The sequence below is a fragment of the Lissotriton vulgaris genome, chromosome 10 (genome assembly GCF_964263255.1).
Source record: "Lissotriton vulgaris chromosome 10, aLisVul1.2, whole genome shotgun sequence".
In the NCBI taxonomy this organism is placed as follows: Eukaryota; Metazoa; Chordata; class Amphibia; order Caudata; family Salamandridae; genus Lissotriton; species Lissotriton vulgaris.
The window spans coordinates 916,125,855-916,197,943 of NC_141698.1; positions in this window are offsets into that span (position 1 = coordinate 916,125,855).

Here is a 72,089-nt window from a genome sequence, read left to right on the forward strand (position 1 = left end):
ACCCGCCGAACACCTGCACTTCCAGATCCACATCAACCCCAAGACCACCCTCAGAGGCACCCTCATCTACAGACCCCCGGGACCACGCACACAATTCAGCAAAGACATCGCCGACTTCATCAGCCCGCACGCCCTCCCCTCCGCTGACTACATCCTCCTCGGGGACCTCAACTTCCACCTGGAGAACAACAACGATCGCAACACCATCACCCTGCTGGACAACCTCGCCAACCTCGGTCTCAAGCAGCTGGTGACCACCCCCACCCACTACGCCGGACACACACTCGACCCCGTGTTCTCATCCAGCAAGGACATCACCTTCAGCCACGCCATCGGACTCCACTGGACGGACCATAGCTGCGTCCACTTCAGCTTCAGAAGGACCATGATCCACCACCACCAGCAACAGGTTGCACGCAGAAGCTGGAACAAGATCACAGCCGACCAGCTCGCGACTTCCCTGAGCATGAACCCCCTCACCAGCGCAACGAACCCAAGCCAGGCGGCCACCAACCTCACGAAGTGGATCAGCAACTGCGCAGATGACCTCGCCCCTCTGAAGACCCCGCCTAGCAGACCCAGCAGCAAGAAAGCCCCATGGTTCACCGACGAACTCAAGAGCTCCAAGAAGAACTGCCGAGCACTCGAGAAAGCCTGGCGCAGAGACCCAACACGAACAACATGACTGCCCTCAAACTCGCCACCCGAAAACACCACCAACTGATCCACGCCACCAAGAAAACTGCATTCAAGGAACGACTGGACAACAACGCACACAACAGCAAGGAACTCTTCAACATCGTTAAAGAGCTCTCCAACCCCAACGGCGGAAACAACGACATCACCCCTTCGCAAGACCTCTGCAACTCCCTCGCCTCCTACTTCCACAACAAGATCGCGGACATACACAACAGCTTCAGCACTCAACCGACGCATGCCATGACTGAACCACCGTCCCCCACCACCACCCTCCGCGCCTGGACCCCGATCAGCACCGAAGACACCATCCGCACGATGAACTCCATCCACTCCGGATCTCCAACCGACCCCTGCCCTCACCACGTCTTCAACAAGGCCGACGCTGTCATTGCACCCCACCTGCGGGACATCATCAACACCTCCTTCCACACTGCTACCTTCCGGGAGAGTTGGAAACACGCCGAACTCAGCGCTCTACTAAAGAAGCCATCAGCCGACCCCACCGACCTCAAGAACTACCACCCAATCTCGCTGCTCCCGTTTCCTGCAAAAGTCATCAAGAAGACCGTCAACAAGCAGCTGGCCGCCTTCCTCGAGATGAACGGATCCCTCGACCTCTCGCAGTCTGGCTTCCGGGCCAACCACAGCACCGAGACCGCCCTGATCGCAGCCACCGACGACATCCGAGCCCTGCTCGACAACGGAGAAACAGCGGCTTCATCCTCCTAGACCTCTTCGCGGCCTTCGACACTGTCTGCCACCGTACCCTAGTGCAGCGCCTCAGCAACGTCGGAATCCAGGAGAAGGCACTGGAATGGATCATCTCGTTCCTCGCCGGAAGGACGCAGAGAGTTCACCTCCCCCCGTTCAGATCAGAATCCACCGAAGTCATCTGCGGCGTTCCTCAAGGCTCCTTGCATAGCCCAACCCTCTTCAACGTCTACATGAGCCCCCTCGCAGCCATCGCACGCCAACACAACCTCAACATCATCTCCTACGCCGACGACACCCAGCTGATCCTCTCCCTCACCAACGACCCCGCCACCGCCAGAGCCAACCTACACGAAGGGATGACAGACGTAGCCAAGTGGATGATGAACAGCCGCCTGAAACTGAACTTGGACAAGACGGAAGTCCTCATCCTGGGATCTTCACCCTCTGCCTGGGACGACTCCTGGTGGCCCCCCGCCCTGGGCAGCGCACCCAAACCAACAGACCACGCATGCAACCTGGGCTTCATCCTGGACTCCTCCCTCTCCATGACCAGACAAGTCAACGCCGTCTCCTCGTCGTGCTTCAACATCCTGCGCATGCTACGTAAGATCTTCCGGTGGATCCCCACCGAGACCAGGAAGACGGTCACCCAGGCCCTCGTCACCAGCCGTCTGGACTACGGCAACTCCCTCTATGCCGGAACCACAGCCAAACTCCAGAAGAGACTCCAGCGGATTCAGAATGCCTTAGCACGACTCATCCTGGACATCCCCCGTCACAGCCACTTCTCCGGACACCTGAGAGATCTGCACTGGCTCCCGGTCAACAAGAGAATCACCTTCCGTCTCCTCACCCATGCACACAAAGCCCTACACAACCAAGGCCCAGGATACCTCAACAGCCGCCTCAACTTCTACGCTCCCACACGCCAGCTTCGATCGACCGATTCAGAAAAGGGGGTGGTGATGAACAGAGTGTCTGAATTAAGCAGACCACTCTTACCCGGTCCAAAGATCAGGGCTTGATCCATCACCGTTATTTATCTCACTGCACCATCCCAGCTCAGAACCTGGCTATATGCAAATCAGTCTGTCCCTGGCCCAGTGCATCATGGGAACAGGGCAGACTAAACTACCAAGCCAATTCTTTACCAGAAAGGAGACAAGCTACCGGGGACCGGTTTCTGGCATTTCAGCCGTCTTCGGCCCGGCTTGCTTGAATCCTGATGGTGCAGTGAGAAAGGGACTCATGTCTGAGTATACCCTGCCACACCTATAGTGGCCAAAAACGATTCAGAAAAGGGGGTGGTGATGAACAGAGTGTCTGAATTAAGCAGACCACTCTTACCCAGTCCAAAGATCAGGGCTTGATCCATCACCGTTATTTATCTCACTGCACCATCCCAGCTCAGAACCTGGCTATATGCAAATCAGTCTGTCCCTGGCCCAGTGCATCATGGGAACAGGGCAGACTAAACTACCAAGCCAATTCTTTACCAGAAAGGAGACAAGCTACCGGGGACCGGTTTCTGGCATTTCAGCCGTCTTCGGCCCGGCTTGCTTGAATCCTGATGGTGCAGTGAGAAAGGGACTCATGTCTGAGTGTACCCTGCCACACCTATAGTGGCCAAAAACGATTCAGAAAAGGGGGTGGTGATGAACAGAGTGTCTGAATTAAGCAGACCACTCTTACCCAGTCCAAAGATCAGGGCTTGATCCATCACCGTTATTTATCTCACTGCACCATCCCAGCTCAGAACCTGGCTATATGCAAATCAGTCTGTCCCTGGCCCAGTGCATCATGGGAACAGGGCAGACTAAACTACCAAGCCAATTCTTTACCAGAAAGGAGACAAGCTACCGGGGACCGGTTTCTGGCATTTCAGCCGTCTTCGGCCCGGCTTGCTTGAATCCTTGCTTCGATCGACCGGCCACGCCCTCGCCGCCGTCCCCCGCATCCGAAGAGCCACCACAGGAGGAAGGTCCTTCTCCTACCTGGCCGCCAAGACTTGGAACTCCCTTCCGACCCACCTCCGCCTGACCCAGGACCACCTTGCCTTCGGGAAGCAGCTCAAGACCTGGCTGCTCGAGCAGTAGCGGACCCCCCCTCCCCTAGCGCCTTGAGACCCTCCGGGTGAGTAGTGCGCTATATAAATGCTTTGATTGATTGATTGATTAACACTCTTAAACTCAACATATGCCTGTAAAACATAATATACTTACGAACAAAAATAGATAGCATACATTCCTGTGCACCCTTCATTTAACAAGAAAGGCAACTCAGTCTAACTCAAAAAAGCTGATTCACAAAATGCACTTTAGAGTTTCTGTAAGTTTACTGCTTTTCAGCATTCACAAACTGCAATTTTGTAATAACATGCAATGTTGAGTTAAGTCCAGCACTCCACATGACCAATCACTGGTTCTTCAAACTAAATTATTTTCAGTCAGTGAGTGTTGCAGTAAGAGTGGTTGGTCATTTGTAATTCTGGACGTAATACTGTTTTTGTATTTAAGTAGTAACCTACATTCAGAAGGCCTGATTCACAAATGTAATTTTTCACTTTTGGGTACGTTTTTTAATGTTTTATATGGCGTGCACTAGACTCGAAGGTATCAGAGCGCTTCACAAGTGCATCAGTTATGTTACAGTCGAAAACATACATGTTTTTGTTAAGCATGGGTAGATTAAGTGATTGGCCCAGAATCACAGGATATTGAGCGTCACTGCTGATATTCGAACAAGGTTCCCCATCTTCGAGGTCACCCGCCTTAGCCATTAGGCCACATCCTCTCCCCAAGTTTATGTTTTTTTTTGGTATTCACAAACAATGAGTTAATAGTAATGTTATGACCGCAGAGACTATGCAATCGAGGTGGAGAACTCTGCACATACAAAGATAGGATAGGACTAGGTTTTTTATAAGTGAAGTTCTCCGCTATGACTTCGGAGTCTCCCCATTCGTAACCTTTATATTAACTCATAGTTCGTGAATAGCAAAAAAAAACGGATGTATGACGTTACAACGCATGCTTTTACCACGCATGCCTTTACAACGCAGTTTTTACATCGCAATCCATTACAACGCATAGTTCTTTGGGGCGCTGGATAGTGAAAAGTTTAATTTACTATTCCAACACCAGTCCCCGTGGACACTAGGGAAGGTTTTGGATAGTAAATTAAACGTATTCCCTATCCTTGAGCGCCCCCCAGCTCAATGCGTTGTAATGGTTTGCATTGTAAAAACCGCGTTCTAAAGGCACTGCGTTGTAAAAGTTTCGTTGTAACAGTTGTTCACCAAAAAAAACGTACTCAGTTTGTGAATAGCAACAAAAAACATAAACTTACACAAAGTTTTCCTTTGTGAATAAGGCCGACGTTTGTGAATACCGAAAAATAGTAAACCCACAGAAGCCAAAACAAAGATAACAACAGCACTAAGACTTTATTTATCAGCAGAACAAGTTAAAGTAGAAAGTGTCTATTTGCCCACTAGAAATTTTATTCACATTAGTTCAAATGCATAATATCGTTTTGGAAGAGAAAGTCATCCATCATACTACTTCCCCGTACATTAGTCACAAAGTTGTGCCAACTGCTCACTAGCACCAATATTTAGCTTTCAAAAGAATGTATAAACAGAACATCATGCTACAGCTAGAGCTATTACAAAAGAATAGAAAATTGCAATGGATGGTTGAGCACTATTTGTTTTCAGTTCTTGCAGCGAAAGTGGACGTGTCTGGTATTCAGCACCCCCAGCTGTCCAGAAGGACTGTGGGACCATTGTTTGCTGCCAGGGAACTGCAGAGCATCACTGACACCTCGGCACGTCCCATCCAATGAACAGCCTTGGGGTTTTAGAGGATAACAATAGCTTTCACCGTCCTTTCACTCCATAGAACATGCTGAGCATGTATATAGATTTGGTAAAAGAGCCAAATGGAAAATGCAGTGTATGTGCTGAATAACGTAACAAGCAGATCTCCACCTCCTGTTGTCTGTCAGTACTGCTTGACAACTTTTTTTGACAATCTACACACACCCCAAGAGAGGGTTTCCTGACACTTCTGATAGTGGCTCTGTAGCTCAAAAGCGACTGCCCTTGTGCGTATACAAAACAGATGTAAAAATATCCTGAATTAAGACAAAATGTAAGATGGCATGTAGTAAACTATGAGAAATGTCAGACTGCAGAAACTGATTGTGCGAAAACAAACTCACAGAAACACCCCAGAGCCTGGAGAGCCAGTGATAGTTTATGCATATGGTAACCCGTGGATGAAAGGGCAAGCGGAACCTTTGTGCTGTTGATGATTAATCAATGCTTATTTGGTTTTAGCAACTTTAGACATTAGCAGTTGTAGCAGGATGAGATCAACAAATGGGTGACATCAACAATTGTAGCAGGATAAAAACAAAAACATGTAGCAATTTACAAACACAATACAATTTCAGTACATAAAAGAAATCAGTGTTCAGTAGATGCAGAAACAATAGGACCAACAATAGTAAATTGTACTGGCTCATAATGATGTAAAATGCCAGTCGGCTACTTGCTGTCATGTAAAAACGGTCTCCCTATGTGTCCTAGAAGGATGAGGGGGGCACAATGAAAAATGGGGAGGGGATGCGGCACTTGGAAAAAGAAACCAGGGGAAGCACGAGGGGTGATGGTATAATGCTTATTGATGTAGGGAGGCAACAATTATGTGAAAAGTCTGTGTACAAGGTTATTCTAAGATGATGTTAGTGTCACAGTGCCATAAATTCGCTTACCGCATCACTATAGTATTGATCTACCTGTAGCATCTGCAGACTGTTTCTATGGGTCTGCCTGCCTAATTTTCAATCTGTTAACTGGTTTATGATAGTACAATAGTGAAAGTTATTTACCTATGCGCCAGATACTACGACGATTTACCATAGGGCCTCATTTTTTAATTTGATGCCGGATAGGAGCACTCTATGTGTTATTAATGTGGGGCATAAAACTTTATACCATAATGAATAAAGTAAATTGAGTTCCTACAATTTATCAGGATATGAGAAATGAAATGAAAAAGACATTTATAGAGCGCATGGCTACCCGGAGGCATCCCAGCGCTAGTAGCCGCAGTGGTGAGGAGTTTTACCAGTTTAGGGAAAAAGTGACGTTCTTAACAGCTTGCGAAAGGCTAAGTGATTGGTTTCTGCACGTAAAGGCGAAGGGAGTTCCAAAGCCGGGCTGCGTTCAAGGAGAATTGCCGACCTCCGCTTCTGGTCCGACTGACCCTAGGGACCGTGACCAGATTTTTATTCTTTGAGCAAAGGCTTTTATAGGGCCGGTAGGGCTAGATGGTGTTGTGGAGGATGGCGAGGCCTGTTCCTGCTAGAGATTTATGAGTGATACATAAGGCCTTGAAAATAACTCTCTGTCTAACTGGCAGCCAATGGAGAGATCTCAAGGCTGGTTTGGCTGAGTGATGTTTGGGAATGTCTGATAGAAGTCTAGCTGCACAGTTTTGTATTGTCTGAAGTTTGGTGAGGGTGGCTGCAGGCGAGCCCAAATAAAGGGCGTTTGCATAGTCCAGCCGAGACAGAACAAGGGCCTGGACCATGACCCTCCTAGCTTGAAAAGGAAGAAGGGGAACAACCTTCCGCATCATTTTGAGGATGCCAATGCATGTGGCTGTTGTCTTCTGTGCTTGTATCTTAAAGGTAAGATCTTGATCGATCCAGACACCCAGGCTTTTTAACTGTGTCGTGGGGGTGGGGGCTAAGCCAAGGGAGGTCGGCCAGATTGCGTTTAGATCGAGGGGAGAGTGATTGCCTAGAATCAGGATCTCACTTTTTTCCCCGTTCAACTTCAGGAAGGACTCATTCATCCAGCTAGCAATTTCTTCCAAACATGGACGCAGACTGGGGAGGGGGAGCTTTCAGCTCTATTACGGCCGAGCACCAGTTGCGTGTCATCGGCATAGGTGATTATGTGTACTCCTAAGGGCGAAACTACCTCTGCCAGGGAGCATGTATAAACGTTGAATAAGGTGGAGCTCAGTGAGGATCCCTGGTAACTCCACAACATAGGGGCATCTGCTTAGAGATTACCTCATTGTCAAAGGCCTGGAAAGATCTCTTGCTCAGGAAGGACTGCAGCCATGACAGGACAGTTCCTTTGACACCCAATTTTCTGAGTCTGTGGACCAGAATGCAATGGTTTACTGTATCGAAGGCCGCGCTCAGGTCAAGGAGCAGGACCACAGCGGTGCCTCCAAATCCTTCTCGACTCTTCCACTACTGAGATCAAGCCAGTTTCTGTTCCGTGGAGGGGCGGAAACCTGTCTGGGACCGATGGAGAAGTTTATGAGTTTCAAGGTATGAGGATAAAATTGTGTTGAAATATTTGTCGGCAATTTTGCTAACCCCTGGGAGTAAAGATATTGGACGGTAATTCCCCAGGTTGGAAGTGTCAAGGCTGTTTTTTTTAAAAGAGCCTTTACCATGGCTTCCTTCCAAGAAGGGGGGACCACTCCAGAAGAGAGTGAGGTGTTAATCACTTCTAGGATGACAGGGGAGAAAACACTTGCCACCTGCCTCAGAGTCTTTAAGGGGGCAGTGTCTTTGAGTGATCCACTTTTTACCTGAGTTCAAAGGCTTTCTAACACAGGCATTTCCATCATCGGAATGGTGCTCAAAGAGGACTGATTACTGCAAGTTCGGAGGGGCAATTTGCAGTCTTTAATAGGGGGAAAAGAGGAGAAGATAGTTTCAATCTTATTAGAGAAGAACTCGGCTAGGTTATTGCACCGTTCACTTGAGGAGTCAGGGATGACTGGTGGAGGAGGAGCTCTAGAAAGAGTTTTGGCAATAGCAAAGATCTCCCGGGAGGGGTTAATTGCCTTTAGGATTTTATATTCGTAGTAGGCTGCCTGAGCTATTTTGATTTCAGCTTTATATATATTAATGCTTTCTCTATATTTCCGCTTCCTGTCAATCGAGAAATTTTTTCTCCACTCTCTCTCTAGTTTTTTTCTGGTTTGTCTTAGGCCCCAGAGTTTGGCGGAGTACCAAGGTTTCCGGTTACTTCCCATCTTTGCTTGCGTCCTTTTTGCGGGAATGAGTGTGTCTAGTGAGTTTTGCAGCCAGTTGTTGAGGTTTTTATTGGCCATGACCGCATCTGAGGACGGCACCGGTCTGGTTCCCCTAAATATGTGGTCCAATGTTCAATTGATAGTTTGGTCCAGGGGCGTTTAGTAGAAAAATGGATTTAGTGTGTGGGACCATATGTGGAGGTGCCCAGGTGAAAGGTATAAGAAGGTGATCTGACCTAGGGACAGGGACGGGCTTCTCTCCATTTAGGTGCTCCACATTTCAGAAGATGGGATCTAGTAGATGCCCTCTTATGTTTATGGGCTCACTGACATTTTGTGTGAGTTTAGAGGCTGCTAGATCCTCTGTGAGTACGTTTGCTGGGGTTTGTAGAGGGTCATCAAAATGGAGGTTAAAGTCCCCCAGTAGAGTGCAGTTGGCCGATGTACTAGCCAGATTTGCTGCTAGGTCAGGTAAGGAATTGCAGAACACCCATGAAGGCCCGGGGGCCGGTAGATAAATATGCCTGAAAAGGTGAGGACTGGGGAAAATTTGATGGAGAAGACAGCATTTACGCAATCTGGCACAGGGCTGTCGGTGATCCGGCAGGTCAAACCATGTTTATAGATGATGGCTATCCCACCCCCCTTCCCCGTGGGTCGGGCTAGTCTCTGTATGGAATAGGCCAGGGGGAGAGCCTGAACGAGGTCAGGATCAGAGCTAGGAGTAAGCCATGTTTCTGTGAGAAACAATACCTCAGGCATTTCTTCTTCGAGAAGGAAGGCTATTTCTGCTGTGGGTTTGGGTAGAGATCTGCAATGAGTAGGAACATTTTAATTTCCTAGATTTGAAAGTGTAAGAATGAGGGTCTATTGTCAGATGGAGTAGGAACATTTGTGATGGTTGCTAGCGGGCTGGATGGAATGTTTACATATGTTACTTATAGGACCTGCTAGGCTGCATAGTTCTTCCTTATCATACTGAATCCACTGAGAGGGGCGAGGGGCAGGGGGTATGGCCCCTGGCCCTGGCTGGACGCGGACGGGCGCAGACGGGCTTGCCTTAGGCGCGCCTTCAGTGTGCCAGCGGAGCGCCCGCTGCGCTGCGTCTGCTGCGCGCCCGGTCAGGCATCCTGAATAAGGAGGAGTCAGCCTTGGAAGCAAGGGAAGGTAGTGGGAGGAGCCAGGTCCCTCCGCATCAATCAGCAATCAGCTGTGGCGGACCGGGGACCGGTTGCGCAAAGAGGCAAAGTGAAGGTGAGTTCGGCTGTCCGTTATCCCCCCAGTTTTAAAAATAATTCCCAGGTTAAAAACAGAGCAGTTCAGCAAACCACTTAAAAATGCAGCGAGGCCTTCACTGTGTTCACCGGAGCTGGCACACTAGCAGGTACGCGCTGCAACTACTAGCAAGCGTTCTGTCAAGCCCCTAGTTAAGAGGAGTCAGCCCTGGAAGCGAGGGAAGGTAGTGGGAGGAGCCAGGTCCCTCCGCATCAATCAGCAATCAGCTTTGGCGGACCGGGGACCGGCTGTCCAAAGAGGCAAAGTGAAGGTGAGTTTGGCTGTCCGTTATCCCCCCAGTTTTAAAAACAATTCCCAGGTTAAAAACAGAGCAGTTCAGCAAACCACTTAAAAATGCAGCGAGGCTTTCACTGTGTTCACCGGAGCTGGCACACTCGCAGGTACCCGCTGCAACTACTAGCGCGTGTTCTGTCAAGCCCCTAGTTAACAGGAGTCAGCCCCGGCAGTGAGGGAAGGTAGTGGGAGGAGCCAGGTCCCTCCGCATCAATCAGCAATCAGCTGTGGCGGACCGGGATCTTGAAGTTCCATGAACTTAAAAGGCACTTAGTTAATTAGATTTTGGCAGATAAGGAACTCAGTCACAAACAGGGCAGATGTCCTGTTCACCATATAACAAGTGTAATAGGCTCTCAAGCTGTCCACCACGTTTGTGGTGTAGTATCCTCCTGTCCACCAAACTCTGAAAAAGGACCGTAAACTGAGAACGCCCAACTGAATTATTTTGTTTATGTAGAATTATATGTTTATTTTCCCATTTATAATACGTGTTTCGTGTCATTCATCCCACTTAGGCAAAAGGACAGGTACCAAATTAGAGGAAGTCTAAGTAACTTCCCATTTTAAATATAAATCTTTTCGAATGCCATCGGCTGACCCCACCGACCTCAAGAACTACCGCCCCATCTCGCTGCTCCCGTTTCCTGCAAAAGTCATCGAGAAGACCGTCAACAAGCAGCTGGCCGCCTTCCTCGAGACGAACGGCTCCCTCGACCCCTCGCAGTCTGGCTTCCGGGCCAACCACAGCACCGAGACCGCCCTGATCTCAGTCACCGATGACATCCGAGCGCTGCTCGACAACGGAGAAACAGCGGACCTCATCCTCCTCGACCTCTCCGCGGCCTTCGACACTGTCTGCCACCGCACCCTAGTACAACGCCTCAGCAACGTCGGAGTCCAGGAGAAGGCACTGGAGTGGATCATCTCCTTCCTCGCTGGGAGGACACAGAGAGTCCGCCTCCCCCCGTTCAGATCCGAAGCCACCGAAGTCATCTGCGGCGTCCCTCAAGGCTCCTCGCTCAGTCCAACCCTCTTCAACATCTACATGAGCCCCCTCGCAGACATCGCACGCCAGCACAACCTCAACATCATCTCCTACGCCGACGACACCCAGCTGATCCTCTCCCTTACCAACGACCCGCCACCGCCAGAGCCAACCTTCACGAAGGGATGAAAGAGGTAGCCTAATGGATGAAGAACAGCCGCCTGAAACTGAACTCGGACAAAACGGAAGTCCTCATCCTGGGATCCTCACCCTCCGCCTGGGACGACTCCTGGTGGTCCCCCGCCCTAGGCAGTGCACCCAAACCAACAGACCACGCACGCAACCTGGGCTTCATCCTGGACTCCTCCCTCTCCATGACCAGACAAGTCAACGCCGTCTCCTCGTCGTGCTTCAATATCCTGCGCATGCTACGTAAGATCTTCCGGTGGATCCCCACCGAGACCAGGAAGACGGTCACCCAGGCCCTCGTCACGAGCCGTCTGGACTACGGCAACACCCTCTATGCCGGAACCACCGCCAAACTCCAGAAGAGACTCCAGCGGATCCAGAACGCCTCAGCACGACTCATCCTGGACATCCCCTGTCGCAGCCACATCTCCGGACACCTGAGAGATCTGCATTGGCTCCCGGTCAACAAGAGAATCACCTTCCGTCTCCTCACCCACGCACACAAAGCCCTAAACAGCCAAGGCCCAGGATACCTCAACGGCCGCCTCAACTTCTACGCTCCCAAACGCCAGCTCCGTTCGACCAGCCACGCCCTCGCCGCCGTCCCCCGCATTCGCAGAGCCACCACAGGGGGACGGTCCTTCTCCTACGTCGCCGCCAAGACATGGAACTCCCTCCCCACCCACCTCCGCCTGACCCAGGACCACCTCGCCTTCAGGAGGCAACTCAAGACCTGGCTGTTCGAGCAGTAGCGGATCCACCCCCTCCCCCCCCCCCCCCCCCCCCAGAGCCTTGAGACCCTCTGGGTAAGTAGCGCGATATATAAATACGATGATTGATTGATTGATTGAATGAAACTCTTAACTGAACCGTTGGCAATCTATGTAGGTCTGCTAGGTAATTGTATTCTGACACAGGTAGAAAAACAACATCCATGATGAAACTGAGCGTGACATAAGCATTTTGCCATTCCAGTGAAATTAGTACAGCATGAATGAAAAATACTGGTCACTCTTTAGCTCAGTCTGCAATGCATTTTGCTAATTAAATCCTTTAAGACTTTGACAGCCTGTAAGCATTTGTTGGTGGATACTGGCTGGAAATGCCAAAGGGGCCACAGTATCACTGACAATGAGATCATGCGTGTTGTTGCTTGCTACTAGTCCCTAATCTCAACTTGTCCAAGCCCATGCTTCCCCATCCCATCATATTATCTCTTGTCTTTGTTAAGGATCGAGGATGCTGACCCACGAAAATTGACTGGCCTTCGGTCCTTTTGCCCAGCAATGTGTTGGATCACACCACATTAGTTCTGCCCTAAAATCCTGAGGAAACCTCTTTGAGGGACGATCCTTCAGAAAGAAATCAGTGACAGGGCTCGGTAACCAATGATACTGTTCCACTGTAGCATTTCTGGTGCGCACAATTCACTCTGTTATTAATGTTTGTAATAATCCCTTACTTTCCGTAGCCCTTCTTGCCCATCCCATTATATTATTTTTATGTCAGAAACTGCATTTTGAACATCTGTCACCCACACACTAACTGACTGGGGACACCTAAAGTGATCATGTAGAAGAGTCCCCAAACATGCAAAGAAGGAGTGAGTTCAGCCAATGTTGAATTATGAAAGAGTGGGCACTCAAGGGAACATGTGGCCTTTTTCGATAAAGAAAAATACAAAAGAGCAAGTTGTGAACACAGATGAAGTTGGGAGCTGAAATACGTAGAGAATTGAAAGAATCCACTATCTTGTATCGCCAGTCCCCCTAAAGTTTGTATGCTTAGACAATCACGGGTATGTCTGTGCCTGGCAGCTCCCCAGGATCTCTGATCAACGCATAACTAAAGGAATCACTGGAGGGTTGTCCTAATGCTCACCTAAACAAGACAAGCACGATAAATGCAATAGGGACCACAGTTAAAAACAAGTACCCTAGTATATTTGAAATAACTAATCATAGTGAAATGCTTAAGAAAGTACTCCAGGAAGAGTTCCAGACATGAGCTGCAAAGAACTGACATCTCTGTAGCAAAAAACGCAAATTACTCAGTGGCATTGACACTCTACACAAAGGAACCAAAGTCATCTGAGGCATAGATACTGATATCTGGTTAAGAACTAAAGGGCATTGGAGAAGTGTAACCTCCACAACCCTTCAACCAACTCCCCCCCCCCCCCAAAACTCCCTTTCTGGTTCCTATTTCATCTGCAAGCGAGCCCCGACTCTACCGGTCTCTAATAGCACACAACTTGGCTTCATCCTAAGAACCTGAGGTTTAAAAGATGTGTCTTCAGCCTTTGCCACTGCTGCAAATACAATTGCAAATGCAAGAGTCAAATCAGAGCAGTAATGGGTGCTTGAACATCATGAGTCATGAGCCTTAAGAGGCAAAATAAGATTCTCTTGTGTCTGAATGAAAAAAATGCTCCTGAAATTCTACAAACGCATACATTGAAATCTGTGAAAAGAAATGGATTAAGGGGTTTATGGCTTCCTGCAAAAGTGGTTATCTGTTGAAATGGATCCACCTCTTCACCCTTCCAGTAAAATGGGTAATAGGAGGACATTCCCTATAAACACCAGTCAGAAATCACGAAAAGAAGATGTTCAAAAGTATAAAGCAGCTAATACATCCTTCCAACCAGTTCTATGTCTAGTCTCATCATCTAAAAAGGTCTAACCTGGGGCGTGGCTTGAGCGCCGCACAAGATGGCGGCTTGACTGCGGAGCTCCGGGCATCGAGCACCGACACCAGCGGCTCTCTCCTTCCCTGCTGCACCATTCTGGACGCCGACTGCATTTTCATACGTCGGAGCATGAGGTGAGCAGACTGATACCGCCTGCGACCCTCTGCTCCGTTTGAATGCATTTTCTCCGTGACTGACGCGGCGCGCTTTCCAGCGGCCGCCATTTTCTTTCAACTCTGCCGCGTCTCCGAACCCTGTCAGCGGAGAACCTGCGCCACGGTGCGGTGATTTCCAGGTGAAACGCGCTTAATGCAGCAATGATGAAACACGCAATGTTCCTATTCCTCATTGGCTGATTCTTCCTGTTGGCGCTTTTTCAGCCTTTGGTACCTCCTTTTCCTCAAGCTTTCTTCACGCTAATGTTGTTTTTCAAGCTGTTTTCATCATTTGGACGCCGCTCTTCATTGAAATTCACCGAACAGGATACCATTTGTTTCTGGCTACCCTCAATAATTTCTATCTGTTCCTACACATGATGCAGACGGTTTCCCTTCTCATGTTCGCCATATGCAGTGTAATTCCAGCTATGTGTGCACCTCTATTTTATTGATGGCTTTTGTGTGACGCATTTTTCTTTCATTTGCATACACGGTCCTGACATCACTGTGTTGAGCTCTACCTTCCACAACACTGCTATTTTGTCAGTTTGAGGGGCGCCGTCTTCACACAACTTATATCTACGGAGTCTACAGGTACATTATTATTATTTATCTCCCATACCATATATGGGGAAACTGCGCACTCTCGAGCTCACGGCTTCCAAAACCAAACTGCCTCTTTCCTCTGACTCTGACTCAACGTCGCACGCCATGGAGGACACTATCCCTTCTAAAGCGGATATCACTCGTGGGGCAATACCTAAGGCTACTGTCACTAGTAAACTTCCACAACCTGGCTCCACGAAACGTCACAAGAAAGATCCTCCATCTCCAGGTTCTGAGACACCTTCCGCATCCATGGATCTCATTCTTGAAGAACTCCGAGCACTTAAACCCTTTATGGCTGAAACTACTAAAACACTGCAATTTCTTCATGATAAATGGTCCACTCTCGAATCCAGAGTCCTGTTAGTGGAACAATCAACGGAGGCTCTACAATCTTCTTGTTCTAGAATTTCTACATTGGAGAAGGATGTCTCTCTCTTAAGACGACAGACAGAAGAGTTGGAAAATAGAAATCGTCGCAATAACCTACGCCTTTATAATCTTCCAGAGCTCACAGAAGGGTCCAATCCAACCTCCTTCTTCCAAACCTTTTTACCGAAAATTCTAGATCTTCCATCTTCTGTCACTCTTAACATTCAACGTGCTCATAGACTGGGTCCGAGAGTTTCCTCCAAACCACGCGGAGTCATCATGCTTTTCCTACAATATACCGATTTACTTCAGGTACTTTCGGCAGCCAAAGCAAAGAAACAGATTATCTGGGAAGGCCACCGTCTGTATCTATCTCAAGATGTAGCCAAAGTGACAGCTGACCGAAGGAAACAATTTCTTGATCTACGACCACGACTGCGAGACCTTGGTGCCAGATTCGGTCTCCTACATCCTTGCCTCTTCAAGGTTACGTATAAAGAAAAGACAACGACTTTTGAAGATCCACGAGTCCTTGAAGAATTCCTCCGTCACCATGAAACCATCAACATGGACACTGCCAGACCAGTTTAATAATTCATGTGTTTTCCTGATTGATTAAGTATTTATCCTTTTGTTTCCCTACTGTGCCTAGTATCGACTTCCCTTATCCTACTGTTCGCACATATCCCTTGTTTATTTTGTTATACTGTTGCGTAGTTCCTACATTTGGCGTTCTTATGTACTCCTAACTTCTCTTCTCCTTTTTTGTCTCATCACAGATTCTCTCCTTCTGTTCCCCATCCCGGTGTAGTTTTTTGCTCCCTTCAATTGATCCTAAGCTGGTTCCTCCGGTGTTCGATGACGTGAGTTTCTGTTGTTGATGTCGTCCTCTTCTGGCGTCGTCACCCCCCAGTTCTCATTTGTATTTGTTGTTATGTCTCTTCTCTTGCTTTGTTCTCTTATCTTCTTTTATACTCTTTTCTCTCTCTCATATTTTTCTTACTCTCACCTTTTCTCTCTATCTCTCTCATACGTCTGTTCTTGCAATCTTACTACTTCTCTCAACACTTCTCAACTACCTTTTTATTTCACCTTATCTTTTCTTTTATATCATTCTCCTGCTAAGGTACATTCCGAGTAGTCACCTGGAATGTTAAGGGGTTAAATAACCCCATTAAACGTCAACGAGTTTTAACGCATTTAACCAGACTTAAAGCAGATGTGGCCCTCCTTCAAGAATCCCACCTTACGGATTCAGAGGCTACTAAACTTAAACGATGTTGGGTGGGTCATGTTTTCTATTCACCTGCTGTAGGTAAGAAAAATGGTACAGTTATACTCTGTCATAAAAAGTTAAATGTTTCAATTGTATCTCAAGAATGCGACGATGATGGTCGTTGGGTAATTGTTAATCTTCTTATAGATAAAATACCTCTAGTTATTTTCAATGTTTATGCCCCAACTGGTGTTGATAAACTGTTCTGACCTGCTATTTCGGACAAACTTGTTACCCTCAATGACCAATACGTTATTCTTGGCGGTGACTGTAACCAAGTTTATGACCCCTTTATTGATAGAAATTCAAAAGTTAAATTTGTTCCTTCCAAGATGCACACCCAGTTTATCTCCTCTATACAGAATAATGCATTAGTTGACATTTGGAGGCTTTGTCACCCTGACCTCAGAGAATACTCTTTTTACTCCCCTACACATCACTCCCAATCACGTATTGATTACCTTTTTCTTAGCAAACCATTGGCTCAACTTGCCATTCATTCAGATATAGGCTCCATCCTAATTTCAGACCATGCTCCCGTTTTTGTAGACATTGATCTTATTCCCTACTCCCCTCATTCAGGCCGTTGGAGATTTAATAATTCCCTACTTCTTGATTCTAAGTTTTGCACCCAATTTAAGCAATTTTCCACTGAATTTTTTACACATAACCATCTCCCTGAATCCCCCTTTGTTATGATTTGGGACTCGTTTAAGGCAGCTGCACGAGGTTTTATCATTAATTTTGTTTCCCAAAAGAAAAAACAATCAATCTCTAAGTCAACTCAACTCTTGGATAAAATTAAGAAGTTGGAATATGCATACTATAACTCAAATTCTGAATCTTCTTTACGTGAATTAATCGCAGCCAAATTTGACTTCAATAAATTCACCACCAACGCCGCCTCTAACTCTCTTCTACAATGCAATTCCCGCTACTACGGCGGACAAAACAAGATGGGCAAGCTCCTGGCTAACTACCTTAAGATACGTAAAGAACGTACAAAAATTGAATCCTTGCAAAACCCAAATGGAGTATCTTTCTTTAAAGATAAAGACATACTTGCTCAATTTGTTTCCTTTTACCAAAATCTCTACACCCCAGAATCTATTCCCGACCCTCAAGATCTTCTTTCATATTTTCAAAACATCCCTCCTCCAGAAGCTTCCCATCTTGACTTTCACTCATTGGACTTGGACATTAGCCAATCGGAAATTTCTCATGCAATTTCTATTCTTCGTCGAGGTAAAGCCCCAGGGCCCGATAGTTTTACCATTGAATTCTATAATCACTTCTCCTCCCTTCTTCTCCCAAAATTGCATTCCCTATTCCAATCTTTTGCGGCCTCCGGATCCTCTCAAGGAACTTTCCAAGAAGCATTGATTTGCTTAATACCTAAACCAGATAAAGATCATACCCTTTGTAAGAACTATCGCCCCATATCACTAGTAAACACTGATTATAAAATTTTCGCCAAAATTATAGCTCTCCGACTAGATCCCTTATTACCAGAACTTATAGGTCCTGAACAATCCGGTTTCGTTAAGGGTCGCCTATCATCAGATAATTCCCGTGTCTTCTTTAATATCTTGAGTAAAGCTCCATCCCTTTCCTCCCCCCTTGCTGCTATCTCCCTTGACGCTGAAAAAGCATTCGACAGAATTGGTTGGGACTTTATGTTCCAAGCTCTCCATTGGTTTGGCTTCCCCCCTAAATTCATATCTCTAATTTCTCTATTATACTCTAGCCCCCATGCTTCAATCTTTGCAAACGGTATGATTTCCGATTACTTTCCTCTCCAAAGAGGGGTTCGTCAAGGAAGCCCACTATCTCCTTTATTGTTTATTATAGCCTTAGAACCCTTTTTAACTAAGATTAGACTTGATGACGCGATTACTGGTTTCCAATATGGTACTCACCAACAAGCTAAACTATCTGTATACGCTGATGACATTTTATTTTATTGCTCAAATCCTCAAACAACTCTCCCTTCCTTCCTTAGTCAAGTTTCTTCTTTCTCTACCGTCTCAGGATATCGTCTTAACATTGATAAATGTGAAATCTTACCTTTAAACCCCTTATGCCAAAAACATCTCTTTGACTCTTCTGGTTTTTCCTGGCAACCCATAAAGATTAAATACTTAGGTATCTGGTTTGCCCCCCGTATTCCAGACACTCTTAAATTTAATTTCGAATCTCTTTCTAACAAAATCAATACATCAATAACACGTTGGAATCCTCTATTCCTTTCTTGGTGGGGTCGACTTGATTCCATCAAAATGATGTTAGCACCCCTAGTCCTCTATTCTGTTTCCATGATTCCCATCCGTATTCCAGATCATTACTTTAAATCGATTGACTCCATACTATTAAAATTTTTATGGAAAGGCAAAAAATCTCGGATTGCACTCTCCTCCCTGAAAAAAGACAAATCCCTTGGTGGTGTCAAGTTCCCCCACTTTAAGTCATATCATACCGCATTTTCATTAAAACAATCTATGAAATGGCTCTCTTCAGATCTTCCTCGCATTCCTCCACTATGGCTCACATTAGAATCTTCTCTTCTGCATCCTTACGATTTTCGAGAAGTCCTATCCTTTACCTCTAAGGTGTCATCCATAGGTTCCCCCATCATTTCTCACTCTTGCTCTCTTCTTCGTCCATACTTAATATCCACCTACCCATCTGCCTCCTCCATCCACGCTCAACCTATCTGGCATAATAAATTCCTCAAAATTCGCAATCGTTCCTTATATTGGAAATCCTGGCATTCCCTTGGTCTAAAATGGATCTCACAACTTCTCTCGGATAATCAGCCTCTTTCTTTCCAAGATCTTCAAACTCAATTCTCGTTACCTGCCTCATCCCGTAAACAGTATTTATCGATACTTCCATCCCTTACTCAATATCTTTCTTCACTCCCATCCTCTAACTCTATCCCTACCACACATCTATCGATTTCTAATGCTATTGATCAATCTCTTTCTGCGTCATTTATTTATAAATCTCTACAATCCTCTGCTGATCGTTCAAAATCTAAGGTTGAGTTGGCTTGGGAAGAAGATTTCTCTCACTCATGGTCCACCATCTTATGGGACAAAATCTGGTCCAAGATTCACAGTACATCCAGAGCTGCAAATACCACACAAACCTTATTCTTTATTTATAATCGTATATTATTCACTCCATTGCTCCTGTCCTCCTTTTCCCCAGACACTCCATCTACTTGTTGGTCCTGCACATCCCTTTCAGCTGATTTGAAACACATGCTATTTGAATGTCCCCCTATATTACGTTTCTGGCACTTAGTTTGGTCCCAGTTACAAAAAATTTTCAAATTTACAGTTTCATTCTCCATTTCACACATTTTCTTAGGTTCCCTATCTCCCACCTTTGTTGAGTCCGACTCCAACCACAAATTACTTGACTTATGCATAGCCATTGCTTTCCACCATATCACATCGCATTGGAAACAAGCTAAGGATGTTTCTTTTACTGCATGGTGGAATGCAGTTTGCTTTAATCACCGACTTGACACTAACTTTGTCTCTCCTATCTCCTTAGCAATCAAACGTGATCTCTTATGGCTTCCCCTCACTGACTATCTATCCTCAGTTGCTAAACCTCCTCCACCACTTCCACTACGTACGGTTGAAGTTTGTAAACCTCCATAAATGCATTACCTTAATTTATTCGATTATCATATTATTATTTACAGCAAATGTTTTATCATATTTTTAATCTGTTTTCATATTTTAAGATATTCTTCTCATCCTCCTATGTTCCTCATACTCATTGCCTGTTTTTTCATATTTTATGTTTATGTTTCAGTTTCCTAAATGTAATTCGCTAATATGTAAGATCACTCTCATTTTCGCATAACTCTTGATTGTTTCTTCATTTTCTGTCTTTGTTTCTTTATATTTCAATAAACTTCAAACTTAAAAAGGTCTAACCTGATTTCCAGTCTAGAATGCTTATCTTCAGGAATTAATCTGCTGACTGCTGTTGTTGTAACTGAGTACAATCATGAACTTTAGACAATAAGTACATCACTGGGATTGTGGGCTGCATCAAAGACGACACAAACATTAAAAGCCAAGGGTTGGAATCCAAAACAAGAGCAGGGCACATGATGTCTGTCTTAAAGATGATTATGATGACACAACCCCCAAGTGCTTTTAAAACATTACATTCCTTTATTTTAGAGGTCAATGGGAAGATTTCTTCATAAATTGTCTGTTTACCAGTTCTATATTTACAAAATGTAATGGGATATTTGGGGTTTCAGTGCTAACTTGCAATCTGGATTTAGTGACAAGTGCACAAGGGAGTTCCAATCAAAGAAAATAAAAATAAACCATGATCTGAAACCATGATATGTTCAATTGAAGTAGAAGAACGGACAATAAAGAACAGCTACTAGCGAATATAGAAGTCACTGGAAAGTAACACTGGAACACATTTATATAATTGTCACTATTTAGGCAAATTAAGGCAAAAAAAATCCAAAAACCTAAGAGTAGAACAAAGTTGGAGCATTGACTGCTGCTCTATGCAGTTGTTGGTCCGGTGATTTTGCATGACTGGACCATCTGAAGGTCCAGCCCCTTTCCCCTATTCACCGACAAATGTTGAATGCAAAACCAGTGCCTGGAAAAAGCTCTCAGACCGCAGATAATATGCAGTTAGCGCTCTCCAAGATGACCCATGTTAGCTAACTGGAGATATTTTCCTCCGCCATTGAAGGTAACTGGGAGGGGGCAAGTGATCTGTAGATTAAGTGGTTCTGGCCAGAGTTAGAGTCAAGAGTGTCAGTGAAGTGCAATGGTGCTGAGTAGCAGGGTGGAGGAAAATACATGGCAGAATCTGGACATGACGTTGGCAAAGGTCCAAGCTGCTTTAAACTTTAAGTTTCCTCTGTAGTGTTTCAAACTTTGAGACTGTCGCTCAGGTCATTTCGGAGCCTGCAATGAGGCCAGGACTGGTGGCACTCAGAACATGAGCACTAGCAGTCTACCACCCTAGCGTGAGGGAAAGCCCAGCCATGCCTTTCAACAGAGAAGGTGGGACAGGAGTGCAGAACTGCAGCAAAAGAAACCTGACTCCCCTTGAGTGAATGACGCGACACGCGGACATTAACAATAATACCAATGTTGATGAATCTCAACTGTAGAAAATTATTATTTTATGGCATTGGATAGAGAAGTCATAGTATAGAAGCAACTTGTTGTAAAGCTTTAACGAACCCAAAACAGTATAATTTCAATGAGTTAATCAGGTGTCTGTGAGGAATCCACAGTTCACAACAGCAAATCCTTGCTCCTAGAACATTACATATGGTAAATATGCATCAAAAACAATGTTGGAGTTTGTCATATTTAAATTAGAATTCTGACACCAATTTAGGGAGAAATAATACAATTTAGAGCTTAAAATGACACCACTGAATTTACATAATATTTTCAGTGTTATCAATTATTTTGATAATCTTATTCATTCGGTACAGACAATGCAACTAAATACAAACTGCATCAATTGACACAGGTCAAGACAAGTAATAACACAAGCCAAAACACAACATAAAACAATAAATAGATTATTTGAAGGTACAATATCTGCTGAACAAATGTGAGTTATTGTCAATGAGTCCAAATTATCTCATACCAATCTTTGTATTTCCCCTAAAAATGTGCATGGGGTTATCTAGCTAGTATTGTATTCCCACACTCAGCCTAGTCTAACTAAATTTATAGTTCTTTTTGAACAAATGGATTCTTTCCAGATTTAGCTAATATTTATACAATGAGGTAGTACTCTTTATAGATCCCAAAAAATATGCCAACGTGTTTCGACCTCACAAAGTATTGGGCAGGTATAAAATGTTATGGGTGTCTTCATCAGGGCAAAGAATAATCTTGTTCAGTGCAAGCTAAACAGCGTCTATACACACATCCTGTGTGTGGCAGTCACACAATGCACTCTGCGTCAAAGAAATTCGAAGAGTAATTTGTTTTTATTAAACAGCCATCTTTTGGGATTATTTCATGCACCCGCTTTCGTTAAGGGTTCCCAGTACCATTCGATGTCAGTACGCATATGAGCAAAAAACATGCTGTGTGACGACTGCACACACAATGTGTGTATTTACACTGTTTAGCTCGGACTGAATACGTTTATTGTTTTGTGTTGTGTTTTGACTTGTGTTGACCTATGTCAATTGATGTAGTTTGTATATAGTTGTATTGTCTGTACCAAATGGATAAGATTATAAGAAAAATGGAAAACACTGAAAAGACTATGTTTAAAAATTGAAATTAGATAAAAACTCAAGCACACTAGACTGATTTGTATGCTGTGCTTCTTTAATTAATGTTAATTAGTGGCCTTGAGGGGTACATGATATAATTTTGTGATAGGTAGTTTATTTTCATCATCCAAACAAGCTTCAGTTTTTCCTCAGTGTTATTCCTATCAAGTTCCTGGCAATCCTTTTAGCCCTGAGTTGTGCTGTATGAATTTTCCACTCCGCACACATGCACTAGTATTTACTGGCTGTTCTCAGATGGTGGAAAGCAGGATAATATAAATGGTTTTTCTACACTATCTTTTCTAACCCTTCCACTCATACCATGATAGTATTAACCCATCCAAATAGAGGACATGTTACATTGGTTTTTAGAGTAAAAGGATAAAAAATGAGTGGATAGATGTATGAATGTGTGAGTGGGGTAAAGAGACAAGTGGGAGAGTGAGTAAGTGAGTGAGTGAGAGAGTGTTTTGAATGAATCAGGCAGTTAATAGGTGGATAAGTAAATGAGGCAGTAGGCAAGTGAGTGCATGAGAAATAGAGTTTTTTTGTAATATCATTAAGATTGTGAGTGATCAAGTAAAATCATTACACAGGAAAATATAAACCACAAAGTAGATACAAAAAATTAATATCATATTTTTCAGTCCTTAAAATGTACACTCAGAATGTAGAGCTTTCCTGTATTTCTATTTTTTATTGAAGCCTAGGTTGGCCCCCATGCCCTAGTAAACCATCACTTACTTCCTCAAGCACTGTATTTTTTAACAAAAATTAAATGTACTTAATAAAGCGTATCTTCAATGCTGTGTTAGCAAAGTTTAGAGCTTCTTTTAATTGCCTTTCTGCATGTTTACAACATCATGTCATTAAGTGGTTTGCACAGTAATTCTTTGCGAGCCTGAAGAAGTTCTGGGCATGACCAAGTGATATGCGTAATTGTTTTGAGCTCTGTTTGACAAAGCCTACACATGTCTGAATCTTGTCTTTGCCATCTAGGACAATGGTCCAATGTTGGCAGTCCACCTAGGCAGTATGCCATGAACTTAATCTTTAAAAATGTTGAGTAATTGATCATTTAATAGCTTTGGCTCTTCAGTTCTATTTTGATGGTTAACCATGCATGTGAGCCCCGTGCAGTTTTGTTTTTATCATAGAGACTGTTTATTATCCTGATGCTCATGTTCACAGCCTTTCTAAATTTGGACAGGGAGGCTTGTACTTTCCGGACTTCTCTTCACTCTAGATTATCTAGGGCCTTTTCTAGGAAAATTTGATGCACAGATTTTTCTACTATAGCGGTTACTTTTTGCCATAGGAGCTTGTATAATGTCTCACCATTTGAATCCCTCATTTTGTGACAGAAATTGAGGAAAGTGCCCTATCCCGCTAGAGACTGTTACAGGATGCCATATTTGAGCCGCATCTATGCTAGTGATACCATCTTTGGTACTCAAAAGGTTAGCTTGTAGGCTCTAGCCACCCTCTATCAAAAGCTTCCCATCTCTTCCTAAAATAATTTTTCTCTCAAAAGTTAGAGTCGGGCCAACTTTTCCCTCATTACTTCAAGTAATAGATCCAAGTTAGGATAATGTTTCAGAAGCTGAATTTATAGATTGAATTTAGACATCAATGGATTCTTTTTCTCGAATGTATGAACCCTTTGAGTCAACCCAAATCCCCAATACTTGTATTCTTGTTCCTTGCCTATGACTTTGCCATTAATCTACCAAGTTGCTGTTTTTAATTTTTTTGCCTAAAATTGTTACTTTGTTGAGGTCAATCTCTAGTTTATTTTGTGTCATTTAATTATATACCTTGTATATTGACCTTTGAAGTCTGCTTTTGGAGAATGAGCATTTAATAAATCCAATTCTGGGCTCAAATTCGAGATATATAGATTGAAGAGCAGGGGTGCTAAATCAAACCCCTGCTTCAGACCAGTTAAGGCTAGGACTTTCCTGAATAAATGTGAATCATCTACAAGTTTACTTCCCATCCATGTATCAATTTCTCTAAGTAGTTGCATCGGGACTCCCCAGGTTTGGAACTTTCTCCACAGATTATCTCTAGGAACCCTGTCAAAACCAACTTTAAAATGACAATGCAAAAATATAACTGGGAACAGTTATGAAAACATTGTTTCATTAGAAGGGATAACGCTTTTGTATTCGAGGGTGTTCCAGTTCCATGATGGAATTCTGTCTCATCCAGGGGAATTATCCCCCTTCCACCAGCCTAGCGATTTATGTCTTCAAGCAGCAGACTTGCTAAGTATTTTGCTTCAATGTCAAACAAAGCTAGGAGGTAATTTCCTGGCGGAATTTTACTACCTCCCATATGAATCATGTGGATGATAGAGCCTCTTCAAGAGTGTGGTATTTCTTCGACGGATATGATGTGGCTGTAGAGCATGTTTACAACTTCACAGCCCAGAAATTTTGATTCGATTTTGTCCCTAAGGCAAACCATTAGGTCCGGGGGTACAAACAGTCCTGGACTTGTTGTTTTTTCCTAACTGTCTTGCTCTATTTTTTAGTGTTTCTATTCTCCAGCAGTCTACGAGAAGGCATGTTGACTTTAATTGTTAACTTAACATGTTTGTTGGGGTAATATCCTTTGTTGGCCTGTGGTCTGCTGTTTGTACTGAGTAATCTGTGCGTACACAATCTACCAAGTCTGACTCAGTAATATTTGCAGTACACACTTTTAGCACACCCATTTCTGTTATATTTACTGCTTTCCAGAAGGTATTACACTCTTACTTTTGCTGGCATGTAACAGGGTGGTCCAGTATTTGTGGTAATTAAGGGGCTGATTACAATGGCGGTGAACCCGCCATCAGCAGGCTGCCGGTGGCGGCTTCACGGCCATTTTATGCCCACCAAATTGTGATGGCAGGTGGTGTGCTGGTGGGCGGAAAGCCTGACTGCCACGGGTCTGGGTCTGGGTCATTATGATTGCCTGTCGGACTGCCCCACATCCCTAAAATGATGGTGGCGCCTAGCAGGCACCACCCACCTGATTAGTATGCTGGATCCCCACCGCCATGGAAAGACTGGCGGGTCTGGACTTTGGGGGCCAGTTGTGGCCCCCCCTTGACCAGGCCCTGCATGGTTCCTGCCACATAGTGCAGGGAAACATCTAAGACGTATTTTTAACATCATCGCAATTTTAAAAATAGCAGATGCGACCGCCATGGTGCAGGTCGCATCGTAATTCAATATGTGGGACCGCCGCCTCATAGGCAGTCCCCATCCCTGGGATGTTGGTGGACGGACACTGCTCTTTTATTGTTTTTTACGGGTACCTTTATGCTCTGAAATAGATCTCTGACCTGGAAGTCTTTTCTATTCAATCTGAGAATTTGCTTATTATTTATTTCACGTTTTTCCTTCCATGTTTACCCAGTTATCTTTTCTTTCTTGTAGGGTTAGGAATTGAGTGGATTGCTTCACCATAAATGTAGACAAAATGTTTTCTATAAGTTTTCCCAGAATGTTATTGGTTTGCTTGTGGTTTCAATGGTTGTGGAAATCCAAGCAATTGTCTGTGATTTCTCGGTGAAGAGTTTCTTTCCATTTCAACCTTTTTGAATTTTCTGTGTGTGCTCCAGTCATTAGTACATGGGGGCAGGATGTGGCTTAATGGCTAGAGCCGCCGACTTTGAAGCTGGAGAACCAGGTTCGTGTCTGGTGGGAGGCTCAAACATCCTGTGATTCTGGGCAAATCACGTAATCTCCCCGTGGATATAAATGAATGTGTCCATCTGGCTTTCTTCAGGACCGGAGAGTCACAGGGTATTCACACGCTAAGGGACACCCTCTCCTGTGACACTAAAACACCGCAAAACTCCAGGCCCAAGAGGAACACGGGTATCACCAGGTGCCAAAAGAGCATCTGGCTTTGCTGTATGTGTGACTACAAGCCACCGCCCCTCTAGGATTCATGGTGTAAGATTCGTCTACCCCTCATAATTGTCTGGCTTCTCAAAGTTTGCTGAAGGCCTACAGTCAGCGTAAGTTTTGGGGTGTTTTAGTGTCACAGGTGCGGGTGTGCCTTAGCGTGTGCATTCCCGTGACTCTCTGGTCCTGAAGAAAGCCTCGCTACTCCCGAACGGAGGCTGAAACAAGTAGACTGGTAATTGCACTATCACTTAAGGATGTGACTGGCCATTTACTATCAGTTTTTACATCATCTTTCACTTTTTTTCACCTTGCCTTACTTCTCCACCAATAAAATTTAGTTGGCATAAGTAAAGACAATGTTAATCTTCCACTTTCACTGATTGCACTTCACGAAAAAACCTGCTCCGATGTAATCAGGCATCGTAGCACACCCGAGAGGCATTCAACCCCTCAGGTGGGATCCCTATGATGAAACATGTTACCAACTAGGTTGGTGAGTGAGGGATCTTCTTAAAAACAGGCGTGACTCCTCATGCCAATGCTCTTAGTTGGGAGTCACTCTTCGATTGATTGTTAATGTGTTACTTGGGGAAGAAGAGTGGCTCCATGAGTATTCCCTTTCTCTCCTGTTGATTTGATTTTTTAACAATCCTAGATTTGCTGCTAGCAGTAAACATGGGATTGCGTCAAAATGGTGCATCTCCCAGAAACAAAGAGGAAAACCAGCTTTATTTCCCCTCATTACTTCCTCTCTTTCCAGGTGTGCTACATTCTGCAGCACACAAAAGAAATCCTGCTCATACACAGGTACCCTTAATCCATGGCACAAGGGTGGCCGCATTGGCGCTAGGCAACACACAGTGAGTCAGTGCAGGGAGAGAGCATAAATTCCTCATATCTTTGTAAATATGGCACATTTCTGTTCTCTCCCTTTTATGCAATGCAACACTGCCAGTTGTCTTGTTTCATTGCTGTTGAGAAGTACCACTCTCAACCATGGATGTCAAGGTAAGTAATTTTTTAGTCGGCCCTGTCGGGGAGTTACCAGAAATGTCTGTTCTTTACAGCTCCCCTGAGGCCAAATGACTACCCATTCAAATCCTGCATTCTAACTTAGATTCTCGACTTGGTCATGAGTTAAGAATCTAATTACATAACTCTTCCCTATTCCTTTAATAAAATAAATATAACATTACAAACCTATAAAAGTCCTACCCAAAACTAAACATTTCCTATACATTCCCGATAAAAATAACAGTCCTACAATGACAGGCAAATATTATAAAATTAGGCAATCATCCCATCACCCACCAGAACACATACAAATATTCTGAAACACAACCTAAGGCTTATATGACATAATCTTTCAAATACACCGTTTTTTTACCACACGTCCACTCCTGCTCTGAGTTTCCTTGCGTTTTAACTCTAAACTCTCCTTCAGAACTTCTCTGCTCACCTTCTGCACTCTCTTGCATTTATTCTTCACTCTCATTTCTACCTTCCTAATCCCTACTACCTCTCAGCACACAATCAATCTTACCCTCTTCTTCTTCATGCCATCCAAACCTATTTTTCCTACCTTCTTCCTCAACTTCCACCTATTTGTTGCATTTTACTACCCTCCTCATATGCAACACCCTTCCATCACTTAATCTGACCTCATTGATAAACACTTCTACTATCCTCAAAGGACCTAGAAATGTATGGTCCTCCTTCATTACGGGTTTCTTTACCTAAACCAATTCACCCACTTGCTCTTGCATTTCCTTGGCCCCTGACTTAGCATCAAATACATTTTATACTTATCCTGTGCCAGCTTGACATTTTACTTCACAACCTCCAGTGACCACTGAACTTGCTTAGATATTTCCATCCAACCCCGAGAATCCTTGGAAAAGAGCTGCCTCGCATAATGGTGAAAAGGCTCTACCCTGTCACACCCCAGGAGTGATACGATACATTCTAACCATCTTCCTTACCATGATCATTCAATTTCTCCTTCTGGTACTTGCTATCTGAAGTGCACCCTTGATAACTCTTTGGACCGCTCAACCTCACCATTACCTTCTGGGTGGTAAACTGATGTAAGTGTATGCTCCACCCTATGCGTTGTAAAAATGATTGCACTTCTGCTGTATTAAACTGCAGACCATTATTAGGAATGGTAACACTTCTCTCTGAAATAATTTGTCAAGAAATATAACTTTTCCCGCATTGACCTCTCCCCATTTCGAAAAATAGTCCATGGCCACTATGAACATAATTACAATTGCCATCTTCATTGACCAACAGACCCATGATATCTACTCCAACTGTTTTTTTGCCATCTTGTGACACTCCACCGGAACTATAGGCAATCTCAAATTCATCTTAAATTTGTTTGCACACTCACAATCCACACACCTGTTTCAAATCTCCATCTATTCCAGGCCACCAGTATTTTCCCTTCACTACATTCTTGCCCTTAAAAATACCTAGATGACCTTCATGACACCATTCTATTATGCAATTTCTGAGGTGGAAAAATCCTATTGCCTCTAAGTAAATTCTCCTTACACACTGACAATAATTTGCAACAATCTTCTTCCAAAAATGTTCTCATCCTCCACCCCTTTATCACATAAAATGTCACCTTCTGTAGCGCGACATCACTGTCCAGTGCCTCTTTCCTTTACTTATTAGTTACCACATTTTTTTCCTCTTCACCCATCGAAGCCACAATTTTCTACTCCTCACCACCTTGCTCACTCCCTTCCCACAATGATAAGGGAAGCCTACTCAGACAGTCTGCCACCTTATCTTTCACTTCTTGTACATATGGCACCTTCTAGTTGTAGTCCATCAATCTCATAGATAAACTTGCAGTCGCTGTTAATAATTCATCTGTTGTAAGTAATTTGGCCAAAGGCTTATGGTAATACCTCACCAACACATTTAGACCCCACACAAAACTCCTAAGATGCTCTAAAACGCATACTAGAGCCAACTCTTCCCTTATCACTACTGAATAGCATTTTTCAGCAGGGGAAAGCCCACAAGATGCAAACATTACAATAGTTTCCTTGTTCTCCTAATAGTTTTGAGACAATACTGCTCCAATGCCATTTAGACTTGCATTAGTAGTACAACTCATATTTGGGTCAAATCCGTGGAGATCCCGCCAAGCATATTGCGGCCTCTGACCGCCGCTCCTACGCCAGGCGGAGCCTGCTGTCCTAGTGCGGTCCACCTGCACGAGTCGTAATTGGGTGTCTGACCGCCTGTGCAGTGGTGGCTGGATCCGCATTCCCACCTAGTCAGGTGACACAGGAACAGGGTGGATGCACCAAAAGGGTGAGACAAGGAAATGCCAATTTTCTGAAAGAGACATTTTTTCAGAATGTGTGGCTTAAAATCTGACTTTACGATTAAAGAGGATTCTAAAATACAATTTCTCAGACAACAAAATGTTACTTCCCTACCTTCTACCAATCAAAGATGAGCACTTATTAAATGTAATAAATGAACCCAATATTATCCTATGTCAGACGTAGGCATTCCAGTAGTGAAAACCGAATTTGTGAGTTTTTCACTACCAGGACATGGTGGATGGCGCAATAAGTGCTGCCGACACACTAGTAGAATTTAATTTACAGGCCCTAGGTGCATAGCATACCATTTGTCTAGGTACTTCAATCAATCAGGTAGATTCCAAATTTACCATGTTTTAGGGAGTGAGCACAATCGCTTTAGCACTGGTTAGCAGTAGTGAAGAATACAAACTTTTAAGGCCAAGAAAAATGAATTCAGCAAAAATAGAAAGAGTGAAGGCAAAACGTTTGGCCGTGACCCTGCAGAGAAAGCAAGGTCAAATACTTACCAGCAGAGACAAACGATCTACTGAATTGAATGTTATGCCCTCATGTTCCTTTACACTGTTCTAGGGTCCATATTTAGTTTAGCCCTAATAGTATACTGTGGCTTAATTGGGGCCAAAGGTCTTAATTTTCTTGATTGTCTACAGGACTGGGTTTAATGGTTCTGCCTCTGTGTTGGATCCAAGAGCAGATGTATATTCCAAGTTTAAGCTGAGTCGGTATGTGTTATTGAGCAAATTTAAATGAGCCTATCATCAATGCCTTACGGTTCGCTGGTTAGTTGACTGACTAATTGACTCGTACATATTGTTGGCAAGTTCACAGATGTGTTGGTGCTTTAAGGTGCATGTAGAGATCAAGTGCTATTGAAAAGTGGTACACCTTCTCCTTTTTTGTGTGTCTTTACTACTCAATTCTCCTGTCGCTTCTCCTATCACTTAGGGGCCATATGTATCAAGGTTAGAACTTGCAATTCTGAATTAGCGATTTTTACCGAATCGCAGATTCAGAATCGCAAATCGGTATGTATGAAAGAAATCGCAAATAAATAGCGATTCAATAAAAATCACTATTTATCTGCGAGAACGCAAAAAGCGATTCCTTAAACCGCAAAAAAACGCAAAATTGTGATTCCTTAACGGAAAAAAATCGCAATTTTGCGAATCTCGCAAATCAGCCAATCGGAAACTCTGGTGCAGCTTGATGACATCGCTACCAGGAAGTGACTGACTACCCATGCTGCACCAGAGTTGCTGAGTGAGAGTCACAGTGAGGGAGAGTGGGAGAGTGACCAGTGCAACTGAAACACCATGGCTGGAAACATGGCAATGCCTGAAATACAGCAGCAGCAGCAGCAGCAGCAGCAGGAGGGAGAAAGTTCTAGAAAAAGAAAACTAAAATTCTCAGAGGCTGAACTGGAGACATTGATACAGGAGATGGTGCCAAATCATGATTTGCTGTTTGGAAAGAATTCCCTGAAGGTGCCAGAGACCCGTAAAAGACGCATTTGGGCTGCCATACAGGCAAAAGTGAATGCGCTAGAAGTGACACACCAGAATCTGGATGTACTACGAAAGCGCTGGTACGACCTGCGCCAGCGCTCCAGAGAGAAATTGGCTGCCAGGCTGGAGCAGTCACGGCACACCGGTGGAGGGACCTCAACTGTGCCGGACTCCACACCTTTAGAGGAACTTGTGGAGGGTACCCTGCTACCAGAAAGCATGACGGGCGTGGCTGACCTAGACAGCTCAGATCAACCAGCATCTAGACCAGGTAAGAAGTATGCCATCACACCCCTAACACCCCCCAGACACCCCCCAGCAGCGACCTAGGGTCAGGGTAAATAAAATACATGCCAGAGCAGGTACAAAAGAGGGTGGTGATGGACGGAGCATCTGAATCAATCAAACACCCACACCCAGTCAAAAGATCTGGGTTTAATCCATCACCGTTCTTTAGCCCACTCTGCCACCCCAGTTCAGACATGGCTATATGCAAATCAGTCTGACCCTGTGCCTCATGGGAACAGTCCAGCCCGAACTGCCAAGCCATGTCTTTCCTGGACCGGAAACAAGCTTCCGAGGACCGGTTTCTGGCATTCCAGCCGTCTTCAGCCCGGCTTGCTTGAATCCAGTGGCAAAGTGAGCAAGGGACTCACGTCTGAGCATACCCTGCCACACTTATGGCGGCCAAAAGTGGTACAAAAGAGGGTGGTGATGGACGGAGCATCTGAATCAATCAAACACTCACACCCAGTCAAAAGATCTGGGTTTAATCCATCACCGTTCTTTAGCCCACTCTGCCACCCCAGTTCAGACATGGCTATATGCAAATCAGTCTGACCCTGTGCCTCATGGGAACAGTCCAGCCCGAACTGCCAAGCCATGTCTTTCCTGGACTGGAAACAAGCTTCCGAGGACCAGTTTCTGGCATTCCAGCCGTCTTCAGCCCGGCTTGCTTGAATCCAGTGGCAAAGTGAGCAAGGGACTCACGTCTGAGCATACCCTGCCAACTTAGGGCGAACAAATTAGGGGACACAGGTACACAGGCAGACATAGTAATGCATCTTGGGAGATGTAGTCACATGAAAATCAAAGTTGTGTTTATCAGCCACGCTAGTCATATATTGCATGTGCAGGTCAGGAAAGGGAAATAAAAAAGTAATGTAATCCCAAACTGTGAAATATTTTATTTTCACATTGCAAATGAGTAAAGATAATAAATGTGTGCTGTACAGGCAGTGGAACAGTGACCGAACGTCCAGACTCTGGAGACGCAGGGCAGGAGCAAGAAACAGATGGGGAGAACAGCGCTGTCAATCCTCCAAAAAAACAAAGGAGAAACATAGTGAGACCACTACCACCAATGGAGGACGAGGCAGAGGACAGCAATGGTAATTTGCACTCTGAATACACACGGCCACAGCAAGAGTCCCGTCCACAAGACAGCCAAGTCCCACAAGGCAGAGGCAGGCGCAGACATTACATGCCCAGCAGTTTTGGAGATCAGGGTGATGAATCTGTGTTGCAGCGCCTGCAAGCAAAAAACATTAAGGCATTACAACGAGAGCTGAGGGCAGGGCTCAGGGGAATGCGAACTGAGGGGTGCCATGCATGTGCTTTGTGGTGAGCTGCACGCAGAACGTGCTGCTAGGCGCCGAGAGCTGGAGCGCATGGACCGATATACATGGGCCATCAACCGCTTGGCCTCTGCCACTAACATCCAGACCAGGCGCAGCATTGTAATGCAGCGGGAGTTTTCACATGGCATCCAGGACATCGCTACAGCAGTTGTGCAGGCAACATCTGCTCTTGACGAGCTGCGGGCAGTCCGTACTACAGGCCCTGGCGTACCAAGTCCCAGTGAAGAGGACGCACAGTCAGTGCGGAGCACCAACACCCCACCACCCATCATGGAGAGGCACCATAGTGGCAGGAACAATAGGCCTGCTACATACAATTAGAATTACGCAGTGCAACAACCAGCAGGGGCCTTAGCTCGGCTGCGCCGCATATGGGGGGTTCCTTTTGATGGCATTGGGAGAGGTCAACTAAAGACTTGACTTTGCAATCACTCCTGTTTAATTGTAGCACTGTGAGTTAAACATGTGCATGATATTAAGAGTGTGACTAGTTAGCATGAAGGACGTGTGTCATTGTTTCTCCTGCAATTAAGGAATTAAAACAGTCACACACATAAGATTTGTCATTGTGTCATTATTTCTTACCTAGAAGTAGTTGCGCGTAATCTCATCACGCCTCTGGCGCCCAGCTGCAGCACCAGCTACACCAGCTGCCATGCGTCCAGGTCCAGGCCCCTCCACGTCAGAGGATTCAGATTCGCTCAACTCCACTGGTGTGCCTTTCCTGGTGGCAATGTTGTGCAGCATGGCACATGCTAACACTATTTTACAACATGTTTCTGGGCTGTATTGAAATGCTCCTCCACTTTTATGTATGCAGCGGAATCTGCTCTTCAGTATGCCAAAAGTGCGTTCAATGGTGCCTCATGTAGAAATGTGGGCTCGGTTATATCGCCGGTCCCCAGCATTAGCAGGATTGAGGTAGGGTGTCATGATGAAATCCCGGACTGCATATACACTGTCACCTGTGGGTTGAAATGTCAATGGTTAGTCACTGAAATGCACATGGTACTCAGTAGAAATGTGCCCTATGTTTAAATGCATTTACCTAGTATCCCTCGCCAAAATCACCTCTTGAGAGTCTATGGTATAGCCCACTGTGACGGAATATGAAAGCGTCATGTGTGCTGCCTGGATACTTTGCTACTATGTCAGTGATTATGTTTTTGGCATCACACACCACCTGTATGTTTAATTCAATTCAATTCAATACCACTTTATTCGATTAATAAAAAATCATAAAAGTAACAATACAGAAAATGTATGTTTAGTGAATGGTAGCATTTCCGGTTCCTGAATACGTACTCATTGTTTGAGGGGGGGGGATATTGCATCATGTGTCCCATCTATGCATCCTATGGCGTGGGGGAATTGGGCAATATTGTAAAAGTCCTGCTTGGTTTGGGCTAGTTCCTGTGGGGTGCTGGGGAAGTGAATGTGGTGTTGCATCCTCTGTGCCATGGGATCGAGGAATGCATGGAAAAAGCGCGACAGGGCACTTTGTGACACGCCTCCTGCTGTGGCTATCACCCCCTGAAAACTACCTGAGGCCAGCAGGTGTAGTGAACACAGGACCTGGATGTGAGTGGGGATGGCTTGTGTCCTTCATGTGGGGGATATAAGATAGGGTCTGAGCTCTTCAATTAAATCTAGTATACTGTCTTCCTCCAGTCTGTAGTGGGTGTAGATGTCCTCCTCAGTGCGCTGGTAGATGGTGGTGTGCGCACAGAATATCCTCTCCTGGCATCTCCTCCTCTGCGCAGCAGCTCTCAGTCTTCGCCTCCTCGCTATCACGTAGAGCCCAGACATTGTGGGAAAAAGTCGGTTGCATTGTGGGCTTCCTTAAATACTTTGCACCTGGAAACCACCTGCTCCCACTTGGTGGTAATTGCGATTCTCAAAATTGTGAATTTCGTGAATTCGCAAATTACGATTTTTTGATACATTCCATAGCGAATCCTTATTTGCGATTTCCAGATTTGCGATTATCGCTAACTGGGATGATCGCAAATTAAGGAATTGCTATGGAAATCGCAGAATTCTGGCTCACGCAATGTAAGGAATCGCTATTTTAGAGATTCCTTATTTTGCAATGAATTTTTGCTTCATACATTGGGATTTGCTAATTTTTAATCGCAAATGTTGTTTTTTGCGATTCCAGCGTTTGCGACTGAAAATTAGCTTGAAACATATGGCCCTTAATTCTCTGGGAGTGTACTGGACTTAAACAGCCTTTGATGTGCCTGTCTTTACTTGACAGGCTGAATTTTACGTCAGGGATAGTGGCTGCTGTCTGACACCCTTGTCACTCGCTCCTACAACTTATACCATTTGTGGGAGGGCGATGTGTGGCACCATACTTTAAAATAAGTTGAAAGCTTTGGGAAAGGTAGAAAACCTTTCTTCGACTTGAGGCTCCCAGGGCACCAAGTTCGCAGAATTAGATGTGCTTTTCACACTGCTGCCGGCATCCCGTTGCAGCTTGCTTCGATTGATGCCTAGTGGGGAAGCCACTCTAATTTTACTTAATCTCATTGTTCAGTCTGTGTTGTGCGAGTTGAGTGCGTAGTGGTGTAATAGAAAATGAAAACTCTGTTGTCACAATTAGCGATGCATACATCTTTATACTTAATCAAAGCATTGAGCTGGTGAAGGGAGCCACAGAAGCTAAGACAGAGTCGTAATATGTAGGAGTTTCAGTATGTCAATTGAGGAAATCGGAGAAGGAAAAGTATAAAGATGTTGACTTCAACAATTGTAGTTTTTTTTTCAATTTCTGTCTAACGCAACTGATTCACATGCCATAATGATAGCAAGAATGTTTAACTCAACTTCATGCACGAGAAAGCTGATGTTCGCTTTTTAGAAAATAGGCTCCTAGAAATTTCTATGTAATTAGAATTCAAATAAATCATGAAAATGGTATAATATATATTGGTACATAGGCTTTTCAGTGTTCTCCTGCCTGATCCCCGTGTGTGTGTGCCCCGAGGAGATAACCAGTTGATATTGCAGCTGCCACAAGCTCTTGGGATTCCTTTCAGAAATTATGCTTTCTTCACCTCTGGCATTTCTCTAACAAAAACTGTTTGTGGAAATGAGCACACCAGAAATGAATTTTTTTGGCAAGAGATCACATACAGGACCATGCTATTTATAAGCAGCTGAGAAAGTTTATTTCTTTGCATATACACAGACAGGCTGTGAACAAAACAGATTGCTGCTCTTGTTAATTCAATGGTGGATGAGTCAGAAGTGGATTATCCTGCAGTTCTCATGTAATAAATAGACAAAGCGCCAGTGCTAAACAAAATAGCATTTATATTCACCACTATCACTCTATTCACAAATGCATCTATCTCTCGTGCAGTCACATACTATATGCTGTAGCCGCTATCCTCCCCCACAGGAATTCGAAGTTTGATGGTTATAGTACAATAAATTGCATAGTAATGGCTAAATTCGATGTTTTTATGTTGTGAATTTTTTGTTGATCTCTGTGTGATGAGTCATAAATACAAATAAACCCAAGAAAACATCAATCAATCAATGTTTGTTAAGCTCAGCTACTCACCTGGAAGGGTCTCAAGGCGCTAGGGGGAGGGGGGATCGCAGCTCCTAGGCATTAGCAGAGTATCGTCGGAGGCCAAGAGGGTCATAGGTCTTCCCTGGCCTTTCAGGGTATGTGCAGAGCTGGGCACTCATGGTGATTCGTTAAAAAGCCAGGTCTTGTGGACCTTCAGGAACTTGGAAAGAGTTTATGTCTGGCGGAGGTGGAGAGGGAGGGTGTTCTATGCTTTTGCCGCAAGGAAGGAGAAGGAGCGCCCTTCTGTTTTGGTCTTCTTGATGCGTGCTACCGTTGCAAGGGAAAGGTGGGCTGAGCATAGTGATCTTTGGGGTGCATGGAACAAGAGGCTGTGGTTTATGTAAGCGGGCCGGTGTTGTGGAGAGCTTTTTGGGTGTAGGTGAGAAGCTTAAAGGTGATTCTCTTCTCAACAGGGACCCAGTGTAGTGCCCGCAGGTGTTGGGTGATGTGACAATGTCGCAACAGGTCAAGGACTAGTCTGGTGGCGGTGTTCTGGATGTTCTTGAGTTTGCGGATGAGGTCCTTGTTGATCCCACCATAGAGTATGTTGCCGTAGTCCAGTCTGCTAATGATGAGAGCGTGGGTAATGGTTTTCCTGTGTTCTTGGGGGATCCAATTGAAAGTTGTATGTAGGAGACGGAGGGTGTGAAAACAGGAAGAGGTGACAGCGTTGATCTGGCAGTCCATTTTGAGTTCTAAGTCCAGGATGATTCAGATGTTGCAAGCATGGTCCGCGGGTGGGGGTGGGTTCCTGAGGACTGGGGGCCTCCAGTTGTCACTCCAGGCATCGGGATGTGGGCCTATGATGAAGACTTTGGTTTTGTCTATGTTCAGTTGTAGGCAGCTGTTCTTCATCCATCTGGCGACCGCTTCCATTCCTTCTTGAAATTTGTGATTCGAGATGTTTGGTTCGTTGGATAGTGAGAGGATGAGTTGCATGTCATCTGTGTGCAATATGATGTTGAGTCCGTGTGATCTGACGATGGAAGCAAGAGGGGCCATGTAGATGTTGAACAGGGTGGATCTGATGGAGGATCCTTGGGGTACTCCGCAGGTTGTTGGCGTTGGCTCCGAGATGCAGCGACGTAGTCTAACCCGCTGCATTCTGTCAGAGAGGAATAAGTGAATCCAGTTAAGGGCTTTGTTTCAGATTCATGCATTGTGTAGTCTGTGGGCTATGGTGTGGTGTGACACTGTGTCAAAGGCTGCAGAGAGATCCAGGAGGATGACTGCCACCATCTCACCTCTGTCGAAGAGGGAGTGGATGTCGTCAGTTGCGGTCTCTGTGCTGTGGTTCTTCCTGAAGCCTGATTTGGGGGAGTCAAGGATGTTGTTCTCGTCAATGAAGGAGGTGAACTGGCTGTAGACAGCTCTTTCAATAATTTTTGCGGGGTAGGAAAGTAGGAAGATCAGTCTGTAGTTCTTGAGGTTTGTGGGGTCTGCCAATGGTTTCTTTAGCAGAGGGTTGACCTTGGCGTTTTTCCAGTCATCGGGGAAGGAGGCGGTCTTAAAGGATCGGTCGATGATTCTTTGTAGCTCTGGGGCGATGATGTCTGCGGCTCTGTGTTAGATGTGGTGGGGGCAGGGGTTTGTGGGGGCTCCGGAGTGGGTGGTCCTCATGGTCTTTAGGGTTTCTTCGATGCTGAGGGTGGTCCAGCTGTCCAGTGTCGGCTTTGCTGTGCAGGAAGCAGTAGGTGTGGGTTCCTCGTGGAGGATGTTATTGTCAAAGTTGTCATAGATGGTGTTGATTTTGTGATGGAAGATGGCTCTGAGTTTGTCGCAGAGGTATTGGGAGGGTAGGATGTCTGTGGACTCGCAGTTGGGTTGGGTGAACTCTTTGATGATGCCGAAGAGTTCCTTGCTTTTGTGTGTGTGGTCGCAGATTCCGCCCTGGAGTGCTTTCTTCCTTGAGTGTCTAATGAGTTTGTGGTGGGCAGTGGTGCCTGTTTTGTACTTGTAAAGGTTCACCAGGTTTTCGAGTTCCTCCATAGTTTTTTGAGACATCTGCAGGATCGTCTGGATTCCCAGAGTCGTTGGAAAACTAGCTAGCTTTCTAGGTGTGAGGGTTGGAGGATTTCTTGAGGGGGGCGATGGTGTCGGCACAGTTAGTGATCCATTTGTGTAGGGTGCAGGAGGTGGTGGTGGGGTCGTTTTCTGAGGGATGCACGGAGCTGCTGAGGGTGGAGGTGAGCTGCTCATCAAATTTCTTGTTCAAATTCCTGCTTTGGAACTGGGGTGGGCGTCTGCGGGGGATGTTTGCTTTGTAGAAGAAGTGGACGCAGCAGTGATCTGTCCATGGGAGTTTGGAGGTGTGGCTGAAGGAGATAGAGTTTCCTGCGGTGAATATGGGGTTGAGGGTGTGTCATGCTGAGTGAGTTGGGTCTGGTACAATCTGGTTGCATCCGATGATGTGGAGGTTTTCCAGGAGGGAGATGGAGTTGAGGTCTTGGCGGTTGTTGAGGTGTAAGTTGATGTCTCCCAGCAAAATGTAGTTGGTGGAGGTAATGGCAAGTGGTTTGATTATGTTGGTGAGTGAGTCAGAGAAGTCCGGGAGGTTGGCAGATGAGGGTGCCTCATAGGGTGGTGGTCGGGTTGACCTGCATCTTGAAGTGGAGCTGTTCCATAAGGTCCATAGGCCCATCGGTGTAGGTGCTCAGGCGGAGGTTGGCCCTGTGGGCAATGGCGATGCTGCCTAGGGGCAGTCTGGGCGGTCCTTCCGGGTGATTTTGTATCCTTCTGGGATGACAATCACAATGTCAGGGCCTTAGGTGGAGCTTGTCCATGTTTTGATGAAAAAAGCGACATCAAGAGAGTTGCTGGCGAGGAGGTTCCAGATTTCTGTGGCATGTCTGTGGAGGGAACGGACGTTGAGGAGGATGCATTGTAGGGTTTGGGCTACGGAGGGGATGTTGCTGATCGGCGGAGGTAGGTCCTGGGTTTTGGCAATGTGGCAGGAGTGGCAACAGTTTCGGCAGGTGAGAGGACCTTGTGTGTTGAGAGGAGAGCAGAGCTTGCAGTTGTTATTCTTATTGCCTCTGTTGAGTGCATGGAGATCTGCTGAACTGTAGCGTGGATAGGTCAAGGGACAAGCATTTCTGGCGCTGGTCGCGGTCGAGTTGCGGACAGGTACAGACAGACTTGCCTTAGGCGTGCCTGCTGCATGCGGCCACACAGCGGCCACCATTAAGTTGAGGTCAGGGGAGAGCGGGACAGCTGGGAGGCTGGTGCCAGATAAAAAGAGGGAGGGGCCGCAGGGGCGGCAGCAGTGGGAAATGCCAGAAGGGGCAAGGACGTTGAGGGGAGAGAGAAGAATGGTGAATAAGGGTTATAGAAGAAATGAGGGGATACAGAAATAGAAGCAATAGAATAAAATAGAACCAATAGAATAAAAACGAGAATTAAGCCAGCTGAAAATCAAGAGCAGTCCAGGGCTAGCCAGGGCTTCAAACCGTGGTCTGTGCAGGTCTAATGGTCAGAGGCACAGCGCTGCCTGGGTGAGCCATGGAGCAGTCCGCAGGGAGTCCAGGAACCCTTTTTTGATGAGTGGCAGTACACAATGACCTTTAGTCTGTAGTACCTTACCAGAAGACAGGGCGTGGGATGGAATGCTAAAGTCGCAACACGTCCATGGCATGCTTCTTATATTCAATGGGACCTGGAGAAAAAAATATTTCAACAAACAGAAATACATCAGCAATATCCTGAAAGAGTTCTAACTTATTATTGTAAAGATGCAATGGCATTACAAAGACTAAAAGGCTTTACACTGTAGTGAGTCTCTCTTCTTGGCAACAAAATATACGCGAGGCATTAAAAAGTGGGACCATCTTTAAAACTTTTGTAGGCTATCTGGATGGTTGAGTAAGTCACTTCTAAGCCATGTGGATTTAACATGTAGGCTCAATGCCATATGTTCAATGTCACGCATGATGGTAGGAGGTTTGCTTCTGTCATGTTACAGCTACCCTGTCACAGTGATTATGCTTAATGGCAGCACAGAAATGAAGAGAATATAGGCTTAAAGACTGCATGCAAGTACCTTCCACCTTGTAAACTGTGCTTGAATGTTCCTTTCTGGACATCCATCTTTAAATTGCTTCGCTCAATTCTATCTGAATTGATTTATCCTAATTTGTGCAGTGAGAGACCCACAGCTTTATTATCTGTACAGAACATACTGATGAGACAGTCTATGAATGAAGGGTGCTCAACTCTGTTCAGGGCACATGATGCAGGCAGGGGCTACTGGGCCTAATCCTTAGGGGTTGAGCTCATATGTCTGTGGTATGATTGTTTAGGATGTCCCAGAGCTCAACCTGATGTTTGGGGAGGTAATGGACATTGCTATAAAAGCAAGAAAGGCCAGTGGTAGGGCATCTTTGGTGGAGTAGGGATGGTGAGGCGGTGAGGGGTAGTCGTGGGTGAGGGGATGGAATGGGTGCTGGGTGTTAGGCAGTAATGGAATTTGCACATACGGCTGCTAAGCACACTTTCTACTTTAGGGAGGTTAGCAATGGTAGAGCTAAGCTTTGAGATAGGAGGTCCGAGACTATGTAGATAAACCTGAGACTATGTGATACAAAACCATTTGCCATGGGAGCGCTGGGGGTCAGTGAAGCTGGCTTCAGGTACGGACTGGCACAGACAGGCCTGCCTTTTGCTCATTAGCAATGTGCCCCCTGCATATAACCGCTGCATGTCTACACTGCAGAGCCATTTTAAGATACTCAGAGGAGGGGAGTTGGTGCTCCAGAGGGCTGGAGGTGGGGGAAGCAGGCAACAGAAGCTGACTTGCACAAAAGGGTAGGTTGGCTACTCCAATGCAGAAAACGTGCCAAAGAAAAGATAAAACTGACAAATAAAAAAGGCAAAATATTAATGGTAAAATAATCAATAAAACAAGGCCAGGTAAACTTGGAGCCAAGACTTAAGGAAAAGAACAAATAGGGACTACAGCGAGAATTAATTAAAGAAAAGGTCTAAAAATGCCAGCAATCCTTAATTACAGGACCAAGACTCTGAGAGTACAAGGAAATTAAATGCGGTTAAGTATAGAGAAGGCAATTAAAAATGGACCAGGCAGGACAGCATGTCCAGGAAGTGATCCATTGCAATAAAGTCCATGGTACGCTCTCTACTTGGCATCAAGTTGGGCTCTAAGGGGGATATTCTCAAGAACATGTGATAATTACTGCAAAATGAGCTTAACGCAACTCTTCACATCACAATCTATCGCGGGAAAATAACGTTGTGTTAACGTTGTATTCTCAACACGATAGTACCATGTGATAGGCTCATGATAACGCGTCAAATGTCCACGAGAAAGTCAACGCCATATGTTCAATGTCACGCATGATGGTAGGAGGTTTGCTTCTGTCATGTCACAGCTACCCTGTCACAGTGATTAGGCTTAATGGCAGCACAGAAATGAAGAGAATATAGGCTTAAAGACTGCATGCAAGTACCTTCCACCTTGTGAACTGTGCTTGAATGTTCCTTTCTGGACATCCATCTTTAAATTGCTTCGCTCAATTCTATCTGAATTGATTTATCCTAGTTTGTGCAGTGAGAGACCCACAGCTTTATTATCTGTACAGAACATACTGATGAGACAGTCTATGAATGAAGGGTGCTCAACTCTATTCAGGGCACATAATGCAGGCAAGGGCTACTGGGCCTCATCCTTAGGGGTTGAGCTCATATGTCTGTGGTATGATTGTTTAGGATGTCCCATAGCTCAACCTGATGTTTGGGGAGGCAATGGACATTGCTATAAAAGCAAGAAAGGCCAGTGGTAGGGCATCTTTGGTGGAGTAGGGATGGTGAGGGGTAGTCGTGGGTGAGGGGATGGAATGGGTGCTGGGTGTTAGGCAGTAATGGAATTTGTACATACGGCAGCTAAGCACACTTTCTACTTTAGGGAGGTTAGCAATGGTAGAGCTAAGCTTTGAGATAGGAGGTACGAGACTATGTAGATAAGCCTGAGACTATGTGATACAAAACCATTTGCCATGGGAGCGCTGGGGGTCAGTGAAGCTGGCTTCAGGTACGGACTGGCACAGACAGGCCTGCCTTCTGCTCATTAAGCAATGTGCCCCCTGCACATAACCACTGCATATCTACACTGCAGAGCCATTTTAAGATACTCAGAGGAGGGGAGTTGGTGCTCCAGAGGGCTGGAGGTGGGGGAAGCAGGCAACAGAAGCTGACTTGCACAAAAGGGTAGGTTGGCTACTCCAATGCAGAAAACGTGCCAAAGAAAAGATAAAACTGACAAATAAAAAAGGCAAAATATTAATCGTAAAATAATCAATAAAACAAGGCCAGGCAAACTTGGAGCCAAAACTTAAGGAAAAGAACAAATAGGGACTACAGGGAGAATTAATTAAAGAAAAGGTCTAAAAATGCCAGCAACCCTTAATTACAGGACCAAGACTCTGAGAGTACAAGGAAAGTAAATGCGGTTAAGTATAGAGAAGGCCATTAAAAATGGACCAGGCAGGACAGCATGTCCAGGAAGTGATCCATTGCAATAAAGTCCATGGTACGCTCTCTACTTGGCATCAAGTTGGGCTCTAAGGGGGATATTCTCAAGAACATGTGATAATTACTGCAAAATGAGCCTAACGCAACTCTTCACATCACAATCTATCACAGAAAAATAACGTTGTGTTAACTTTGTATTCTCAACACGATAGTACCATGTGATAGGCTCATGATAACGCGTCAAATGTCCACGAGAAAGTCAACGCCATATGTTCAATGTCACGCATGATGGTAGGAGGTTTGCTTCTGTCATGTCACAGCTACCCTGTCACAGTGATTATGCTTAATGGCAGCACAGACATGAAGAGAATATAGGCTTAAAGACTGCATGCAAGTACCTTCCACCTTGTGAACTGTGCTTGAATGTTCCTTTCAGGACATCCATCTTTAAATTGCTTTGCTCAATTCTATCTGAGTTGATTTATCCTAATTTGTGCAGTGAGAGACCCACAGCTTTATTATCTGTACAGAACATACTAATGAGACATTCTATGAATGAAGGGTGGCCAACTCTGTTCAGGGCACATGATGTAGGCAGGGGCTACTGGGCCTCATCCTTAGGGGTTGAGCTCATATGTCTGTGGTATGATTGTTTAGGATGTCCCAGAGCTCAACCTGATGTTTGGGGAGGCAATGGACATTGCTATAAAAGCAAGAAAGGCCAGTGGTAGGGCATCTTTGGTGGAGTAGGGATGGTGAGGGGTAGTCGTGGGTGAGGGGATGGAATGGGTGCTGGGTGTTAGGCAGTAATGGAATTTGTACATACGGCAGCTAAGCACACTTTCTACTTTAGGGAGGTTAGCAATGGTAGAGCTAAGCTTTGAGATAGGAGGTCCGAGACTATGTAGATAAGCCTGAGACTATGTGATACAAAACTATTTGCCATAGGAGCGCTGGGGGTCAGTGAAGCTGGCTTCAGGTACAGACGGGCACAGACAGGCTTGCCTTTTGCTCATTAGCAATGTGCCCCCTGCATATAACCGCTGCATGTCTACACTGCAGAGCCATTTTAAGATACTCAGAGGAGGGCAGTTGGTGCTCCAGAGGGCTGGAGGTGGGGGAAGCAGGCAACAGAAGCTGACTTGCACAAAAGGGTAGGTTGGCTACTCCAATGCAGAAAACGTGCCAAAGAAAAGATAAAACTGACAAATAAAAAAGGCAAAATATTAATGGTAAAATAATCAATAAAACAAGGCCAGGCAAACTTGGAGCCAAAACTTAAGGAAAAGAACAAATAGGGACTACAGGGAGAATTAATTAAAGAAAAGGTCTAAAAATGCCAGCAACCCTTAATTACAGGACCAAGACTCTGAGAGTACAAGGAAATTAAATGCGGTTAAGTATAGAGAAGGCAATTAAAAATGGACCAGGCAGGACAGCATGTCCAGGAAGTGATCCATTGCAATAAAGTCCATGGTACGCTCTCTACTTGGCATCAAGTTGGGCTCTAAGGGGGATATTCTCAAGAACATGTGATAATTACTGCAAAATGAGCCTAACGCAACTCTTCACATCACAATCTATCACAGAAAAATAATGTTGTGTTAACGTTGTATTCTCAACACGATAGTACCATGTGATAGGCTCATGATAACGCGTCAAATGTCCACGAGAAAGTCAACGCCATATGTTCAATGTCACGCATGATGGTAGGAGGTTTGCTTCTGTCATGTCACAGCTACCCTGTCACAGTGATTATGCTTAATGGCAGCACAGAAATGAAGAGAATATAGGCTTAAAGACTGCATGCAAGTACCTTCCACCTTGTGAACTGTGCTTGAATGTTCCTTTCAGGACATCCATCTTTAAATTGCTTCGCTCAATTCTATCTGAATTGATTTATCCTAATTTGTGCAGTGAGAGTCCCACAGCTTTATTATCTGTACAGAACATACTAATGAGACATTCTATGAATGAAGGGTGCTCAACTCTGTTCAGGGCACATGATGCAGGCAAGGGCTACTGGGCCTCATCCTTAGGGGTTGAGCTCATATGTCTGTGGTATGATTGTTTAGGATGTCCCAGAGCTCAACCTGATGTTTGGGGAGGCAATGGACATTGCTATAAAAGCAAGAAAGGCCAGTGGTAGGGCATCTTTGGTGGAGTAGGGATGGTGAGGGGTAGTCGTGGGTGAGGGGATGGAATGGGTGCTGGGTGTTAGGCAGTAATGGAATTTGTACATACGGCAGCTAAGCACACTTTCTACTTTAGGGAGGTTAGCAATGGTAGAGCTAAGCTTTGAGATAGGAGGTCCGAGACTATGTAGATAAGCCTGAGACTATGTGATACAAAACTATTTGCCATAGGAGCGCTGGGGGTCAGTGAAGCTGGCTTCAGGTACAGACGGGCACAGACAGGCTTGCCTTTTGCTCATTAGCAATGTGCCCCCTGCATATAACCGCTGCATGTCTACACTGCAGAGCCATTTTAAGATACTCAGAGGAGGGCAGTTGGTGCTCCAGAGGGCTGGAGGTGGGGGAAGCAGGCAACAGAAGCTGACTTGCACAAAAGGGTAGGTTGGCTACTCCAATGCAGAAAACGTGCCAAAGAAAAGATAAAACTGACAAATAAAAAAGGCAAAATATTAATGGTAAAATAATCAATAAAACAAGGCCAGGCAAACTTGGAGCCAAAACTTAAGGAAAAGAACAAATAGGGACTACAGGGAGAATTAATTAAAGAAAAGGTCTAAAAATGCCAGCAACCCTTAATTACAGGACCAAGACTCTGAGAGTACAAGGAAATTAAATGTGGTTAAGTATAGAGAAGGCAATTAAAAATGGACCAGGCAGGACAGCATGTCCAGGAAGTGATCCATTGCAATAAAGTCCATGGTACGCTCTTTACTTGGCATCAAGTTGGGCTCTAAGGGGGATATTCTCAAGAACATGTGATAATTACTGCAAAATGAGCCTAACGCAACTCTTCACATCACAATCTATCACAGAAAAATAACGTTGTGTTAACGTTGTATTCTCAACACGATAGTACCATGTGATAGGCTCATGATAACGCGTCAAATGTGCACGAGAAAGTCAACGCCATATGTTCAATGTCACGCATGATGGTAGGAGGTTTGCTTCTGTCATGTCACAGCTACCCTGTCACAGTGATTATGCTTAATGGCAGCACAGAAATGAAGAGAATATAGGCTTAAAGACTGCATGCAAGTACCTTCCACCTTGTGAACTGTGCTTGAATGTTCCTTTCAGGACATCCATCTTTAAATTGCTTCGCTCAATTCTATCTGAATTGATTTATCCTAATTTGTGCAGTGAGAGTCCCACAGCTTTATTATCTGTACAGAACATACTAAAGAGACATTCTATGAATGAAGGGTGCTCAACTCTGTTCAGGGCACATGATGCAGGCAAGGGCTACTGGGCCTCATCCTTAGGGGTTGAGCTCATATGTCTGTGGTATGATTGTTTAGGATGTCCCAGAGCTCAACCTGATGTTTGGGGAGGCAATGGACATTGCTATAAAAGCAAGAAAGGCCAGTGGTAGGGCATCTTTGGTGGAGTAGGGATGGTGAGGGGTAGTCGTGGGTGAGGGGATGGAATGGGTGCTGGGTGTTAGGCAGTAATGGAATTTGTACATACGGCAGCTAAGCACACTTTCTACTTTAGGGAGGTTAGCAATGGTAGAGCTAAGCTTTGAGATAGGAGGTCCGAGACTATGTAGATAAGCCTGAGACTATGTGATACAAAACTATTTGCCATAGGAGCGCTGGGGGTCAGTGAAGCTGGCTTCAGGTACAGACGGGCACAGACAGGCTTGCGTTTTGCTCATTAGCAATGTGCCCCCTGCATATAACCGCTGCATGTCTACACTGCAGAGCCATTTTAAGATACTCAGAGGAGGGCAGTTGGTGCTCCAGAGGGCTGGAGGTGGGGGAAGCAGGCAACAGAAGCTGACTTGCACAAAAGGGTATGTTGGCTACTCCAATGCAGAAAACGTGCCAAAGAAAAGAGAAAACTGACAAATAAAAAAGGTAAAATATTATTGGTAAAATAATCAATAAAACAAGGCCAGGCAAACTTGGAGCCAAAACTTAAGGAAAAGAACAAATAGGGACTACAGGGAGAATTAATTAAAGAAAAGGTCCAAAAATGCCAGCAACCCTTAATTACAGGACCAAGACTCTAAGAGTACAAGGAAATTAAATGCGGTTAAGTATAGAGAAGGCAATTAAAAATGGACCAGGCAGGACAGCATGTCCAGGAAGTGATCCATTGCAATAAAGTCCATGGTACGCTCTCTACTTGGCAACAAGTCTGGCTCTAAGGGGGATATTCTCAAGAACATGTGATAATTACTGCAAAATGAGCTTAACGCAACTCTTCACATCACAATCTATCACAGGAAAATAACGACGTGTTAACGTTGTATTCTCAACACGATAGTACCATGTGATAGGCTCATGATAACGTGTCAAATGTCCACGAGAAAGTCAACGCGACACCACAAAAATGCAAAACACGAACGCAAAAAAAGTTGCGATGAGGAAGATCGCGATACAAAAATCATCGAAAACCAGCGACAGGCCTGCAATTCCCACGCTTCATGCGGGAAAAGGCACCATAAAAGCAGAGTAAAAAAACTGTAAGATGAAAATGTACGAGCAAAACCCCATGTCTGTGATGTAGAACAAATGACCATTGTTCCGCTTCAAATAGGCTTCTCCTCACAAACAGTCACAATTTACATTGACATGCAGTCTGTATGTGAATTGGGCCAATGCGGAAACATACATGGAACACACTGTGAAACCGCATTTCCCCTGCTCTTTGCAGAGGGACAATCAACACCTCCTGCACACAAACTTGCCATGTCCATGATCAATCAATCATGTAAGCATGTATGAAAGTAGGGGCAGTGACTCCAACTTACGTACATGTTGCCCATGTTGTGGGACTTGAGTTACAGGGTGCATCCCTGCAACATTGTGGTACAAATCTCACTCCAAAAGGAGCACTGTTGTCACTTGTAGGTCACAAATGACAAAGAAAATGGAATGATTTAGGGCACATGTGAGATGCCAAAGAGTGAGATTCCGCACTAACTGTGACACACAGAACGGGCATGTCGAATTCGTGACACCCTAAATTCATACATTTGTCAGCACTACATGTCGCACTCACACGTGTCTGAGTGATGTGCACATACAGATGAGTGACATGCACCCAGGGAATGTGTCTAGGAATGCATTTATTTGCACATGCCGTGCCTGTGGTTATTTGGTACTGTCCCATGATTGCTAAGGATTGTCACAATATGACGTGCTCATGTAAAGAAACTGTCAATGATGGTGTTCCTACGCGCTATTCTTGCTGCAGCTGCAGTGGGGTGTGGTCCACCTGCCTCATCTTCATCATCATCGTCCGGTGCATCTGGCACTTGCATCCATGGGCCATTGCTGCGTACCCATATGTTGTACAACACACAACATGCAACAATCATCTTGCACATGATGTCTAGCCCGTACAGGGGCCTTCCACCTGTGATGTCCAGGCACCTGAAATGTGACTTCAGCACACTAAATGTGCATTCCACGATGCCCCTGGTGGGTTTGTGGTCCAAATTGTACTGCCTCTGGGCCTGTGTGTTCGGGGCTCGGAGGGGTGTCATCAAGCGTAGAGTGAATATCCTTGATCACCTGTGATAGTGCAGAGAGACATGAGTCTATAGCTTGTTTTGCATGATGTGTTAGCAGGCTCACTGGTACATTGGTCTGTGATATGTGTGACTCAGTGCTTCTTGTATGACATGTACTGCATGTAGCAAATGTGCGGCATCAATGTGTATCACGTAGCCTCACTGCTGCTCCTCCCTCCCCAGAGCCTATTCACTAGTGTGCACAGCGTGGTTGCATCACTTGCACACCTATGGCACACCATTGTCATGCCTGTCTGCGCATGTCTACAAGGCTGACAATAGCACAGTGACGTTGTGCGCTGAAGGTGGGCGTCAACGTGTGTGTGAGTCTATGGTAACAACAGGGATGACACAGATGTAGAGTTCTTGTCTGGCTGACCTCGGCATGCATTTGAGGGTAGACCTTGGCTTATGCTGAGGTAATAGCAAAACACACAACAGTTGGCATGTATAATCCGTGACACCGAGCGGGCTTACGCTCCCTCATTTACCCCTTCGGCCGAGACCGCATTCCGGAGGCATGCTACATAGCAACATTGTATATTGCATGACGGGGGCGCAGACAATACAACAGAGACACACCATCACTTACTTCCTTGGCAAGGCCAGAGCCATGTTTTGAATAACCATACCCCTAAGTTGTACTGCCGTATACTGGTCCACTCTGCTTATGCTCCCAGGGGAGTACGACACAGCTAAATGTCTCCGGTCTACCCCACAGCCTGCGGTGACATGTTTGTGTCCGCTGTACACTGCACAATGTCATGTGGTAGGGCCCTGGCCCTCATGCATACATATGGACCACACGGACACACTTAGATAGTTTGTGGTACAGGCTAGGGGCACGGGGTGTGGGGTGAGTATAAGCCACCCCTCATGGGTCATTTGGTGCTGGCAACAACTACAACAGTGATCAGACAATCAGAAGTTCAAAGTACAAACAGCAAGGGTCCATGACTTGAGCTGCACAGTTAGTGGCCCTGGATGCACTGCAACTGGCTCAGGCACACCGCCAAGGGACGGTGACTTGCGATGCTCTGAGGAAGGGCCACGAGAACTGAGCGGGTCCTCGGTGATGTACAAGGAGAGTGTTACGGGGGATAGTGGAAGGTATCCTTCCAGGACATGATGCAGAGGGCAGGATCAAGCCCAAACAGGCATATGGAGGAGTTGATTGTTGAATGCTACAGACACCTTTTTACCACCATGTCAGTATCAGCTACATGATGATGTAGACAACCCCCAGGCCATAGGCTCAGATGCAACCAGAGCTCAACCAGAGAATGTTCATGACTTCCGTGGCACAGAGTCAATGGCACCACAGCTGTAGGGGGATGCAGTCTACGATGATGCCTGTACAATGATATGAACTATGCCATGAGGAGATCTAGACTCGGTTCCAGATGTGTGACCTACTGGACTGCATTGTGTACCGGAGGCAGCGGTCAGCAGTGTCCACAGCAAGGTGTCATCGGCTTGCGAAGAACAGAGTTAGTGGCACCAGTGCACTTGGTGGTAGAGATCGTTTACCTCCGTAACAGAGATCCTTTTCTTCTCCAGACTGAACCGCCTCTTCCTCGTTCTCCTCCCCTGGCGTACTCTGATAGGAACTCTGGCATGATGAAATCAAGACTCAGTTCCGAATGTGTGACCTACTTGACTGCAGTGTTGGCCTGAGGCAGCGGTCAGCGCGGGTCAACCGTTGTTCAGCCAGCCCCTCCTGGATCTCTAACACACGACGTTGAAATGGCATGTGGAGCTCGTTTGAGTTTGATGGAGGTAGAGGCACCAGAGCTGAGCGGGTATGCAGCCTGCAATGATGCTGTGTCCTGCCTGGTACAGACTGTATTGGATTGGTGTGGGGCCTGCTGGACCGCAGCGTAGGCCGAAGGCAGAAGTCTGCAAGATTCCACAGACACCTGCGCTTGGAAGGCTATCCACGCGTTGGTGGCACCACATAGAAGGGAGTATAGTGATATCAACTCAGCCTTAAAAAATGTACTCTGACATAGTGTTATCATGACTCAGTGTGACCTACTAGTCCACTGTGTATGCCGGTGGAGTACGTCAACGAGAAAGGAGTACCTGCCTATGTCGTGGAGGCTGTGATCATCTGAGGAGGCTGCCAAAGTCATATGCCTTGGGCTAGGAGCTTGCACCGGCATGTGGTGGGCCCTCTTTGACACACGGCTGTGTCAGCAGGTGAGCAGTGAGGCCTGGGTACGTGGGGGTGGACAAGTCGGGTTCGGGAACCAGCGGCCCGGGGTGCACCAGGCACACAGGATTGCAGGCAACGCCACTCACAGCGATGGTGTCGGCCTCATGGTGGTGTGAGAGGCATTTGGCATTCCGAAAGAGAACCAAACCCAGAGTTAGGTGCTTTGTATTCACACCTCTACGCTGGCATGCCATATGCTGGGCCAGCCCACTTCGCTCACGCTTACAGGGGGAGACGTATCAAGCAATCTTCCCCACTGGCTGGGGTGCCATGGTTGTGGCCAGGGTCCACTACACTCCATACACCAGCGGGGTATGTCGACATGGATATGTGTGTGGTCTGCATACTGCAGTCTGGCCATCACATCCATGCCACATGTGGCATTGTGTACATTCTCATTCATGGGTCACTTGCCTCCTTCGCACATTCCTGGTCCCCACCTCTCCCCACAAACTGCTATCGTGTGAGGAGAGGTGCCATGCCGTTGGTGACTTATGAACATGACTGGCCCAGGTTCCCACAGTAAGTTGTGCTGTCGTGTCCGGTGGGTGGGATGTTGTTTGGCATGTTGTATATGAGTTTGTAACATGTGCATTACCAGTGTTGTGAGGTGCATGATTGCGGAGTTGACGTGTGTGGTGTGTTCATTTGGTACTTACCAACGAGCAGTGCATTTCCGTTGGTGCCATCCTGGAAGCGCTGGTTGGTGATGGACTCTCGGAAGATGTAGGAATCATGCACACTGCCTGAGTAGTTGGCAACGACATTGGTGAAGAGTCTCCGGTGGTCCACTATTGCCTGCACATTGATCGAATGCATGTGCTTTCTGTTGCGTAATTGTGTGCAGTGTCGGTAAGGGGCACAATTATGCAGGCAATTGCCCCCAAAACCTGCGGGAAACCAGCTATGGTGTAGAAGCCTTGCTTGGTCTCCAGCTGTTCCTGCGCAGTGCGGGGGAAGTATAGGTAATGGGGTACCAAACTGATGATGGTAAATAGGACAGGTGTGAGGAACTTGGATAGGGCTGGCTGTGAGATTCCTCTGACTCTGGTGGTTGTTGGTTGAAAGGTACCAGGGGCAACAGGTGCAGCACAGCCAGCAGCTTTGTCTGAGGTGGGATGTTGGTTGTCCGCTGTGTTGGCAATGATGTTCAGGATGCGGAGGATGGTTGTCCTTTTGAGCCTGTAGTGGGCAATAACATTCTCTGGTGTTAAGTCTGTGAGACTGGTGCGTTTCCTGAAGGACTGCTGTCTTTGTCTTCACGGCCTCTGTGGTGGTCCGGGGGGTGCGTGGGTGGTCTGGAGGGGTAGGAGTGGTCCGGTAGGGGGTGGCCGGCCTGGGGGTGGTGGCGGTTGGTGGTGTGGCCCTGTTGGTGCTCCGAGCTTCATGATCAGTAGCTCCATGGCATCTGCTGTTCTTCAGGTGTGGCTCTGGGCTGGGCTCCCTTTTCTGGTACAGGCTGTCGTCCGACTTTACACCAGGTCAGAGCAGGGGTTAATTTCATGCTACTAACGCCCCTTATCACCTGTTTTGGGTTCTTATCGCCGATCTAGCTGGTTGTTGTGAATGTTGCGGAGTGGTGTTGTCACAGCTTTTTGCACAGGAACGCCTACTCTGCATCTTATTAGCAATAGTTGCCGGGTTCATATTTGGCGAGGATTTTGCGGCTGCTATCGCATGTAAACTGGTGATATAGGCTGTTAGCCCCAGCTTGTGAATGGGGCGATAAATTAATCGTGACTTTGGCTACGATAAAGTGCAGTTAACTCAGCGATACATCTTTGAGAATATGCCCCTAAGTTTTTTATCTGTGGCATCAGTCTTTACAATGATAGGCTGAGTATAGTCAGAGAACTTCAACATTGGAAAGTGCTCTCTTCATGTTCTCAAATGTTTTCCGACAGTTCACAGTCCATGTCCCATTTCCGGTCTGTTTCTTGGATTCCAGGGCTTTTAATAGTGTAACTATAGTCCTACAGGTGTCCGTAACATCCCTGTTAAAGCCAGTAAGTACTAAAAAGACTCTCACTTTAATTAGGATGACGGGAACCTCCAACTTCAACACAGACTGTACCTTAGCATCCAACTGGTTGATTATCCCATTGCCCAGCTGATGGCCAAGGTATACCACAGATGACCCTCCTATCTGTCACTCGGGTGCCTTTATGGGTGCATATAATTAGTGAAAATTGCTTTCATAAAATGATGTAACTTTTTGTCAAAATTATGTGACATTGCACAAAATACAAATCAGCCATTTAGCATGATATTTTAGCACCAAAATGCAAGACCTAACTTCACACTAAACAATGGTACAAAAAAGGTGCTAATTAGTACAGCTCCTCGTGTGTTGTTGGTTCTGTGTGTGCGTGGTTATCTAACTTTCACCCATGCATATTTGCCCTGACGGTCAGTTTCCTTTCCTGTCTCGTGCTCACAGGGAGCTCTCTGAGCATGACAGCACATGGTTTACCCGGCGCTGGAAAGTAGCAGGAACATTTTTCAACCCAACAGGCATTTCTATAAATTTGTATAATCCATGGGGCGGTAGCTGTCAATAGTGCAGTTGGTGCAGTAACACCAGGGCCCTGGTATTGAAAGGGGGCCGAGCCTTTTTTGTGGTGGCTGAAATTATTGGGACCTGCATGCTCAAGATTTGTTTTTAACACAGAGCCAGTCTGTGGCCTGGCTCTTTGATTACCCTTCATGGAGGGTGACTTGGTTAAGGAAAAATAAACAAGAGAGACAAAAGAGGTGAAAGAAAAGGAGAAGGCGAAAGATAGAAAGGATAGAAGTAGAGGAAACAGTGACCACCTGGGAGAAGCGGATGATGAGAGAGAAAGAGAATAGAGGTAAAGGCAAGCAAAGGGCCTGAGGACGAGAAAGGGGGCAGAAATATGTATGTCGGGGAGAGAAGGGATGAAGGAAAAAAGTCAGTGAAAGGGAAAGTGAAAAGAGGCATGCAGATAGGGAGGAGAGAAGTAAAAAATAAATAGAACTAGGAATTTGAAGACTTATATGTAGGGGTGCACTACATTGGGGTCCAGGAACACAATGGGCCCACTGAACCCCAATAATGCCTGTGTGTTCATATGGGTGAAGAGAGCAGTAGTCCTTTTACCTTTCGCATTAGGGCCCATGACAAACAGGCTAAGCAACTGCCATTTAGCACAAAGAGTGCATCACTCTAATGACTCCTAAGTTTCAGTGACTCTGCAATGGTAGATTAAACTGTGACCGAACTAGTGGCTTTTTTAAAATTGCAAATCCAGAATGGGGGGGGGGGGGTTGGGAACATCTACTCTTTCATTTATGCATATGGTGCCCTTGTTCTGCAACTGTATATTCGCTCTGGTTCACACAATACAGTTATATGCTTGGCAATTGGTACTATAGACATTTGTCACAGTCAAACTGGTCAAACGAAAGGTACTCAAATAGAGAGTGCCAACCATTCAGTCACATGCTTGTCAGCTTTGGGGACCGGATGTGCATCTCTCTCAGTGACTTTGTAGAAGGCCATGTAGTCCACACAATAGCGCTAGTCTGCGGATCCTTTTGACATTAAGGCTATCAGGTGCAACTCCATTTTTAGTAGCCTCTGACACCATCTTAGGTAATATAAGTTGCCATATTCTCACTATTATGCAGAATCATTGTCATGCCTGCCACTGTTGCAGATGTAATCTGATCTTATCATTCTAAGAACTGAGAAAGTGTCAAGTCATTCGGTTAATGAAATATATATAATGCCGGATGCAACACCAGTCTGGGACAAATGTCTATTTATTACCATGTGAAGGTCAATTAAGAACAAATACAGACGGATAACCATAATAGTGTAGTCTAAAATGACATCCTTTCACGTTATATGTTTATGAGGAAACATATGAGACATACACCTCGATGCACATAATCTATGTCAGGCATTCCTAAATATGTCAGTAATTTCAATCTTTGTTAACAGTTAGTATATAAGGTCTGCCACATAACCACTTGTTGGAGAGGACCTTCGCCACAGATTATCCAACAAGATTTGGCAGACACAGTTTCACACACTGCCAGCGCACTTCGAAAATGCTATATTTTGTGGATGCTGATAAAACAGAGTCCCAGAAGATGGCTGCTACGGTAATAAGTGTTTGACCTTCGTAGAAAAGACTGCAATCCTGCCTCTGCTGATAAAGACTGCTCTTGCTGTCAACAAGGTACGGAGTGCACCACTTCTCCCTAAGAAAGCACTGCTCTCCATGCTCTCCTAGTATAGAAGTTGGTTTTATGATGTTAGCTTATAGATTGCAAACACAACAAGTGATGGACAGAATGTGGATCAATGTCACACACTCACCCCAGTCCAAGGATCTGGGCCTAAATCCATCGTTATTTTGCACTCCACACCACCCTGTGTTAGACAATGGCGATATGCAAATCAGCTCTGACCCTGAGCCTCATGGGAACAGTCCAGTCCGAACTACAAAAGCCATGTCCTTCCCAGAACGGAATCAAGCATCCGAGGACCGGACCGGTTTCGAGGTAACACCTCTCATCAGCCCGGCTAGCTTGACTCCAGTGGTGTGGAGTGCCTGGGACCCCCACATATCGCCATTGTCTAACCCAGGGTCGTGTGGAGTGCAAAAAAAACGATGGATTTGGGCCCAGATCTTTTGACTGGGGGAGTGTGTGACATTGATCCACATTCAGTCCATGACTTGTTGTTTTTGCAATTGCCGCCCTAAGTGCGCTGGGGATGCCCAGACGTGGGTCCCAGGCACTCCACACCACTTGGAGTCAAGCTAGCCGGGCTGATGAGAGGTGTTACTTTCCCGTTTTATCTTTAATGCAGCCTGTTCACGCTGTTGTCTTTCACGTGGGCTTTCCGTTTTTGAGAATTATCAGGGCACACAGTCACAACTATTTTTGATTGCTTAAGAAGTTTATTCGGTTTTTTACAACTGGTCTTTTGTTTTCGTTTGTAGAGTAATTCCCCTGACGACGGGCCATGCCCGAAATGCATTGGGTCGTGTGATGTGTTTAACACACCTGATTTGAGAATACTTGTGGAATGCTATATACTGATATGGTTTAACAAAACCAACATCGCTGCATCCATTGGAATAAATCTGGATATGTGAAAGGTAGGACATGCCCTGGTGTGTGTGACATGTCCTGATAGTGAATTACAGCCCATTTTGGTTTTCACTATTGCAAGGCTACCTGTTTCCCATATGACAGAATGGGAAATTTGTTTATAACATCTTATAAACATAACTGGCCCTAGGTGGGAAAATAAAATGTAGTATGCCTGAACTCAGAATCTAACGATGCATCCTTTAGTAAAGGTGATTTTTACATTCTGTGTTTGAAAATACCACTTTTAGGAAGTAGGTATTTTCTTTCTAAGTCATCCTGTGTGCCTCTAGTGGAATGTCAATTGCCTTTCTGGGCTTTGGATGACAGATGGCTAGGAAGCAAGAGTGGAGTCCGATAGTGTAGGTAGGTCAGGAAAGGACTGAATAGATCTGGGCTGCGATGGGGGAAGAGGGAGGAGATTTCCTTGCACCTCAAAGGGCCTGGTCTGCCTCTGACAATGCCGTCTCCACCCCCTGCTGGGAAATCACACCTGAGAAGGCAGAACTGGTTCTGGCTGGGCACAGACACCCTCTGGCTAGAGGATCAAAGGATTTTTGGATACAAATACTGGGGCCCACACCCCTGAACTTTAGAACTCTTTTGGATCAAGAAGACTGCCAAGAAGAAGAGCTGGAGAATCTGTGAGGAGGAACTACCACTTTGCTGTGTGCTTTGCTCTGTTGGCCTGCAGTGGCTGCTTCTGTCTTGAGCAGTGAAAGGACTGGACAGAACTTTCTGCAATCTACTTTTGTGAGTTTCTCCAAGGGCTTGAGGTAGAGCTTGCCCCCTGTTCAAGAAGCCTCATGAACAGCAAATACTTCAATCTCTTCTGCCCTCAGCCCTGGGGACTGAGTGTTTTGTGCTGCAACAGCAGAAAAGTAAACTGACGATGTCTACGATGCCGCTGCCGACTCTGTGTCCTGAAGGCATTGCAGAGGGCACCGCCACAATGCTGCACCGTGACCCTGGTCTCACCGACGACGCCTGCTGATGCCACCATCGAGCCGCTGCTCGCACTGCGACCTGTGGGCACCGCACTCCACACCGCCTTGCTTCACGATGATGCCTTGGCCTTCCCAACAACGCTGCTCCACGCCGAAATCAATGCCACTGCTTGCACCGTGGTTTGAGGGCACCGTTTATAAAGTTACAGAATGCATTGCCCTCATCCCGCACCACAGCCGTGGCCTACCCACTAAAGCGCTTCAGCAACGACAACGCCGCTGCTTGCACCGTGACCTGCTAGCACCGTGACGAGCACCACCTTCATCTGGCACCGCGACCCTGGTCTCACCGGCAATGCCATCTGACGTCACCACTGAGCCGCAGCTCGAATCCCGACCTGAGGGCACCACACACCTCACCACCTCCTTTCGCACTGCAGCATCCAACGCCGGCCGACGCCAGCTCTCCTGACTCCAACAGAGAGGAGATCAACCTGCAACGCATGTGACTTCGAGGGCCCCCGACGACTCCTGCACCGACCTCCCGAACCGACGCCTGCGGACGCCGTGTTTTCAGAAGCTCACCGAGAGGTCGGCGACGCCCTTCGTTTCTAAAAGGTACTGTTTGCGGGTCTTCCCGACACCGTAGCTGGCCCCCGACACCACAGTCTGCCAGAACTGTTTGTATTTGTTTGCTCACGACGCCGTGATAGCCCCGGATGGAGCTATCGACATCAAGGAAATGCATATTTTGATAACTGCGGATTTTTAAGTACTGTATTATGGATTTTTATCGTATTTGGTCTTGTCTTAAGTATATAAAATATTGGATATTTTTCTAAACTCGTGTGGTGTCCTTTTGTAGTGCTTACACTGTATTACTGTTGGTTATGTGCAAATGCTTTACACACTGCCTCTAAGATAAGCCTGACTACTCCTGCCAAGCTACCAAGGGGGTGAGCAGGGGTTATTTTAGGGGTGTAACTCCCTTATCTTGACTAGAGTGGTGGGTTTCTGCCTGGCGTTGGCGCATGCCCTAGCCTGCCAAAAATCCAATTTCTAACACAGACCTAACAGTTAAAAGTGTCTATTCTCCTTAGTGCAAAGCGTGTGCGAAATTGTAATCATCAAATAAGTTTGTTTCTGTTACCATGGTGCGCATGATCCCTTTGTTGGGATTGCTAGCAACCCAAAAGCTATAAGTCTACTTCAACAATATAATGGGTAGGGTTCTACAGGCTACAATAACCTGCCTTTCACATTCAGCACTGCTGCATTTGACTGAGTTCACCTGTGCCACCCGTGGGAAATCAAACCTTGTAGAACTACACCAAAGTCAGGTAATACCCCGAAACCGGTCCCAGGATGCTTACTTCCGGTCCAAGGAGGACCTGGCCTGGCAGATCAATCGGCTAGACTGTTCCCATGGGGAGCAGGGTCAAGACTGATTTGCATATGGCTGTGTTTAAATTGGAATGGCATGGGGTGCTGAAAAACAATGTATTTGGGCCCAGATCTCTGTACTGGGGTGAATGTTTGACATTGTTCAGCATTTTGTCCATCAATTGTTCTTTTTGCATTTGTCACCCGAGTGGGACCGGTAGGCCCAGACGTGGGTCCCGTACTCTCCATGCCACTGGAGTCAAGCTAGCCTGGCTGATGAGGGGTAATACCCTGTAATTGGTCCCAAATGTTTGTTTTCAGCCCAGGGAGAAGCTGGCCTGGCAGTTCGGGTAAGACTGTTCACTTGCGGAGCAGGTTCAAGACTGATTTGGCTATGGCTGGTTTTAAACTGGAAGGGCATTGGGAGCAAAACAACAATGGATTTAGGCCCAGATCTCTGTATTGGGGTGAATATTTGACATTGTTCAGCATTCAGTCCATCAAATGTTCTTTTTACGTTTGTCACCCAGAGTGAGACCGGTATGCCCAAACAGGGGTCCCTTGCTCCCCATGCCAATGGAGTCAAGCTGGCCTGGCTGATGAGGAGTAATACCCTGAAACGGGTCCAGGATGTTTGTCTGGTCCAGGGATCACCTGGCCTGGCAGTTCGGGCTGGACTGTTCCCATGGGGAGCAGGGTCAAGACTGATTTGCGTATGGCTGGGTTTAAACTGGAATGGTTTTGGGGAGCAAACAAATGACACATTTAGGCCCAGGTCTCTGTACTGGGGTGAATGTTTGACCTTTTTCAGCATTCTGTCCATCAACTGTTCTTTTCGCATTTGCAATCCATCTAGTAGCATTTAATTTACAGGCCCTTGGCACATGTTGTGCAGTTCACTAAGGTCTTATAAGTAAATGAAATGCTCCAGTTATGGATACATCAATCAAACCTTGTTCCTAAACAACAAAAACAGATCAGCAAACCATGAATCAGCAGGCTAAATGTTTGGAGGAAGTCCACTGTAAGTCTGACAGGACTAACAGTTGAAAGTGTCTCTTCTTTTTAGTGCAATGTGTGAGTGAAATTGTAATAATGAAATAAGTTTGTTTTTGTTACCACGGTGCCCCTTATCCCTTTGCTGGGATTGTTAGCAACCCAAAAGCAATAACTCTACTTCAACGATATATTGGTAAGGGTTCTACGGGCTACAATAACCTGCCATTCACGTTTCGCACTGCTGCGTCGAACTGAGTTCACCTGTGTCACCCATAGGTTGGAAAGCAAACCTTGTAGAACTACCCCAAACTGGTACTTTATGCAACACTTTCTTGTGTACTAACTCCACTGGGCTAGCCAAAGGAATTACTGGAAAGCTCAATCACCCCAAATCCAAATCCAATATCGAAGCATTTTCAGCCTTGATGCACTTCTTTACTTAGTCAGATGTCTGGTAATTTGTGCTTTTGAGGTCTGGCCACACCATTAATTTCTCTTAACTATGCTGACAGTACATTTCTAAAAGCTATACACATGCATTGTAATCACCTCCTGTAACTATGTCATGAGCACAGACACAGACCCTAGTTTTGGCAAGAAGAGATGGAAATAATAAACACAGTAATAATCACCACACTTTCCCACACTCCTTCTGCTGCTCAGGCGCTTGTTCGGAAGCAAGGTGTGCCCCATTAACACAGCTATTCTTTCCATCACCATGCAGTGGGTCAAGAAGATGCTCACTGCTTCATCCTCCTCTGCCTTAGCCATGATGTTCACTGTGTAAACTCTCTAGAGGCTTGCTGGAGGCTTAAACCGACTCGCATGGAACACTCTCCTGAACTGCTTAGTACACCTGTGTCCAGGTAGCTAAACACATAACTCTTCTCAATAACTTTGTATATGCAACACCACTTACCTTCCAAAGCCCTTGGACAAATGGGCTTCTGCACAACACCTTCTGACCTTATTTGTACACAGTCAGTACTATTTTCTGGGCATACCATAATTTATCAGCTCCTGGCTTGCCTGACAGTTTTTATTCACCTGACTTGTGTATTGAGCCATGAACATCCTGAGGCCAATCTCTTAGTCTATCACATTCTTTTGAGGTAACTCAGAAGATCCTTGTCATGTGTCTCTGACTAAGGTGAGTAAGGCATGCACTGGCTGCCCAAACAGGAGTGTAACAGGACTGAACTCTGTCCACCATCTCATTGGTCTTTCTGCTTATATGTCATGCAGAAATGGTAGATCAGACCAGCTTGCTCCCACATATCTCTCATTTATGTGGAGTGGAGTTTGTACCCCTGTCAGAAATCACTTATTTTAAAAAATGTAACCCTAGAAAAGGTCCCTAGGAGTGCCCCAGCTAGCTCCTTTGCAGTCATGCTGTTCAAAGTTATCACCCCAGGAGACCTTGTGGCATGGTCCACCCCAAACTGCATGTACTTTTTGCCTGAACACAAGGAAGGGTCAAATATACAAATAATAGCATTCCCACCTTGCTGTGGCACCAGTGTGGTGGTGCCTTGGTTTTACATCCTGATTTACCACTCATGTGGCAAGTGGGACAGGTCCTATAGCACTGTCTCAGTGTGCATCCCTAATCAGTACAACCAAGAGTCCAACTTATCCTGGGTCTTTCTGAGTCCTGCTAGAGTCTTGCTAATAACACTTTGCGGGCCAGTAACAATAAAAAATAAAATGTGAGTACTAGGAAAACCTTTCACCTCTTGCTAGCTCTGGACTCAGAATTCATGGGTTTGCTTTAAAGCAGTCCATCCTCTCCACGACATAGTGTCTTCTGACTACTCTCCTTCCTTCTGAAGTCCCACAAGTGTAGGGTAGATCCTTCAGCAGATAGCAAGCCTTGCAGCCTTGGCAGTGACCCAGACGTTAACACCTGGTCTGCTTCAAGTATGTCATCCTCTTCTCCCTCTGGGACAGCAGCAATGGGTGTCATGGCCAGTGCCTTCCAAGAGCTTGCCCTGATCTGTTTATTTCCTTTCTCTGGTTTAGGCACATTTGGCCAGGTCCCAATTTCTTCCTGAGACTGATGTCTAGCCTGTGCTCTTGTCAACACAGCTGACATGGTCCAAGGCATGTAGGATGATGGTACTGCTCCTAAACTAGGGGCAATCAAGTGATTGTTGAAGAGACTTCCAGCACCCTGTATCACTACAACAACCATAGCAGACTGGCCCTTGATTTTGACCTCATCGTGGGTAATTGGATAATCCACAACTTCCCCAATGGCTACCAAACCTGTGCCATTGGCATCCGAGACAATATCCTTGGGTTTGTAAAACTTCCTGTCAACCATTGTCTTGTAACACCTGTATTCTTTAGGTCAAATCACTTCCTCCCATTGATACCAGCTTCTAACATGCCATTTGGTTGGGGTATTCTTAAGAGTATCTGGGTCCATTTTCCAAATGTCCATTTCTACCAGGTTGAGTTCAATAGGGGACCTTGGTTCCCCTCAGCCAGAGTCAATATACTCACTATTAGGGGAATAATTGGTAAGAGATCTTTCACCTGACAGTCTTTCTTTTAATGCCCCTCCTTGTGGCTTGGAAACAACAAATTTTGCTACGTTCTCCCTGGGTTCCTAACTTGAAAGACAATTACTTTGCTGCCTGTGTTGTCCCTTGAAGTATTGTGAATTGCCATGGCCTTTACCCTCCGGTTTGGAATCAGTCTAATGAGAATTCCTCTCTCTCTCTTTGGCTTAGAGCCATGTTGCTCCAACCCTTTGCTGCCCTTCTTAGCTATACACCAATTTATTTATTTATTTATTTATTTTAACATTTGTAAAGCGCGAAACAAAGGCCCGTGGGCATCTCGGCGCTAAGTAACTGCAATGTTTGGCCAACAAGGGGACTGGGAGATCACTGATTGAAAAGCCAGGTTTTGAGGTTTTTTCGGAAAGACCAGAGGGACGTGCTAGTCTTGATCGAATGAGGCAGTGTGTTCCATAGCTTTGGAGCAGCCACGAGGAATCTTCTGTCACCCCAGTTGACAGATTTAGTTCGGGGAATCACCAGGTCCAGGGAGCTGGAAGAGCGCAATGCTCTAGATGGACAGTAGGGGGTGAGGTTCTGAGTGAAGAACGCAGGGACAGCGTTGTGTAAAGCCTTGTATACCAGGCACAAGGTTTTAAACTTAATCCTCTTCCTCACCGGAAGCCAATGGAGTTGTTTCAAGGTGGGTGAAACCGGATGGAATTTGGGGCCTTCACTGAATCCTCTTCTATCAAGTCCGACAGGTTTTGCCTAGCTGGGGTAGACCACTCCTCCTTGTCACCAACTGTTTAAGAGAATTAAAATCCTTGTCCTCCATCCCTCTCACCCTCTTATTCCTGTCACACAGCACACCTTGAATCCATGTCTTAAATCGAACACCATTCATTCTCATGCTCTCTTTGAATTTCTGAATGTACTGAAGTGGCTTCAGTGCAAACAGAACATCTTTCATTTGCTTATAGTTAATTTGATCAGCTACAGGCATTATTCCAGTGACTGCCTTCTATGGCAAGTTATTCACTAGAGTGTCTGCCTTATACACATCATTTAAAACCTTCTCTCTACAAACAGTTTAAAAACTGAAAAACATTCCAAAATATCAGAGCTCTCCACATACATGCGCCCAAACTCTTTTTGAACTTTGGCAAGTGCTCCAATTACATCACACAAATTTAGCTGTTGCAAGGTCTCAATGAGTAAATAGGCAGAAAGCACATACTAAAGGTCATTTCAGTAAAATGTCTTTAAAGCTTTTAACAGGGTTCTGGTAGTAGAGGAGGTTGGTATTATGAGGTCTGTGGAAGGTTGAAGCTGAAATGTAGGCTGTAGTTACTGCTTCAGTTGATGAGGTACATTTCTGTCACAGTTTCAAGTCAACAGTGAGGAGAAGATGATAGCAAAAGTTTTTCCTAATAAATGTATTGGGCTTGAGATCAGCTGGTGAAAGTTCAGTACTTCTTTGCTTGTTGGGAGTATGAGGATTGGTGCAGTTCTGACCTGTTGAACCATGTTTTAAGGTCACTTAGGTTAAGTTGATCGTACTTTTAGCAAACAACCACGGAAACAATTCAGAAAGGCAAAATCTGTGGGCAGATTTGAATGCAGGACAAGAGATTTAAAAAATAAGCAGAAGAAGAAAATGTTTCCCTTTGAGTTGTAAGAGTTTTTGAAAACTGGAGCTGGGTATAGAATTCCAAATATCTTAGGCCAAAACCAATGTTCTTGGCTGAGGGATCTCATGTAATATAGATGTTACATCATCTTCTAGCCATATTTTGATGATGAAGAGAAGGTTTAGGATGTATCCAGATATAATGTTTTAAACCAGAGCATGTCCTTGTTAAGTCATCTACCTTTTATTGAGATACTTTTAGTTAATATTTGATATTATTAAAAAATGGAAGGGAGATGTGGTTGAGGGAGGAGAAAGGAGGAAGTAAAAGGGAGACGGTCTGGTTAAAGCAGTAGAATTAGTGGATGTGGCATGTACGCAGAAAACAAATCATGTCTTTGCTTTTTGTGTTGATCTCTGTGGATATGAACATGGGATGTGGCATGGGGAGGATGACAATGGTGAGAGGTTGTAGTTTGAGAAAGCAAAACAATATAAAAAAGAAGAAGTACAAATGGTGGAATAGAGTAAGGAACAGAGGTGGAGAGACTGATGTGGGCGGATAAGATAACAGGGACTGCAGAGCGAGTAATAAGAGAGTGTGAAGTAATGAAAATTAAAGGATGAAACATGGGGGAGTGGATGGGAAAAGTATGGATTTGGGAATCAATAGCATACTTATTGTGTAGGCTAGAAAGCATTGTATCTTAGGATAGAAGTAGGTAAGTAGAGAGAATACAGATAAGGAACACTATTGATATGAGCCAATTAGAAGCTTAGGATATGGGAAAAAGTGGCCCGCTTATATCAAGGATGGATGGGTTTAGATGAGGTAGGAGTGCGCAATAGGTGTATGTTTGACTAGAGTAACCTGGGACGGAGAAAGAAGTGAGACATGGAAAGATAGAGGTGTCAGAGGATGGCTGTTGTAATGAGTAAATTAAGGTCTGACCAGGGAATGCCAGCAGAGGCACGTCCATTGCAAAATATTAACAGGGTCACTCATGCACAGTAGCATCTTTAGAAATAAGGAATCAGCAAAGTCTAAGGGGAACTCACTGTACGGTGCACTATTTTACTTACCCAATCCAGTTCTTTGACAGCCTAATCTGTTTCACTTTGGCAAACCAAGTCTAACATGGCCATTGAGACCCTGGAGTCTATGTGTTCTGTAGGTGGCAAAGGCCATGGCAGCTGTTGGATCTGTTCGCATATTTCATTTACTTATAATTCCCTAGTAAAGTGCACTACATGCGCCAAGGGCCTGTAAATTAAATACTACTTGTGGGCATGCAGCAGAGATTTCAACACCCACTCACTTGATAAACATGGCTCAGACCTGCCATTGTAAAGCCTGTTTGTGCAGTATTAAACTGCAATTTCAACCTGTCAAGTACACCTACTTGTCAGGCCCAAACCTTCTGTTTTATTACATGTACTTCACCCCAATTTATGCTAGAGGCAGCCCCAAGGGCAGGGTGCAGTGCATTTAAAAGGTAGGACATGTACTTTTCATCTTACATGTCCTGGTAGTGAAAAACTGTTTAATTAATTTTTCACTATTGAAAGGCCTATCTCTCCTAAAGATTTAACATGAGGGTTGCCTTAAAACATCTTTTAAGTGTAACTTCCCATTGGGAGCAGATAGAAAATTGCAGTTTGATGTCTCTGGACTCACAATGGAAAAACACATATTTTTACTAAAGTTGGTTTTTAAATCTCAGGCCTGAAAATGCCCCTTTTCAAAAGTTGGCATTTTCTTACTTTAACTACTCTGTGCCTCTGCCTGTCTCTGAATACATATGTGGGTTAGGGTGACTGCTGGGCTTTGCACATTCCCTCTAGACAGTCACACTAAAGGAGCTGGGGAGTAATGTTTACATTCTGATGGCCCATCACCAGGCCGATGGTCCTTCCTGCAGTAGATTAGGAGGGAGGGGCTGACACCTGCACCTGAACAGAGCTGTACCTGTTGCCACACAAAGAGCTGCATACTTCCCTGTGGTGTTTCTGGAGCCACAGAAGGTCAGGGACCTTATGAGAATCAATGCCCTTTTTTATTGTCTAACCCCCCCTTCAAAGATACATTTTGATATAAGTACTGGAACTCTGACACCCCCATACTAGTTCACTTTGGGGTCCTGAAAAGACTGCTACTAAGAGGAGCTCTGCTGCCAGGAGGGACTGTCACTTTGTTACTTGCTTTGCTGTGTTGATTTGCTGTCTACTAATTGACGTGCTGCATTGGGCTCTGCTCTGTTGGCCAGCTGCCTGCTACCTCTGCAGTGAGGGAGGATTGAACCTGCTCTCTATAACCCCTACTCCGTCCTGAGTGACTCCAAGGACTTGCTGACTTGCCTCTTGTTCTCCCCGAGGCCATAAAAGACCTCACTATCTGCCTCTCATTTACTTCCTTCCTGCAAAAGCTTTCCTGACAAGGACTAGACCTCCATTCTGGATGGTAAACTATTGTTTCTACCCTACCACATGTGGAGCGTCTTTTTGCTGTTTACCCAGCACATGTAGAACTTTGCAGTTTCTCTAAAACAGTGCATGGGGAGCTCCTTGCTACTTCTGTAAACCAGCACATGTGGAGCGCCTAATTGCTGTTTCCCCAGCCCATTTGGAGCACCTCATTGCTGTTTTCCCAGTACGTGTAGAGCTCTCTGCAATTTCTCTAAACTGTCACGTGTAGCACTAATCGTTTTTGTGAACCAGCCAGTGTTGAGCACCCCACCGTCTCTGCATGAGAAGCGCAGTATAGCCATGGAGAAACAAGCACGTGTGTATCGCTGATCGCTTCTCTGCACCAGCGACTGTGGAGTATTCTGGCGATACCTCCACCGTACCAGGGTAAGCTGACCCGGAGGATTGCCTGATATGATGGCACCCTGGCAGCATCAGCCCAGTGCCACCTGGTGGACTATGAGTCGTGGAGTGTAATACCCAGGGTGAGTCCCTCGCAAGGCCTCTTTTTTCCTGACTAGTATTAGAATAAGGGAGATTGAGATTTCCTGCTCGGTCGGAGCACTGCAGCAGAAGCTAAAGACTCAAGTACCTCTCCGCAGTCCACCATAAGGACATTACTGTAACTCCTTCAATTGGAGTGCACACATCTTTTGAGCATTGTGTTTGTCAATGTTTATGCTGAAACCTATCAATTACCGTAAAAGCTCTAAAAAGAGCTCAATTTTAAAGTACTGTTTTGAAGGTCTTGAAAAACGAATACCTCTTGATCTACTGATTAAATTTTAGTTGTTTTAATTAGATATTGTATTTAGTGTGCTGTACAAATTCTTTACACATTGCCTTTTTGATACACCTGACTGCTCTATGCCAAGCTGCCATAGGGTGAGCACAGGTAACCCTATCTGATTCACCTAGAGTAGAGGGGCATAGGTGTATAACCTAGCCAACCTGAAACTCATTCCTAACAGATGCCATCACCCTGATGGAGGACCATAGTGATCCTGACGTTCCTGGTGAGAACCTCTGTTTTGGAAAGGGAGCCACTACTCCATTTAGAGTGCATAGAGCGTCTTACATGGCCCCAGATTAGAAAATACAGGTATATAAAAGAAATCTAAATAAAATAAGTGAACGTCTCACAAATTCAGGGCCTGGTGCACCGATGTGGCAATAAACTCAGCAGTCCAATGGATAAGTACCATCAACCAAAAAGGATGATAGTTGAAAGGGGCTTATCTATAGCCATCTCTGTATGTATACCATTACATTATATGTTGAGTATTTTGCTGACATGAGAAAAGAAGACAGTTGAAGCTATTTGTAGGCAGTCCTAAAATGGGAAAAGGGAAAAGCAGCAAAGAGCTAAACAAGTGGTAGAGAGCTAGCAAGAATTTTAATGGAGAAAAAAAATGGGAGAAATAGGCAAGGAATGCCCATGCACTCTTCCCCTTAAGAAGTACCGAAATTCCAACTCCTACTAAGTGCATTGAATCAAACACATCGCTTTTGTTTTAGTGCGCACCAAATAGTCATTAGGGGTGCTGGAAATTAGAATAATTTCAATACGCAAAATTACATGAAATTCTCAAATAATGTTGTGATATTAAAAACAATTATGTGCTTTTGGGCAAAATGCATCTTGTACACAAAAATAGCATGAAAAGGTATGATACGTGTTGCAGGTATGTGGCCATTTTGATTAGGGCATGGCACTCCTGACTCCAACCAGCTCCTGCATAGCTTTCCTCCTGTTTCCAGTACCATCCAAATCTGTTCCCTATATTCTTATCCTCTTCTCTCATTTTCTGACCTTTATTTTCACTTTTTGTCTACTTTCTATGCATATATGCTTTAAATTTTCACTGTTTTCTGCTGTGTCTCTGCATTGTGTTCCCACAGGGTGGGAGCAGATAAATTTCCCCTTGCTCATACTCTAGTGGGTAGGGAAACTTAGAATTGTTTCTGACCCGACAGGAGCAAAAGAAAAGCAGCTCCCACTAGGTAGAAGCACTGCCACCTTCTGCTGCACCCAGGATGGGTGCTCGCAGGTGAACCATCAGACAGCGGGTGCCTTGGGGCTCCACCCACAGATACCAATATAGCAAGCAACATGGGGAGTTTGGGTAGGCACCGGGCACCCTAATAAAAGAATAATAATAAAAATGCCGGCACCTGAGGTATCAGGGACCTTGCAGGGCTGTGGGGTCTCTGGGACTCCCCTGCTGCCCCCAAAACAATTAAGCATGCGTGTGCCCCAGGTGGGCGCCGGGACACCCAAATAATGAATTAAGTAAGCATTTATTATTCACTGCTCCTTGCGAGGACTTTTCAAAAAATATATATTTTTTGGGGAGTCTGGAAGGGGCAGGGGCCCAACCAAACTTTTAATTTTGAAGTATAACTTGCAACACTATAATGCACAGCTTATGACCTCAAATATTATCAGTGAATTTCTAGTTTTTTTAAATGTAATGAAATATTTTATCACCATTCACCATACGTAAAGCCAACCCACCGCAGCACACATCCTTTTGGCAAGAGCAGTGTGTGGTTGGACTTATAGGTCCTGGCAGAATTTGTCAAAGAGTTACAACACCAAAATATAAAAAGTGAGACTATTGGTTTTAACAAGAGGTGAGAATATCAATCTATGCAAAGCACATCTATCAACTGTTTCCACAAATTACCAACTTTTATTATCTAATGTATATTTTAGTGATTGTTCCTTATAGGAGACATCGTAAAAGCATTCAGAGAGAGATGGACAGTCAGAATACAGATCGGAACAGCGAGTCAAGCTGAAAAGGGAGACACACCAGACTTCTGACTACATCATTAAACAGGAAGACAAGCAAAATACTTCAAAATCCGGTTTCTGGCTAATCAGCTGTCATCAGCCAGGCTAGCTTGAATCCAGTGGCAAAGTGAGCAAGGGACCCACGTCTGGGCATACCCTGCCAACTAAGGGTAAACAAAGCGATACCAAATGGAAATATGTCGATTACCCCAGGGGTATGAGAACAGCTCTGGTTGTTTTTAGCCAGCGTAACAGAGCTACTTCACAACTTTGATGAGGATGCATTGTCCTATGTAAATGACATCTATCTGATGGGCAATGAACTATTGGAACATTTGTCTAGGGTGAAACACATAATTCTTGGGTTAGACCACTTACAATACAAATTTAATTTAAAAAAAACTAAAATCGTCTACCTAAGTATCCTTTTTTTGGTCAGGTGAACGCAAAAGCCTGGGGGCACAATTTTTTGAAAAATGTGCACTGCTACAAGCTCCAACAACTCTAAAAAGACTACAATTTATTTTAGGATTCTTGAATTTTGGCAGGACATATATTATACAGAAAGGGTGAAACCTTTCTACGACTTAATTTGACCTGATGTGCACCATTGGACACAGGAACATACTGATTTCCTACGTTCCGAAAAAACTGACATGATAGCTTCCAACATTTATACACATGTCTCAACACAACTAACCTGGTGATCCGCGTGGTCGCTGGACCAACCGGGTACACCTACATCGCTTTCAATGAAAGTGATACAGTACCTATAGCTTACAAATCACATTTGTACACAATGTTGAAATGCAATCTGCACCAACAGAAAAAATACTCACAGCAGTATAGACTGCTGTAGTGGGAGAGAGAGCACAAGCACAGGGGAAACGCATAAATGTCGTGACCTCGGTAGCGACCCTGGAGGCCGTTACAAAGGCAAGCAACCCGAATGCTAAAGCACTGCATCCACGATGGATTCAAAGGGCTAACTCTGTCACTGCAACAGATTACAAATTTGATTCTACATTACAAACACAAGCATTCCTGCAGTACAAACAAGAATATCCTCTGCTCAATTAAATAAAGCCTCTAGATCAATATGAATGTATCATTTATACCGATAAATCTGCCCTACTAGCTGTAGGTATGAAACAACAATGTTCAATGGCATGCGCAATTGTCTAAAAGGACGCATGCAGGATGGAAATTTTCTTTCTGGAAAAACACACAGTTGCAGAATCTAAAAGCCCTGTTACTGGCAAAATATTGATCATGAATTCCCCACACTCATAGTGTGTGATGTATTTGACTGTGTCTAGTCCTATAACAAATATTTACATTATTTGGGGCTAGTTTGGATTTAGAGATTCCAAACGTTGCACAGTAAAGCATAAGATGCTCTGGGAGCAAGTGGTGAAGCTGAAAGAATGCCTGCCATAGGCTCCTGTTATTCATACTTTGAGTCAACAACAATGTTAGGGTTCATGTTGAAGGGAATTCGATGGAGGATGGAGTCGCCAAGGCAACGGTTCATACTGCTGCAATTGCTGTAATAACTCGCTCTAGCACAAGGCTAGATGGAACAACTGTGATAGCTGTAAATGCCATGTCCAATGGCTCAGCCCTGCCAAAAAACTTTCCAATCAAGTACTCCTACAAGTGATATGCACAAAACATTGCTCAGATTTCTGAAGTGGGGGATAGAGTAATACCAAACGCTGATCGCAGATTGGGATTGATACTACTTGCACACAAGGGTCTGGGTTCATCACATGATGGGACTAATTGCTAAAGCAGCGCTATTTGTGGCCAGGTCTTACTAAGCAGACCAAGGACTCTGTCCTCAAATGCTTCCTCTACCAGCAGATGACAGGCTCCACCAATGCACATCCACCGCAAACACCTTTGTTGATCTCAGGCAAACCTCTCACTTGTGTGCATTTGGATCACTGTGCCCCTTACACTCTGACTGGGCTTACAAGTACAACTTGGTGGCAATAGATTCATGCTGTAGATTCCTGAGAGTTTGGCCTCTCGGCTCGGCTGACACTTGAACTATTATAAAGGATTTATGAGTCTTTATTGGCACATACACAATTGGCACACTCCATTCTGACCAGGGTCTGATGTTTAGTTCTCTGGCTTACAAAGAAGCCATGGGAAGTTTGAGTATGGCCTTGTGGTACTAATTCTCCTATCACCCTGAGGGAAATTCAGTAGTAAAGAGGAAAAACTGTGACTTAAAGCAATCCTTAACAGCAAGGGTATTAGGATCGGTGGCAGTTGGGTCAATCACCTAAATGGGGTCCAGAGAGCACTTAACAACATGCCAAGAAAATCCCTGTTGGTCCAACACTTTATGAGCTCCTGTGTGGGGTAAGGATGTAGGTAGGTAAACAACCTCGATAGTGTCAGCACAGTGGCAGCTGAAACCCCATTTGACCTCAATGATTGTTTGGAGGTTTTACAGGACCTAAGAGAATACCGAGCGTCAAAAAGCAATGTCCAAGTAAGATGCACTGCCACTGGGGAAGTAAAAACAGTAATGGCAAGACCTGCCCAGGTCCCAGAGATTGGGGAACTGGTCAGAGAGAAAATTGTGGACCAAAAGAAATGTGGGCCATTTATCTGTACCTGTCCTAGATGTCGAAGGAACCAGACCTGACCTTCTTCCACCTCTTGCTGGCTACAGAGACAAAAGGTGTCTCAGTTGATCTGATCAAACCACACTATGTGGCCGATTCTCAACAGTGGGCCATGTGAACTACTGGGTAGCCACCGCACTCCTCTCGCTACCATACAGGAAGATCAGATGGGGGCTTTAATAACGACTGAAGACTCCATCTTCCAAATAGAAGCTGTGAACGACAATGAAATGATGCTTCTCTGTGTTGAAACAACTACAAATGTACAATCAACAAGTACAGAAATTTCAATTAAAAAAATTGACGAGGTCTATGCCACAGATTGAGTCATTTACTAGCTATATAAAACCTGCTGAGCTGTCAAGAATAGACCGGACGGCGTCCGGCTACTTCGTGCAATATGAAGATTTTTCATCACATCCCAGTGAATTTGAGCTACCAGCAACACCTCTCTATTTTAAAGTTCGAGTTTATGCTTTCTATCTTTGGCTGAAAGAGATTTACTTCATTGTTGCCTGG